Consider the following 72089-nt stretch of genomic DNA (forward strand, 5'->3'; position numbering starts at 1 on the left):
TACACAACATCATAATTTGATACAAAACAGGATAGAGCTATCTGCTTTGTGGAATGATAGACAAGGATAGCAACACCAATGTTAATCAAATCCTGCCATTATAACGTGGACCTCACTATAGCAATTAGTGTTCGACAATATAAAACAGTATCACCACAATATGATACAGTATCATCTCAACTTGATACACAACATCATAATTTGATACAAAACAGGATAGAGCTATCTGCTTTGTGGAATGATAGACAAGGATAACAACACCAATGTTAATCATATCCTGCCATTATAACGTGGACCTCACTATAGGCTAGCTCTTCCAAGGTTGGTTTCACTTTTTACTTTTGTCTCCTGAACAAAAGTTCTTCAAAAATTTAAGTGCTGGTTTCCGAGCTCGGGACTTAGCTAAGTCTTAGACTTTGAACAGCTGGAGTCAGAAAAAGGTTTTCCAAAACGGGGCGTAGTCGCAGTCACCTGTCATATAGTCACGTTTGAATTAAATTTGAAAAACTAGGAAATTGGACACAAAATAGAATAAAGAGAAAATAGTGTGAAGTTTCAGCTATTTTGAATTATTTAGGAATGTCTAATTTCGTCAAGGAAAAACGTTTCCAATTATAGAAATGAGAAAATAAAACCTACGACTACTGTTATTTAAGAGCTGCGACTACGCCCCGTTTTGGAAAGCCAATTTTCTGACTCCAGCTGTTTAAAGTCTAGGACTTAACTAAATACCGAGCTCGGAAACAGGCTCTAAAAGTTTTTAGAGGAAAATGTCGGTTATTTTTTAAGAGATTGCGTGACAAATTAAGCGACCAATAATTACAGCTGTCTGATTGGCTGTTGCAAATATTCCAACGATTTATTTCGTATTTTGTTCCATTGACAGGCGTTAATTGATTTATGACTTGCGTTATTAAGTGGCCAATATTCGAGTGTCGAGTGCCAGTTTGTCTGCTACAACTTAATATTATATACTGTATATACTGTTTGTATTTAATGTTAGATTCACTCCAAACTGTCTGCACTCTCCATGAATGCTCTCCTTTCAACCAACGCTCACAGTTGAGACAGAGAATCTCACTACATATTGCAGGCTGTAGAGTTGGAACAATAAATAATATTTATTATGACATATCGCAAACACAACAAACAACAGCGATGATGCATTTGGTGGTGAAAGAGAGAAAGGGTGGGAGAGTATGGTGGAGTGAGAGAGAAAGATATTTCAAGAAGGAGAAGGTGAAGTACGGTAATAGATCAAGAGAAGAAAAAGATGATAATGAAGAAGAAGAGGAAGATGAAGAAGAAGAAGAAGAAGAAGAAGAAGAAGAAGAAGAAGAAGAAGAAGAAGAAGAAAAGAAGAAGAAGAAGAGAAGAAGAAGAAGAAGAAGAAGAAGAAGAAGAGAAGAAGAAGAAGAAGAAGAAGAAGAAGAAGAAGAAGAAGAAAGAAGAAGAAGAAGAAGAAGAAGAAGAAGAAGAAGAAGAAGAAGAAGAAGAAGAAGAAGAAGAAGAAGAAGAAGAAGAAGAAGAAGAGAAGAAGAAGAAGAAGAAGAAGAAGAAGAAGAAGAAGAAGAAGAAGAAGAAGAAGAAGAAGGATCGAGAAAGAGAAAATGAAGTAGATGAAGAAGAAGGAAGAAGAACGTGAAGGAGAAGTAAAAGAAGTAAAGGACGGTAGAAAGGTTTGATTGATTGATTGAGTACTTTATTTATGTAGATTACAATATATACTGGCTTATACACTTATATACAATAGCTTACAATACAGCAAAATTATAGATAAATTTACATAATATAGACTGAGAAAATAATTATTGAACTGTATATATGATATGAAAAAGCAATTTGTAATATAATAACTATAGATAATAATTATATTGATATGCATCTACATAAATTGGCGGAGCTTTGGACATATCAATGTCCATTCTTCGGAAACAATATTAAAAATATCCTCCCCACTAACTCTCTACCAAAGAGTGAGAGTGAGAGAGAGTGGAGTGAGGGAAAAATATATTGTTGATGTTCAAGAAGGAGAAGGTGAAGTAATAGATCAAGAGAAGAAAAAGATGATAATGAAGAAGAAGAGGAAGATGAAGAAGAAGAAGGATCGAGAAAGAGAAAAGGAAGTAGATGAAGAAGAAGGAAGAAGAATGTGAAGGAGAAGTAAAAGAAGTAAAGGACGGTAGAGAGGTGAGTGATATCGAAGTATGTGCAGTAGAAGTGGAAGAATATGGCTGAGAAAGATATCAGGATAAGCTGATAATAATATGAAGATCATGGATAATAGGAAGATGATAATAGGAGATAATGGATGATAATAGCTGATAATAGGAAGATCATGGATTTCTTGGTAGGTGAAGAAGAGGAGGAAGAAGAAGAAGAAGAAGAAGAAGAAGAAGAAAAAGAGAAGGAAGAATAAGTGTGAAGTTCTGTGAGGAATAAGAAGTGTTGAAAGAGAAAGAGAAGCGAGAATGTATAAAGTAGAAAGGACGTGATGAGAAGAACATGAAGACAACAGAGTTTCGAAAAAAGAGAAATGGAAGAGAGAATAATATAAAAGAAATTGAGAGTGTAGAGGAGAGATTTATTTATGGGACATCCTATTAGCTAAGTGGGATACTTACGCCGCATTTTATGAATTTATGACAATAATCATTCGGCATATTTTATATATTAGGGAACTTCTACACTATAGTCATGAATATACAAACACGGATGTATAATAATTTAGGTTTATCTTTTACTTATCTCTTTCCTGTATAGGGCTACTTGTAATATAAATATAAAGAAAATAAAAATCTCAGTACCCTTTTTTTAAAATAATATTTTATAAATATTATAAATGAATAATAATAATAATAAAATATTTTAAAAAAAGGTACTGAGATTTTATTTTCTTTATATTTATCTTTTACTGTTTGACTATAAATTGACTAATTGACGGTTCTAGTCTCAACAAGAATGTTTTGTTCCATCATAAGTCTGTGGTTTTTCTACCGATTTTGTTTAGTTTATACACATTTTCTGGAGAATTTTAAGGTCTATATTTTTTATCTTCATCAATACCTCTGTAAAATCGACCGTTTTTGAGAAAAATAGGATTGAATGTTGAAATTATTGACTGTTTAAGCCTCAAGAATAATATTTTTTTTGAATCATTAGTATGTTTGTTGATCGATTTCGTCGGTTGTTTATGAAGAATTTCGAGTTCTATTTTTTATATCTTTATCAATTTTCCTTTAAAATTGATCGTTTCTGAGAAAACTGGAATTTATTGAAGTTGACATATAGTAAGGTGCATGTTATAATGACAGTGGAGAAAGATAGGAGAACAACATTAACGATCCTTTTGTCTTGTCAATGCCTTCTATAGACTGTAGCTGATACATGCTCATTAATGTAATATCAACTGTCCATTCTTCGGAACAATATTAAAAATATCCTCCCCACTAACTCTCTACCAAAGAGTGAGAGTGAGAGAGAGTGGAGTGAGGGAAAAATATATTGTTGATGTTCAAGAAGGAGAAGTGAAGTAATAGATCAAGAGAAGAAAAAGAAGAAGAAGAAGAGAAGAAGAAGAAGAGAAGAAGAAGAAGAAGAAGAAGAAGAAGAAGAAGAAGAAGAAAGAAGAAGAAGAAGAAGAAGAAGAAGAAGAAGAAGAAGAAGAAGAAGAAGAAGAAGAAGAAGAAGAGAAGAAGAAGAAGAAGAAGAAGAAGAAGAAGAAGAAGAAGAAGAGAAGAAGAAGAAGAAGAAGAAGAAGAAGAAGAAGAAGAGAAGAAGAAGAAGAAGAAGAAGAAGAAGAAAAGAAGAAGAAGAAGAAGAAGAAGAAGAAGAAGAAGAAGAAGAAGAAGAAGAAGAAGAAGAAGAAGAAGAAGAAGAAGAAGAAGAGAAGAAGAAGAAGAGAAGAAGAAGAAGAAGAAGAAGAAGGAAGAAGAACGTGAAGGAGAAGTAGAAGAAGTAAAGGACGGTAGAAAGGTTTGATTGATTGATTGAGTACTATATTTATGTAGATTACAATATACTGGCTTATACACTTATATACAATAGCTTACAATACAGCAAAATTATAGATGAATTTACATAATATAGACTAAGAAAATAATTATTATTGAACTGTATAGAAATTGAGAGTGATAGAGAGAGAGATAAAATGGGTAAGAATGGTTCATAGAAGAGAAGTAAATCATGAATTCATTGATGACTGTCATATTGACAATATGCAACTAGATATTAGTTGAGATAGGCGATCCTTTAATTTATTTATGGGACATCCTATTAGCTAAGTGGGATACTTACGCCGTATTTTATGAATTTATGACAATAATCATTCGGCATATTTTATATATTAGGGAACTTCTACACTATAGTCATGAATATACAAACACGGATGTATAATAATTGAGGTTTATCTTTTACTTATCTCTTTCCTGTATAGGGCTACTTGTAATATAAATATAAAGAAAATAAAAATCTCAGTACCCTTTTTTTAAAATAATATTTTATAAATATTATAAATGAATAATAATAATAATAAAATATTTTAAAAAAAGGTACTGAGATTTTATTTCTTTATATTTATCTTTTACTGTTTGACTATAAATTGACTAATTGACGGTTCTAGTCTCAACAAGAATGTTTTGTTCCATCATAAGTCTGTGGTTTTTCTACCGATTTTGTTTAGTTTATACACATTTTCTGGAGAATTTTAAGGTCTATATTTTTTATTTCCATCAATACCTCTGTAAAATCGACCGTTTTTGAGAAAAATAGGATTGAATGTTGAAATTATTGACTGTTTAAGCCTCAAGAATAATATTTTTTTTTTTGAATCATTAGTATGTTTGTTGATCGATTCCGTCAGTTGTTTATGAAGAATTTCGAGTTCTATTTTTTATATCTCTATCAATTTTCCTGTAAAATTGACCGTTTCTGAGAAAACTGGAATTTATTGAAGTTGACATATAGTAAGGTGCATGTTATAATGACAGTGGAGAAAGATAGGAGAACAACATTAACGATCCTTTTGTCTTGTCAATGCCTTCTATAGACTGTAGCTGATACATGCTCATTAATGTAATATCAACTGTTAATTCTTATTTAAAATAATTAATTATATTAATCTTATATATCTCATATATTATTATAATTTTATTAATCTTATATATTTTTTTAAGCAAGAAATTAAAATTATTTTTCGATAATTTCATAATGAATTTCCATAATTAAGATGAAAAATTTTGTTATTTGATTATCAATTCTACATTGTTAAAAGACGATCTGGCAACAGAGAAAGAGATAACATTGATGCCATTATAACGTGGACATCACTATAGTGTCAATAATATAATTTCGCAAACATTTGTTCTCGGTCAACTCCTACGACGTAGAATCAACTTTTAAAAAACTTACTTGTCCCGTCATCTTGCGGTAATGACTTGATCGGTGACAAAGATGTATAGAATAGATGGCAGATGCTGTTTAGATGACAAAGGCAGTGGACCGATCCGATCCTCTGATTAGAAAAACAAGATGGCCGCTATAAAAGCAGATATAGTTTTGAAAGTTAATAACTTTGTTGTTTTTAGTGCTCAAACAACTTTGTTTGACTGTTTTCAAATAAATAAACTTTGAAATTGAGTTTACAATAAGTAATAGTTCAATTAATGTAGATGCTATTTCTCATTTTCATTCAGAAATATCAATTTTCTCGTTACTGATTCACTGTGGTACGGTTTGTTATGAAGTGAATGTTAGTCGAAAAATGTATCAGTGTTGGAAAATAGTGATTAATTTGGCAAAATAAATTATGTAAGTTTATTATAATTCATTTTTAAATATATTGATACTATCAAACCAAATTGAAATACTACTTTTGAGCTTATTTGAAGCTAAAACCGTTTATGGTTTCTGCTATTGCAAAGTAGTTAATGATAGTCGTCTATCAAACTCAAATTTCAATTATGAAATTAATGTTTTTATTCAAGAATACGATTTCAAATACTCATACAAAACCCAATCTTCTTCCCAAAAACTTCTTTAGTTTTATATTAAGTATTTCAGTTAACTTTGTTTGTAAGGGCTACTCGTAGGTCTATTTACTTGAAAATTAAAGATCAAACCAACCTACTCTTATTTAACTCTATTTTATAGTAATTCTTACTTAAAAATTACTTTAAACGTCGAAAGATATCTTGAAAAATAGGATAAAGTTAAGAAACGCTTAGGCTACTTTCATTTCTTTGTTAAAATTTCGATTTATTTTGTGTACCAGTTAACATTTACAAAGACGGAGCGATCCGTGGTATAGTGGGTATAGTGCTTGCGTCGCAGCGTAGAGTTCCCCGGTTCAAACCTTGATTCGAACAAAAGTTTTTGACAAGTTCATATCCCTGTTTCAATTGTAAGCTATTCCCATCTTAGTATTATCGTTTAGTCACGTTAAATGGTCGGTCCCGATTGAAATAACACAGTCGTTCAAAAAATGATAATATTCTTAGGCGATGTGGAACTTCTGTCAGGAACTCCCCACTAATAAATGCCATATGATTATTATGCTATCAATATTTATAAATATGTACATCTTCTATAGGTAGCTCGGGTTACCCTACTTAACTTATCTGTTAATTAGTTGAACATTTCTATCAATATTACCAGTAGAATGGAGCAAAATTAAAGACAATTTGCCGGTTGCACAAAAGCTGGTTAAATTTTAATCGTAATTAAACCAAGAAAACCAATCAGAGAAGCCGTCTTATCAAAAAGGCCTTCTTTGATTTGCTATCGAAAAATTAATCAAGTTCTTCAATGTTGTTTTCTATCACGAACTGCTTATTATCAAATACAACCAAGAAGATGGCGGACCTGCCGAAAGATCTCGTTGCCACAGTGAATGATTAATTCATTTATTGTAAAATATCTGACTGCTAGTCGTTTTTTCTAATATAACAAAAAGTGAATTAATCACGGTGGATCTTATTTACACTTGTTTTTATATTACTCTCACTATTTTTATTATCGTAGTTTTATAACATGCTACAGAATAATCAGCCTGTATTATTTTAAATTTTGAAAATTTAATCAATGGAATTTTCAATATTATTTCTCATTTTTTTCAATATAATCAAAATTTTAATTGGGCTGTATAGGATTACTAGAACCCTGTACTATACATTATATTATCATCCTTTTTCATTATTACATCATTCATAAGTATAATTAAATGATCATTTATTAGCCTACATTATTATATCATTCAATTATTCTGTACATTATTCACCATCTACTTATGCTCCTTATATTCTCTCATTTCAATGATTTCTTACCCGCTCCCTGTTATCCTTCATGTATTAAGTGTTTTATTTATGTACCTAGGCCTACTCATTCAAAGTTTGATCAAAGATATTTATTAGAATAATGCAACTTTTATTAATATATTTTACTTGAATATATTGTTTTTTCCAGATTTAATATTTTTTTGCGGACCAAACTAGGAAATTTATTATTTGAAATCTATCATGGACGCATATTTTTCAAGCTTAAACTGCGATAAGGCAAGTATTTATTCTCAATAAATTATTTCATCTAATAAATAATTACTCTTGTATTATTATACCATGTAGGCTGATAGTATAATTTGGATTCAAATTATATTTACAATTCCCTCAAATTGATATCTATAGGGCTATTATTAACTATAGGACTATAGTTATTACTATTACTAATAGTAATATTAGTCTATAGGACTATATAGTAACTATTATTAACCGAAAATCCAAATTGAATGCTGTAAATCACCCTGGAGACTTCTGCTTCTGCAAATATTGACAACAGGGTAATCAGCTAGAAGGAAATTCGATGAGCGCGACTATTCAAAAGTTATCTTTTAGCCTGGGAATCGAACCCAGTACCTCCTATTTGCCGGTCAGGAATGCTTACCCTTACACCAAACTGACAATCTCTGGATAGCAGCGCTCATTTTATACGAAGTCATAGCGGCCGGCCAGTCTACAGATGGTAATTTCTATCTGTATTAAGGTCTAGGCTCCTCTAAATCATTGGCATCAGAGAAATTATTATTAAAGATGGAAGATTCTATTAGAAATTGCAATTAACCAACTGCTGTACTATTGTTACTGTATAATAAATTATCTCAAATATCCAATTAAAAATGTGTAAATAGAACTAAGGACTTCCGCTACTACTGCAAATATATATATATATATATATATATATATATATATATATATATGTGTGTGTGTGTGTGTATATAATCTACCTATGTCGTGTATTTCCTGATGATTGATATTATAAAAATGTTAAATGTCAAGTATGTGCTATAAATATTATATTAATATTTTAAATTATCATTATTTTCCTGTCCACAAATTCATTAGAAATGGAAGCTTCATTGAAATAAGACCTCTCAATTTCTTATAAATATATTTTTCATTCAGATTTTTAATTTTTTAAATTAATTTCAGAACATGCACTACGATACAGAGGGCATTGGAGCGTTGGCCAGTGTTTTTGTGCCGAAAATCGAGTTAGCCGATAACGAGCAGGTGGGTACGAGGGTGGTACGATAAATAAGGTGAATAATTCTATTGCTTTCAATGTTTATTTATTTATTCATTCATTTAATTGACAATTACAAATCATAATTATAATGTTATTTAAATACTGTAATCTTGAGTTGAACCTCACCTCACTATTATGCATTTTCCATGTTATCCTGCTATATCCTCAAAAAGGACGAAGCAGTGGGTCCATTTCGTTGGACAAGGAACTCGATCCTTATAAATCTGGACTCCCATATCTTCTAGTAAAAGTAAATTCGTATGGCTTTTGTTGGTGGGGAGTCCCTTGCGGGAAGGTCTCACCGCCTGAATATATAATTTAAGCCGTCAATGGGCCTTACGACTGTCATACTTCAGCCGGGACCGACAGTTTAACGTGCCCATCCGATAACAAGGGAGTGATCTGGTTAAAAAACTTTTGGAATTGAGAGGGTTTGAACCCGGGATCTCTATGCTGCTACGCAGGCACTCTATCCACTAGACCACGGATCACTCCTCCCATATCTTCTTGAAATGTATCAATTCAGGGCTAATTGTAGCCTGCTTATAATAAGTATTCCCATTTATCAGTGACAGTGAAAGTGAAAGTGACCGGTACAGTGAAAATATAATTCCCATAATTTGTAATGGGCCCATTCATACTGGCTCAGCCGTGCTGAGTGGGAACACTCCCATTAAAACTTATAGAACCGATACTTTCTACTGTGTTTTTTGATACAGTATCAAAACACATGATACAGTATCATCTCAACTTGATACACAAAGCCATAATTTGATACAAAACTTTCAAACTAAGAATAAATTCTACAAACCATGGCATATCTTCTCTCGTATCTTTCGTGACGACTAGCAAGTAACCCGTGCTTCACAAGGGTCTAATTCAAAATTTGATCAACTGAAACCTTGTAGAATTTGAAATAGGCCTATAACCATCCTCGGTTAATTAATAATCCTTATGCAAAATTCTAAGGGTCGGTTTCCGAGCTCGGGTTTCAGTCAAGTTCTAGACTTTAAACAGCTGGAGTCAGAAAATCGACTTTCCGAAACGGGGCGTAGTCGTAGTTTTTATGATAATTTTTACTTTCCTTGTCCTATTACCATAGGTAAGGAAAGTATTGCTTTCCGAAAAAATTAAGGTGCCCCAATTTCTAAATTTCTATACGTTTCAAGGTCCCCTGAGTCCAAAAAACTGGTTTTTGGGTATTGGTCTGTATGTGTGTGTGTGTGTATGAGTGTATGTGCGTCTGTGTACACGATATCTCATCTCCCAATTAACGGAATGACTTGAAATTTGGAACTTAAGGTCCTTTCACTATAAGGATCCGACACGAATAATTTCGATCAAATGCAATTCAAAATGGCGGCTAAAATGGCGAAAATGTTGTCAAAAACAGGGTTTTTCGCGATTTTCTCGAAAACGGCTCCAACGATTTTGATTAATGTTATACCTAGAATAGTCATCGATAAGCTCTATCAACTGCCACAAGTCCCATGTCTGTAAAAATTTCAGGAGCTCCGCCCCATCAATGCAGATAGATTCCCAATTATCAGGCTTCAGATACAATTGAAACAAAAAAAATCAAGTGGAGTAGATTGAGCATGAAAATCTCTACAATTAATGTTCAGTAACATTTTCACCTACAATTGAAAATAAGCTTTAAATTCGAGAAAATGTGATTATTCAATTGCAAATTATTGTTGATTCTATTGAATCATTCACTATGAAGAGATAACAGACCTCATGTGTCTCTCCAGCGTTATTGCCCTGTCACCAGCTGGTTCAAATATTTGAATAGTAGACTTGAGATGCGCGGGAACACTAGCGTCAGTGATCAATTTTCATAACGGCAAGGAAAGTTGTGTGAGTGCGCCACACCAGATTTTTATTTTCTCATTTCTATAATTAGAAACGTCTTTCCTTGACGAATTGAAACATTCCTAAATAATTCAAAATAGCTGAAACTACACTATTTTCTCTTCATGTTATTTTGTGATTAATTTTCTAGTTTTTCAAAATTCAATATAAACGTAGACTACGACCACGCCCCGTTTCTGGAAGCCAATTTTCTGACTCCAGCTGTTTAAAGTCTAGAACTTAGCTAAATCCGGAGCTCGGAAACGGGTCCTAAGAATGTATAAGCCTATGTAAAATGTCAAGTTAATGAGTTGAGTTGTTTTTATCTCAATTATGAAAATTTATTATCAAATCATGAGAAAATATATACGAGATGTTAAGTTGATCATTCTCATAGAGAAAAGATAGCATAAGAAGACATCCCATGGTTTGTAGAATTCATTCAAAGTTTGCAAGTTTTGTATCAAGTTATGGTGTTGTGTATCAAGATGAGATGATACTGTTTCATGTTGTTGTGATACTGTATCATTTATAGTGATATGCCATGATTAGGGCGTTTATGTTGCAATAAAGTCACTGTTAACTCAAGCTGATGCAAAATGTCAAGTTAATCAGTTGAGTAGTTGAGACGTGATGATGCGTCATTCGTGTATTTCCTATTCCCTACCTGTATGAGCCAGTTCTTTCCTTTATCATAGTATAGATAGATATATCATTTGCTACCAAAAATATGTTATTTTTCACTAAAAGTCTTGATTTTCCAACCTTCCAGGACTCCAGTTGTCCCACACCGTCCAGCGGCGATATGAACAACACAGTTTCAAATGAGACCTATCACACAGACCGGGATCATCCGGACGATTTGAACAGCACGGTGTCAAATGGGACCTTTCACACCGACCCTGATGAGGAGGAGGATATGGAGGAAGAGGAGGAGGAGGAGGATAAGAAGCCTGTGAAGCAAGTTTATACATGTCATGTGTGTAATAAGAATTTCAACTGGAAGGGGAACCTGATTACTCATATGAGGTGTCATTCTGGTGAAGAAGGTGTGTACACAATACTGATTAATTTTCAAGTACCTTTTTTCAGATTTTTCCGGAGATGTAGTGATATTTATATGTAATGAAACACTTGAATATTGTCTTAAAATAACAGAAATTTATTGTAAAATTACATACATGTTTCAATACCCATGTCGCTGGTGAAGATTAACCTTCCGGCAGTCGCGCTGTTGTAAAAAGTACAACAACGTCAGTTTTTTGCTGCACAAAACTATTGGATGGGGTGGTGTCAGTGAATGAATGAGTCCCCTATGCATTCCAAAACTTTCCCTCCATCACTCCACTGAGTTGCAGTATCAACCGAGCAATTGTTCAGTCTTCAGGTGCCATTTAGTCGCCACAGTGCATAAGATAGGAGAAGACTGTATACGGCGACTGTAAACGAACCAATAACACAGAATTGATGGCTTTGCTTGGTGTACCTTATTGGGCTATGAAATGGTAATCATCCAAATGTTCATAGGCGTAAAATAATACAATGTGATGGAAATTTTAATTATATAATTAATTTAAATGTTTTGACAGTAAACATAATAACATAATACATAAAAAATTGGATGTTGTAAAAATTACAACACGCTACTGCTCGTGTGATTGGGTAGGGCGCGACTACCGGAAGGTTAAGATGATACCATAGGTGTTGAAACATATATAAAATTTTCCAATAAATGCCTGATATTCTTAGACAATTTTGTAGTGTTTCATTATTTCCCATTGTATCCATCTTCTAATTATACTAGTTACTTGAAACACTTATTGACATGGGCTGCTTTTAAATTAATAAAACAAAATAAATTTTATAGCACCCTTTATTCTTTGAAAAAATTAAAAATAGTTGAACAACTAGTTTCGGTTTGCACCATCTTCAGGTTCTTCTTTACCTTCTCCTCCTTCCCCTCCTCCTCCTTCTTCTTTTCCCACTCCTCTTTCACCGCTTCTTTTCTCCCTGTTCTCCTCCTCCTACTTCTTCCCCTATTCCTCTTTATCCATTTTCAAAAAGTTTCAATGAACATATTCAAGCTTTAAATTCAAAAAATACTACTCAAAAATCAGCGTTTGCTGAGCATTTAATTAAGAATAATCATAATTATATCAATATAAATTCTAATATGAAAATATTAAGCATTGGTAGTGAAAGTAATAAATTGAATGTAAAAGAAGAATTTTATATCTATAAAACTGCAAAATTGAATAGGAATAATTTAATAAATATAATCCAATTTGACTTAAATAATCCTATTTTTCATAAAATTAAAATGAATAAATAAAATTTAAAAATTTTAAATTTAAATTTAATAACTTTTACCAGAAATAATTAGTCATATGAATTTAAACATATGTTTGTTTTATATCAATATTTGTAAACAGTTATTGAATTTTATTTTATTTTAGAACCTGAAGATGGTGCAAAACGAAACTAGTTGTTCAACTATTTTAAATTTTGTTAAAGAATAAAGGGTGCTATAAGATTTATTTTGTTTTATTAGTTACTTGAATTATACTTCATACTTCTCACCTTAGTCATGGCCAGAGATCTGAATTGACTGTGTCAGTAGTGGACCTGACTTGGTCCTTCTCATAAGATTGATATATAAATTATGCCAGAATCACTTATTCACGTTTGTTCAATTAAGCTCAACTCTCACTTAGGAGACTCAGGTGGAGAAGAGACTGGACTCTAGTGGAGAGCATGTGTTTCCAAATGGTGACACTCAGACCAGTCGATTCTAGTCTCCGCGACGTCACCATTTCAAAACACATGATCTCCACTAGAGTCCAGTCTCTTCTCCACCTGAGTCGCAAAAGTGTGAGTTGAGCCTTAGGTGGGCCGTCCACTAGAACCGTTTTCGTCGGAACTAGCATCGGCCGAAAACTACCGAACTCGTCCGAATGATCCCTCAACAAACAAAGCTATAGATGCTCGTCCATTGCAACTGGTTCATACGGCCGTGCACGGCCGTCTCCGGCCGATCAATTTTTCGATCACAATTGAATGGGATTTTCCGGCTCTATCCGGCCGAACCAATTAGTCGAGCTGAGACAACAAAGTGTTCCTAACTTGAAATTGTTTCACAGTCTTGTTTGTTTTTTGAACTTGTTCTGTTTTATAAAGTTTTAACTGTAGACAATGAAAAGTTGATAAGTTTGGTTCAAGAGCATGTTCCATTGTGGGATAAGCTAGACAAAAGATATCATAAAACATTAGTGGGAAGGGCAAAAATGATTTTATTCAAACTAATGTAAAGTTCAAGACTTGCCATTTGAGAATTATTAATAACATCTTTTTTTTTGACAATTACTTCTTCAAAATGGCTTCCTCCTGCACAAATACACTCTTGAAACCTGTGTTGAGATTCCTGACCGATTGCTGCAACATTTCAGCTGGGATATTGTTAATTTCGTTTTGGATTGTCTGATTCAACCACAGTTATTGGTCAAGTTGTGAAAACGTTTGATTTGAGATAGCTCCACAAACAGAAAATCGCAGGTGGACAGATCATGGACCCAGGAAACGCAACCTAATCGTGAGATTACACGGTTACTAAACAATACTCACTCGCACAGTTGCCATTGATTGCCGTGCAGAGTGGATTTCGGATTTGGATGTAATTCACAATTTCATCAATAATTTTGAATTAATTAAAAATTAAAACAGAATGCAAAATGAAATACGCAATATCCCAGATGAGATGTTGCAGCGATCAATGAGGAATCGTCAACACAGATTTGAAGAGTGTATTCGTGCAGGAGGAAGCCATCTTGAAGAAGTAATTGTCAAAAAGTGATAGATGTTATTAATAATTCTCAAATGGCAAGTCTTGAACTTCAAATTAGTTTGAATAAAATCATTTTTTCCCTTCTCACTGATGTTTTATGGCGTTTTTAAAAGTTCCCGTTATTCTGTACCACTCTGTATATAGAACATTATTTGATTCATTAATAATTTTCTGTTGCTGTTTGTAGAACGGCCGCGCTACCCATGCCACATCTGCTTCAAGGTGTTCAACTGGAAGTCCAACCTGAAGACCCACTTGAATCGGCTGCATTACTTTGGCGACCAGCCCCTCCCCAAGTACAAGTGCAGCCTCTGCACCAAGCAGTTCACCTGGAAGAACAGCCTCACCACACACGTGCAGGTCATGCATGCCTCAGGCGATGGCACTCAGTCTGAACCACAGAAGCTCAGGTAGGCATTCACTCACATAAATTAATACAGCTGTTGGAAATTGATTTGTGGTAATTATAAGAGTATTGATTTACATAGTTTTATACGAATAAATTCAATTCAATTCAGTTTATTTCCAAAAAACATGATACACGAATAAGAAATACAATATACAACATATTTTGGAATCCCCCTACTAGACTATCCATCTGTGTGTAGGGGGGGGAGTTCCACTTTATACATAATAAGCTTAATCTGCTCATAGAAGTAAATAATAGAGAATACACTTATATTATGGATGTATTATCAATATTCTGATTATAAAATAGATAATATATTGTGTTGATGTATTTTTAAGAATGAGTATGTAGGAATAAGTATACTTAATACCTTGATTGATTAAAAGAATAAATAAAGAAGAAAAAACAATATTTTTTTGAAGACCGCAGTGGCAGGGATTCCAGAAATTCTCAGAAGAGAGAATGAAAAAAAAAAGCATAAACCAGAAAGGCAAAACAGTCAAATCGGTTATATCAATGATAAAATAAATACCAATCAATTGTCTGGAAACCTTGAAGTCGTGTTGGTCACCAAGCATAACGAGATTGGAGTAGTTCTTCTGAAGCTTCCCAACCAATCTGGTACAGCCACCTGTCCACCCTCTTCCTAAACACTACCAAACTAAATGCCTCTGCTTCCCTAATCACCCCTGGCACATTTCTGTACAAGATATGGGCCAGGTATGAAGGAATTGTGACTCAAATTGAATTGAATACAGAGGTATAGGTCAGTCAAGTTGACTTATTGAAAGCAATTAAAGATGTGTAGATAGCTGGCTCGCTCCGCTCGCAAAAGCCCTGGACCCCCGGAGCCTCGCTGCGCTCGCCAAAATAGTAGGCTCGCTCCGCTCGCAAACCAGGGGGCTCCGCCCCCTGTCCCCCGAAGGCTCGCTGCACTCACCAAGACAGTAGGCTCGCTATGCTCGCGAACAAGGGGGCTCCGCCCCCCTGTCCCCCGGAAAGGACACTAGCTCGCTTCGCTCGCCAAAATTATATGACAGTAGTTGATAATAGTGAGATGTAATTGAACTAGTAAAGTATACAGTGAGCTCGTTTCGCTCGGTAAACAGTAATTTTTAAACATGAGACTCGCTTCTTCCCCTTATGTATAGTAATTACAATAGATTCTAAGGCTCAACTCACACTGAGGCGACTGAGGTGGAGAAGAGACTGGACTCTAGTGGAGAGCATGTGTTTTCAAAAGGTGACGTCGCGGAGACTAGAATCAACTGGTCTGGGTGTCACCATTTGAAAACACATGCTCTCCACTAGAGTCCAGTCTCTTCTCTACCTGAGTCGTGTAAGTGTGAGTTGAGCCTAAGAGCCAATGGAATTCTTCGACTGATTGTCAATTTTCAGTGTGAAAACTCCCATAAGAATCTATAGAATTGTTCCACTGATTAATCAATTTTCAGAATGAACACTCCCATGAAAATCTATAGAATTGTTCCACTGGTTTATCAATTTTCAGTGTGAACACTCCCATAAAAATCTATAGAATTGTTCCACTGATTAATCAATTTTCAGTATGAACACTCCAATAAGAATCTATAGAATTGTTCCACTGGTTTATCAATTTTCAGTGTGAACACTCCCATAAGAACCAATGCTTACCGCTCTTCATCATCATCGAGAATACGGACAGACAGAGTCGCATAAGTGTGAGTTGAGCCTAAATGTTCTAATGAAACATGAGGCTCACTACGCTCACCTCACAGAAGCTTGATAGCTCACGCTTCTTTGATAAGTAGACTAAATTTCAACTGCTCATAAAAATGCAGGCGAGTGAAGCGAGTATAACCTGCGGTGTTTTGTAAATAGAGGCCGTTTGCACAGCGTAAGCTTGAAAGAAAGAAAGAAATATTTTATTGCCAAAATCATTAAACAAACTTAACAAATGTGAAAAATATAAAAATTGTCATATACAATACATTGCAAAAACTTAAAATTAAAATATTTTCCATTTAAAAATCGATTATAATATTATCATTGGCGTTACCAGCAAAACTAAGTAGTTTGAGCGATGGCAACGAGTAATCAGTCGGCTATAATTAGTGGCTTGAGATTCAGTCGAAAATAGAAAAAATATAATAAAGAAAAGAAATATATGGAATGTATGAAAAACTAGAAAAAAATAAAATTTCAATCCGAAAAGAAGAAGTACTAAGAGTGAAATACTAAGAGGGCAGAAAAACTAGAATGAATTCATAATAATTTAAAAACTCAAAAGAAAAAGAGAAGATTCATGTAATTATTAATCTACAATTCACTGTACATATGTAATCCATTTAGTAACATAATGTAATTCATTTGTAGCATATATATGCAATTCCTTTTGTAAGCAAAGAGAGATTTAGAAAAACAATACAATACAGTACACATGACACAAAAAATAAAACTTAAACTCAGAGAGAGAAAATTAATCTGGGAGCTTAAACTGAATCCAATCAGCTGTTGGTTTAAACTCAAAATGAATCACATTATAACAAATGATACTTGATATAGATGTAATCCAGTTTAAGATGAAATTTAGTTTAAACTGGTATTGTGCAAACGGCCCTAAGTAACAAATGTTAGAGGTATTTATTCAACATGAAAAACGTTCACAATGTGTACGTTCTGTGTACAGTAAATTGTTCCATCACGTGACTAGTGCAAAATGTTCCCATGGAACGCCATTTCAAAATCGTTGGTTCAAGCTTTTGGCGCGCACATATAAAGTTGATTTACACTAAAATGTGTCGTTTACTAGCTGCGTGAATGAAGAAAGGCTGTTTTACAAACCTACCGTCTAGAAAAGTGTAAATTTCTTCTATTCCATTACTCTCGAAATTTCTATCGAGAAAAATTCATTATGAATGGTTATCAAACATCATATTGTTGGTTATGTATTCTATGCTATGCAATGTTAAACAAACTATCAGCGCATGCGCAGAGAAGCAAGCAGACTACAATAAACGACCAATGAGAGCTCAGATAGTTGGAACTGTACCAGGTCGGACAATTTACCACACTTCGACTGTGGTGCAGAAAGTTGGAGCTGGAAAAGAATCTGTCCAAAATTCCTCCCATGGAACGTGGAACGTTTTACTTGGTAAATTGTTAATCGGACAATTTAGCACATTCCATGTACACAGAACGGGCCCAATATGTCAACAAGTTCTAAACATACTTGAATTATTTTCCTCAAACTAGAGTGAGGTCCACGTGTTATAATGGCAGTATTTGGTTAACATTGGTATTGCTATCCTTGTCTATCATTCCACAAAGCAGATAGCGCTATCCTGTTTTGTATCAAGTTCTGGTGTTGTGTATCAAGTTGCGATGGTACTGTATCTTAATGTGTTGATACCGTATCATATTGTTGAACACTATATTGCTATAATATTTGTAAACTTTTATTAATGATGAAATAATTTGAAATGTCTGATTATTATTCACAATACAATGGCCCATATGAATAAAGTTGAGCATTTGCTTATACTTATGAAATATGGAGCATTTGCTTCATTTTCTATGAATAAACGTGAGCAAAACCATTTGCTCATGCTCATCAAAAAAAATAGTTTGAGCATTTGCTCAAAAGTAAAAGCTTTTGCTCAAAATTGTATGAATAAACTAGAGCATTTGCTCAACTTTTGAAGCAAATGCTTAAAAAAAGGTGAGTCTAGTCCAGAGCAGCTTATCATCTTTTGCTCATAGTAAAATGGCTCAACTAATTCGTAAGAGGAAGAGGAAACTATACCAGATACGATCACAACCAATAGTTGAGAACTATAAAACTCTTTCTAGATTCAATCATGATATATATCACCATTATCCCTACAAAATAATAAATACAAAAGCTACCTGTTATAAAGATAGCCATCACAAAATAGGAAATAGCCATTTAAGAAGATTGATTGATTGATTGATTGAGTACTTTATTTATGTAGATTACAATATATACTGTCTTATACACTTATATACAATAGCTTACAATACAGCAAAGTTATAGATGAATCTACATTATATAGACTAAGAAAATAATTATTGAACTGTATATGATATGAAAAAGCAATTTGTAATATAATAACTATAGATAATAATATATTGTTATGCATCTACATAAATTGGCGGAGGTTTGGACATATCAATGTCCATTCTTTGGAAAGAATATTAAAAATATCCTCCCCACTAACTCTCTACCAAAACGTTAATTTCATTATTTAAACTAAGGATTTATTTATTAATGGAAATATTGTGAAAGTTTTAATCAATATGAATATTTAAGAGAAAAAAAACAGAAAATTTATAAAGTAAAATAATTATATAGGTAGATAAGATCAAATAATTGATAATTGATTAATAAAATGAAGTAGGCTGAAAGTAGATCAGGGTAATCAACTTTCAGTAATATACAGCAGTATGCAGTGAATAATTGAAATAACATGAGTTTATATAATATATATATATATATATAAATAAAAAATCAATATGAATTTTATATTAATTTTATTTTTTTTATCATATGTTTTATTTATATATATATATATATATATATATATATATATAATATATATATATATATATATATATATTATATATATATATATATTTGTATTTGTGGGATGGGTGGGGGATGGTTGTCATGTGATCGTTCTAGGGCCGGACAGTTTCAGTCATTTGTTCCAAAAGATGTTTTTTTAAAGTCAGGATGAAGCTCGCTCGGCTCTCGATGGACCTGATAGAAACAGGAAGTGCATTCCATGCACGACAGGCACTGACTAAGAAGGATTTTGTGAAAATAGTAGTTCGATGATTGGGTATCCTTAAAGTACTTTCTCCGGTTCTAGTATGTGAAGCATCTATCCTCCTACCTTCGGAGACAAATTTGAAATCATCTTTAAAATAGTTCGGATTACCGTATTTCAAGATATCTCTAACAAGCTTGACTATTCGAAAAAGCCTCTGATCGGGAAGCTTTAATGTTGAACTAGCAATGTGGGCTGGGGTGATATGATCATGGCGTTGGAGAGAGTAGACGAAACGTAGACAATAATTTTGGCAACGCTGTAGTTTATCATTCAGAGTGACTTGCATATCGTTAAGAACAGAATTACAATACATTAAATGTGGGAAGATGAGAGATTGAACCAATAATAATTTAATGTTTCTAGGGAGGATATCGTGCATTTTCTTCAATCCATGCATGGCTGAGAATACCTTTTTACAAGTTTTGTTCACTTGTTCTGACCAGTCAAGAGTATTATTCATAATAATGCCTAAATTTTTAACTGAGCTACAGTAAGGAATGTCATTACCATCTACACTAATTTTGTGAATCGATTCATAGTCAATATTGTTTATAAGACGAAAATATCCAATTATAATGGGCTGTGTTTTGATGGGATTAAGCTTAAGGCCATTTTTCTTTTTCCATTCCACTATCGAATTGATATCCTGATTCATTATTCCAACTGTTTCGTTAATTTTTGTTATGGGACAGCTTAAATATATTTGAAGGTCGTCTGCATAAGTATGGAAACTGGAGAATTTGATAATGGAAGAAAGGTCATTAGCATACAAAGTGAAGAGGGGAGGGCCTAAAATTGAACCTTGTGGTACTCCATGCATAACGTTTTTCCAAGTAGACTTTTTGTCACCGACAGATACACATTGTTTCCTACCTAATAGATAGGATTTAAACCAAACTAACGAGTTGTGACTGAAACCAAGAATAGCCAACTTATTCAGAAGGACTGTATGATCAACAGTATCAAATGCTTTAGAAAAATCAAATAGGGTGAGGATGGTGCATTTTCTTTGGTCCATAGCTAACCTTATATCATCAGTGACACGAAGCAGAGCTGTTTCAGTTGAATGGAATTTTCTAAAGCCTGATTGAAAGTTATGAAGCTTACTATTGTTGTCTAGAAATTTTACAACTTGAGCATGAATGAGTCTTTCTAGCACTTTGGACAATGCAGGTAAAATACTGATTGGTCTAAAATCCTCAACTTTATTGGGTGATGGAACTTTATTTAGAGGGCGAACCAGAGCAAACTTCCAGTTTTCAGGGAAAATGCCTTCTTCAATTGACTTGTTGAAAATGTATGTAATGGTTGGTAAAACAGCAAATAACATTTTCTTGATAAATTTAATAGGAATTTTGTCAACACCCGTAGCATTACTATGAACACCTTGAATTGCTCTGAAAGTGTCTTCTGAGATTGGATGGAAATGAAATTGATCAGTAATTGGTAAATCTAAGTTTGTAACCTGCTCTTCAAGATCATCTCTATGATTAGCAATGACAACTTCGTCGCGTTGGTTAGAGTGTGAAACGAAATGGTCATTTATATTGTTCAATGCTAAGTCAATTTGTGGATTCGATTTCTGCTTGCCAAGCCCGAATTCTTTTATTCCCTGCCAAAGTGATTTAGAGTCTTGTCTGTTGTTTGTCATAAACGAATTCAAGTACCTAATCTTTGAGTTCCGTAATTCCTGTTTAACTCTATTTCTAAGGCTCCTATACTCTATCAAACTGTCCAAGTCAAATGTCTTTTTAAATTTTCTATGTGCTTTGTCTCTACGTCCCATCATCTTAAGTATGTCTTCAGTCATCCACGGTACTCGTCGTTTTCTATTAATCCTCCTTGTCACATAAGGTGCATGTTTGTCATACAGAGTCAAAGTCCAATTCTCGAAAATCTTGACCATGTCATCAACTGAGGGTAATGCTTCAATTTGATGCCATGGAGTCTGAGCCACATCAGTCAGGAAGGCGGCTTCATCAAAGTTTTTGAAGTCTCTATAAGTGATAATTTTCTGTTCTGGCTTGGGTATCTTATGGGAAAGTACACAGTAGATCAAATCATGTCTAGAAATAGCTGGAACTGAGATTTGGCCTGCTTGAACAACCTCATTGGGATCACTAACAATGAGAAGGTCAATGAGTGTGTCTGATTCATTAGTATGATGAGTTGGATCGAGAGGTAAAATAGTCATGTTTAGGCATTGGAAAATTGTAGTCAGTTGAAAGAAGTCAAAGTTCCGATTTGTCATGTTCAAGTCGGTGTTCATATCCCCCATAACTAGTATACGGTTATAACAAGGCATAAGAGAAAGCAAGGCACTTTCGAAATCTGTGAAATGACCTATTTTTGGTGGGCGATAACAGATACCAACGAGTAATTTATCAGTACTAGATAAGGATATTCAAGTAGCATAAACTCTGGTCTTGAACAATACTCTTGTTTAGATGTGATTAAAACTTTTGTTTTGATACCATCTTTCACATAAATTGCTACACCCCCACAAGCTTTATTTAATCTATCATTCCGGAAAAGATTATATCCAGGCAAAGCAACAAAATTTGATGGAATACTAGGCTTCAAAAATGATTCGGAAATTCCGATTATATTGAAGTCCTGAAAACGGAAGATTGCTCTGAGTTCATCAATGTGGCAGCTGAGGGATTGTACGTTAAGGTGAGCAGCCTTGAAAAGTTTTTTGAAAGAGTGGAGCTTATTTGTTAGAAACATACCTGCGTCATTATTAATATTATTGAAATAATCATACCTACTTGAGGGCGAGCGAGCTGACGTGTCAGTAAGAGGCATCATGGAAGCAGCAGACCAATCGTGAACCGACCTCAGAACGACACATGACGGGGAAAATGGGGATGAGACTGATAAAACTTAACCTAAATGAAAAAGTCTCTTGATTCGAGTGCATTCAGTATGCCTTGGCAGTTCGGCTCCCTTCACTATTTATAGCACTAGTTCAAAAAATTCACTAAACACAATAAGATGTAGATGTGTGGAGTTCCGGTGATGAATAAGCCTAATGGTGAATAAGATGAAGATTGAGGAAGAACTTGTCCAAGTGGAGATAGAGCGAGTAGGTATCCGGTAGTGGAAGAATCGGGTCCAAGTGGAGGTAGAGCGAGATTCAGATTCCTTTATTCATGTCAGAGTCCAGCAGATAATCCAATGTGGTGGGCAGTTTGCAGTGGTAGATGCTGATGGGAGCGAGCAGGTGGGGGAGCGAGAGAGAGCCAGGGCGGCGGCAAGAGAGAGCGCGTGCAAGAAGTCACAGGAACCAGGTCTGAAAACAGGAAGAAAACTCCAGCAGAAACACAACAGAAGATGAGAGTGTAGACGATTATAAGAAGACTATTGATGTTATAAGAATATGCTGAAGATTATTATAGACATGACATTTTTTCACGCTATTATTTCAAAATTCTAAACTCAACTAACCTAAAACTCTATTCATAAATAGAAAACAGAGCAGACGAAGCAAACACAAGCGGTGCACCTTACTTGCATATTTAGCGCTTCCGTGAGCTATAGAAACAAACTAAGGCTACAAAAGTCAATCAGGTGATGAAAAATCTTTAAAATACGTGAGCATTTGCTCCGGAGTTCAGGAGCATAAGGTAAGAGTATAAGTTGAAGCTTATTCATATAAAAATGAGCAAATGCTTTTGCTTCTACCTTTTGCTCATGAGCAAAACCTTATGCTCCATGCTCTTGCTCATGAGCATTTGCTCTGGTTTTATTCATATGGGCCATTGTCTCTTCACTTATATATTGTCTCTTCTAAGCCTCACATATCAGACCACATATTCTCCAGACCTTCTATAAAAACCAAACTACAATATTATTCAAACTGACTACTAATTGCACGCCTCATCCATGCCTCCCATACGAAACTACATCATGATTTGACCACTAATCGCATGCCTTTTGTGTGCCCCACATATACCAAACCATTTATTTATTCATTTATACATTGATAGATACAATATAATTCTCAACTATGATTGATTGGGGAAGGAACACCAGGTTTAAAGCCCAAAACTGTTCCTTTCCCAAATTTAGATAGAAATTGTCCAAAAATAGGTTATGTTTACACTACACATTTTTTTGTCCAATTTTGAGTCCAAAATATTTATAAACTAGGAATTTATAATTTAGGAAAGTTGAAAACCAAATTGAATAATAATACTTCACTAAATCATCACTAATAACTGAAAATACTGTATAATTAATTGAAAAATTTAAAACGCGAAAAGAAACTCAAACGTACTCCTAAAACAACAGCTGTCATTTATTACAATGATGTTGACCACAAATTGCATGCCTCATATAAAACACATTCAAATCACCAGGATTTGGCCACTAATTGCATGCCTTTTGTGTGCCCCACAGCTGCGAGGTGTGTGGCAAGCAGTTCACGTGGAAGTCTAACCTGAACACGCACATGGAGTCGCACACGCGTGCCTCGAAGCTGGCCTGCCCCATCTGCCACAAGCTGTTCAACTGGAAGTCCAACCTGAAGGCACACATGAATACAGCCCACCTCTATCCACACGCATTGCAGAAGCATCAGTGCACCCAATGCCACAAGCTGTTTAATAGTAAAGCATCTCTACAGAAGCATACCGACACAATACACAATGAGAAGTGAGTTATAAAATAATATACATTAATAACACATTTTCGCCACACTGCACAGAAAGCAGCTGTTTTCCAGTCCCTACGTAGATCTGAAAGACATTGTTTGCAGACGACTCTCGTCTGACGTCAGAAAAGGGTTTCTTTTCCGGTCTAGGCCAGAAAGTGGTCTCTTTCCAGCCGCTCATGGAAGTCCGTAGGTAATAAATAAGTCATCCGCTAGATCGGGCGAGTGTCCACTTTCATCATCAGCTGAAGTCGCCATGATTTCAGTTCCAGTTTCGAATCAAACTAATTCGCTTCGCAACCAGTTTTATTCAATTATTTATTGTTGATTAGTGCATTCCGAATTTTCAAAAATGCTTGAAGATGACTGTGGTATTCCAAGTGAAATTTTAAAAGAATCTGAAATCGTGACTGCAAATCTTCTACCACTAAAATCAAGAGATAGGTACGATAGCTTAACGAGTATTCTTTATTTTGTATTCTTTATTTATTTTGTCAGCAATACCTGTAGTGTGGCGAAAATCAATCTTTTCTAGTCCTCGGCCTACGGCCTCGGACTTGAAAACCGATTTCGAGCTGGAAAAATCTCATTTTCTGCTCTAGGTGCGAAATATACTATTTCGCCACACTGCACAGAAAGCAGCTGTTTTCCAGTCCCTACGTTGATCTGAAAGACATTGTTTGCAGACGACTCTCGTCTGACGTCAGAACAGGTTTCTTTCCGGTTTCTAGGCCGGAACTAACATGGCTATCATGGAACTAAGAAAGGTGAGACTGCTATTCTAACTTTTTTGAAAATGTGTTTGGACAACTGTGCCATATGGTGCATTGTGTTCAGGAGGGTGAGATCGGAAACTCCCACCCCACTTTGAGTACCCTACGACGACTGGTTCTTGAGATATGAGACATCAAAGTTTCCCCCCCCCCTCTCATAAAACATTCTTATTCAATTAATTATTCTTATATAGCTGATGCCAGAAAGTTAGGCGGCTTCATGGGTCACATGGTGTAACCTAATCACAGCTGATGCAATGCATCTATTTATTGTCTCTTTTGATTTAAAAATCATCACCTGAGCCAAGCTAGATGACAACTCTACTTGACAACATCAGCTGTTGAAACGCACAAGAGACCCACGAAACCGCCTAACTTTTTGGTGTCAGCTATACCTGTAGTGTGGCGAAAAATATCGTACGCGACTCTCTCAGAAAGGTGTTTACGGTATTCGGATAACATATTCGGGAAACTATCCTCATACCGTAAACACTAACTTTCTGTGCTTGTAGCGTAATATACTATTTAGTGATAATGTGAAATATTTATTCTATGTTTGGTTTTGAAGCATCTAAATTTTAAAATGTGAAAATAATTAAGGACTGAAAATGTTGTGGAGTGAACAACTACAAGACTTGACCTATTTGGGACTATGTGTAACCTTATCTAAATTTGGGAGAGGAATAGTACAAGGTTACCTTATTTTTTTCTCTCCCTATCATTTTGATGGTGTACTATAAGTATACACATCTCTCCATTCTTCTTGGGCTTGAGTTTAGACCAAACGACCCAACGCTAGTTCTCAACAAAGAAAATTAAAACTAGAAGCATAAAATGTAACACAAGCAAGTCTGTTTATTGTTATTGTGTAATTACCTAATTGTTCTTTTTATGTTAGAAGTTTTTATCAAACATCTGTTTTTTCATAACCCTTCTTGTGAATATATTATCTTTTGTTGGGAAAAATGTCTGTTAACACATGTTTGACAAACAAGTCCTATCATTAGTGGTCACCCTTAAGGTACGTACAGATATACGCGCCGCGAACGTGAGCAATTCACTTTTATTCAGCTGATTATATCTGTATTTTTACAGAAACGGTAAGATACAGATATAAAAAGCTTGGCATCAGCTGATTAAAAGTGAATTGCTCATGTTCGCGGCGCATAAATCTGTACGCACCTTTATATTCACTCTTAGGCTAGGGCCACACGAGCGCACATAGTGCGTCCGTTGCAGCAAACTTTTTGCGGCCGTCGCCAATGACACCACACGAGCGTTGAGTATGGTGCGTCAACGTCAGTTGGCTTTACGCAATTGAACCAGACGAAGCAATAGCTTTTGCATGTCTCGACGTGCGTTGTAGCATTTCTGCGCAGTTCAAAAATCACCGTCCGTTACGACTTCCGTTACTTGGTACGCACGTACCTCGTGTGTTGTCACCAATTCACTTCTATGTATTTCTACAACGGATGTCAAAAAGTAAGTTGCAACGGACGCACATTGTGCGCTCGTGTGGCCCTAGCCTGAATATTCACCATACTTCATTGATTTCTAGTGCCAAAAAACAAACCTGTATCTAATTGTAGGCTAAATTGTGTAAAATAATAGAGAAATGATAGCATAGATATCCTATGGTATAGGCCGTTTATGTAGCAACTTTTACTGTTATCCCAAGCTGATAGTTCACATAGTTCTTTCCTATGCAGCTGTGTGACGCTGGTAGTCTCTCAAATTGTGCCGTTCATAAGTTTACACTATCACCCCAACAAAACAGTAAAAATTGACAATAATCGACAGTAATCGGCTTGAGATAACAGTAAAAGTTGCGACATAAATTCCCTATACAATGGGTTATCTACTTACGCTATTGTTTCTCTATGGTAAAATTCTCTGGAATATTCTGCAAATAGATAAATTCAAACTGGAAAATATTCAACTAATATTTCCTTATTCACCTATTATTTCTCTTGTATATTTCACATATTTTTACTAATATTAGCTTCAATTATTTACCCAATTCTTGCCTCTCTTCTATTTGCTATTCTTGCCTTGGTTTGCAGGCCGGAAAAGCACGCGTGCACCATCTGCAAACGCGAGTTCCTGTGGAAGTCGAACCTGGCCACACACGAGGCAAGACACGCGGACGAGGGAGGCAAGCGGTTCACTTGCACGGTGTGTGGCAAGGGCTTCGGCTGGCGCAGCAACCTGAACAAGCACATGGAAACACACGACGCCAGCACGCCCAAGCACCAGTGCCCCGAATGCAATCACAAGTTCGCCAGCAAGAGTGGTCTCACTATGCATATGGCCAAGCACTACGATCAGGGCAGGTCAGTTCTCAATAATTTATGAATTGAAATAGTGATTAAAAAATAGTTATTGAAAGATGATAAGTAGATTGGTCATAGTGTGGTTTCTTCTTCACCTCATCTTCTTCTTTCTCCTTCTCCTTCTCCAATAATAGATAGATTTGTTATTGGAACTATTCGGGAAAATACTTGTACTTTGGTAGTAATCAAATGATAAAAATTAATACTAAAGTGACGTCCACGTTATAATGGCAATGTTTGATCAGCAATGGTATTCAATCAATCTCTTTATTCAAAACATACATCAAAATGTACATGAATGCGTCTTTCTTTATTATTTTCAAAATAATAAAATAAATACAAGTAAAAAACAAAATACATCAACAATAGGTAGTCTAAATACATAATGAGTTGGCACTATAAAATTCTTCATAACTGTATAATTCTAATTCCACGATATACTTTTTCAGTTTGTTTTTAAACCTTGTAATATCTTTTTCATGATTAATCTTAGTAGGAAGGTAAGTGATGAATTTGATGCCCATATAGGTCGGGCTTTGTTTGTACTTCTCTTTACTATGTTCTTTGATAATAAAGTTGTTCCTATTTCTTGTATTATAGTCATGCACACTGGTTTGCCTGGGGAATTTGTCTTCATTATTTTTTACGTGTAATATTGTTTTATAAATATAAAGTCCATACACAGTCATTAATTCTAACTTTTTAAAAAATGTCCTGCACGACTCTTGTCTATTTAAATTAAATATTTTTCTTACTGCTTCTTTTTGGAGTTTTAATATCCTATTCAAGTTAAATGCACTAGTCCCACCATAAATCTCAATGCCATATGAAATATGAGAGTGGACAGTGGCATAATACACGGATCTCAAAGTTAATAAATTAGAAATGGGTGCCAGCCTTCTTAGTGCAAATATTCCTGTACTTACTTTTTTACATACTCTTGATACATGCTCTTCCCAATTGAGTTTGTTATCTAGATCTACGCCTAAAAATTTTATGTTATTTAGGTTATTTAGCTTCAGTGTACTTTTTCTTTTGGGATTTCTACAGGTGAAATGTACAAATTTCGTTTTATCATTATTTAATAGAAGGTTCATTTTACTTAAAACGTTTTTTAAAAGCAATATTGTGTCATTACATTTTTCTTCGATTATATCCAAATAATATTATATTGATAATTGATTAACAAAATGTTTCATCTCAATCATAAAAATATATTTGATTATTTTAAACGTGAATGAACAGTTAATATTACATCAATACATCAATAAATATCACATCAACCTTACCTAACCTAACCTGTATCATCTACCGTCCATAGAAGGCATTGACAAGACAGAGGATTCGCAATGTTGTTCGGCTATCTTTCCCCACTGCCATTATAACGTGGACCTTACTATAGTTGATGGTTCTTGTATTGCAGGTCATTGTGTTCAATAGGAGAAACACTTCAACTTCCTTGGTAATATTTGAAAATTGCGACCTATTGTTGAAAATAATAGGCTTAAAATACTTCTAGAAAGTCGCCTTTGTAAAATAATAAAAATAAACAATCCAATAGACACCTAACCTACATCACTTACCTACATTTGGTAGAGAGTTAGTGGGGAGGATATTTTTAATATTCTTTCCGAAGAATGGACATTGATATGTCCAAAGCTCCGCCAATTTATGTAGATGCATAACAATATAATTATCCATAGTTATTATATTACAAATTACTTTTTCATATCATATACTTTCAATAATTATTTTCTTAGTCTATATTATGTAAATTCATCTATAATTTTGCTGTATTTGTAAGCTATTGTATATAAGTGTATAAGCCAGTATATATTGTAATCTACATAAATAAAGTACTCAATCAATCAATCTCTCTCTCTCTACCCAGATAGCTTTGAATCTTTCAACCATTCTATGACCAATGAAGTTTTATATTTGTAGATTAGGTATTAGATTGTGATTGATAGTGTTGTTGCTTCTCTTATCCCTCCCTCTTTTCTCTTGATCTTGTTTTGTGTTAAATTCTACAAATTCTTTTCCCTCCTCATCTTTGTCTGTGAATTTTTCTTCTAGCCTCTAGGTCTTGCTTATCAATGCTTTCTCCTCAGTTCTTCATCTTCTTATATCTCTCCTACATGCTGTCTCTGTTCTTCTATTCTCATCTTCTTTTGTCTCTCTCCTGGTCTTGTTCTACACAGTCTATCTCTTTTTTCTATCCTCTTTGCCTACATCACTTTTTGTAATGTTGTAAAGTGAAAATAAAAGACATTTATCTATTTATCTATCTTCTTCTTTCACTTTTTTTCTGGTTTTGCTCTACACAGTCTTTCTCTTCTATTCTCCTCTCCTTTTGACTTTTTCTGGTCTTGTTCCACGTACAGTCTTTTGGTTTTTCTCATTTCTCCACCTTCTCTATTTCTCTCTTCAGCTTCTTATCTATTTCTCACTCTCTGTCAATCTTTTTCTTCATCGTTTTTGTTTTCCTTTGTATCCTTATTCTTCATCTTACTTTTAAATACCATTCTAAGATGATTTTGTATGATACCTTAACTCATTATTAGTAAGTGCTCAAAACTTGGGTGGGTGGCTCAGTTTTTTTAACACAGAATAATCAAGTACAGTCTTGTTGCCCAGAGTAATTAACACATTCGCCCCCCCCCCCATAAAGGTAGCTGTAGCAAATATTGCTGTAGCAAAAATCTGTGTTCAACAGTGATACTAATTATTGCAGGCCTTATGTTTTATTTATTTGCCAAAAAAATACATACAAGTTTGGTAACAACAGGCATTATAGCCCAAAACTGTTCCCGATTCAATATCACAAAGTACTTCATAATATTATCAATATATCAATATTATCAATATAATCAAGTGAAAAATTGAAAATGAGAAATAAACCATTAGGAAATTTGTTTGCTTTGTTGCACTTGTAGCAAAGATTGCCATAGCAAGTCTGTGTTGAAGAGTGATACTAATAATTGAAGGGCTTTTACTGTTGACACCAAATGAATCTCCCTGTCGCATTGCAGGTTTGTCTGCCATGTTTGCAACAAATCTTTCACGTGGAAGGCCAACTACAACGTGCATATGGCCTCCAAACACCCCGACGTCGACCGCAGTGCCTACTATTCATCTTCCTCATCCTCTTCCTCATCAACATCCGATCATCACACCTTCCATCCTCCGCCACATCAGCTGATTGAGCAGAAGACCTTCACCGACCTTGACTCGCCGGAAAATCTGGAGGCCAACCGATCAGCTGCTGCTTCACCGTTTGTCGTTGAGGACCAGAAAATCCAAAATGGCGGCTCATTTGTCACATCTGACCAGAAAATGCAGAATGGAATGCGTGCCACCTGTGAACTGGCCTATCCGAGTCCAGCAGCCTACTCAATGCAGATGGGGAAGGATGCCTGTGAATCGGTCTCGTCTCCCAATAGATTGATGCCCAACTGTGAACCAGTCTCGTCTGCCAGTAGGATGATGCCCAACTGTGAATCAGTCTCGTCTGCTAGTAGATTGATGCCAAACTGTGAATCGGTCTTGTCTGCTAGTAGATTGATGCCAAACTGTGAACCAGTCTCGTCTCCCAATAGATTGATGCCCAACTGTGAATCAATCTCGTCTTCCAGTAGGATGATGCCCAACTGTGAACCAGTCTCAGCTTCCAGTAGGATGATGCCCAACTGTGAACCAGTCTCAGCTTCCAGTAGGATGATGCCCAACTGTGAACCAGTATCAGCTTCCAGTAGGATGATGCCCAACTGTGAACCAGTCTCATCTCCCATTAGATTGATGCCCAACTGTGAACCAGTCTCATCTCCCATTAGATTGATGCCCAACTGTGAACCAGTCTCAGCTTCCAGTAGGATGATGCCCAACTGTGAACCAGTCTCATCTCCCATAGATTGATGCCCAACTGTGAATCAATCTCGTCTTCCAGTAGGATGATGCCCAACTGTGAACCAGTCTCAGCTTCCAGTAGGATGATGCCCAACTGTGAACCAGTCTCAGCTTCCAGTAGGATGATGCCCAACTGTGAACCAGTATCAGCTTCCAGTAGGATGATGCCCAACTGTGAACCAGTCTCATCTCCCATTAGATTGATGCCCAACTGTGAACCAGTCTCATCTCCCATTAGATTGATGCCCAACTGTGAACCAGTCTCAGCTTCCAGTAGGATGATGCCCAACTGTGAACCAGTCTCATCTCCCAATAGATTGATGCCCAACTGTGAACCAGTCTCATCTCCCAATAGATTGATGCCCAACTGTGAATCGGTGTCCAATAGATTGGCAGCTAGTAGTGAAGCAATGAATTTGAGTGCCGCTCATCTTCAGATGTCGGCCTATCACAGCATGAACACACATGCACTGGCTAGCTGAAAGCGATACTGGCTGTGAATCGGTCTTCGGTGATGGTTTGTGGACTATGCATCAGTGTGAACTGGTCTTTAGGTAAAATGTCTAAAGTGTCTGAGTGTGAACTGGACTTCAGACAAAGCTTGTTCTTTAGGTAAATATTGTGTAAAGTGTCTGATTGTGAACTGTTCTTGAAACAAAGCTTTGCGAGTGGCTTACTGTGAACTGGACTATAGACAAAACTTGTAAAGTGTCCCAGTGTGAACTGGGCTTCATATGACTTGGAAGTGGAAGTGGCTCAGTGTGATCTGGACTTGGGACAAACTTGTAAAGTGTCCCAGTGTGAACTGGGCTTCGTATGACTTGGAAGTGGAAGTGGCTCAGTGTGTTCTGGACTAGGGACAAACTTGTAAAGTGTCCCAGTGTGAACTGAGCTTCATATGACTTGGAAGTGGAAGTGGCTCAGTGTGATCTGGACTTGGGACTAACTTGTAAAGTGTCCCAGTGTGAACTGAGCTTCATATGACTTGGAAGTGGAAGTGGCTCAGTGTGATCTGGACTAGGGACAAACTTGTAAAGTGTCCCAGTGTGAACTGAGCTTCATATGACTTGGAAGTGGAAGTGGCTCAGTGTGATCTGGACTTGGGACAAACTTGTAAAGTGTCCCAGTGTGAACCGAGCTTCATATGACTTGGAAGTGGAAGTGGCTCAGTGTGATCTGTACTTGGGACAAACTTGTAAAGTGTCCCAGTGTGAACTGAGCTTCATATGACTTGGAAGTGGAAGTGGCTCAGTGTGATCTGGACTTGGGACAAAATCGTCAAGTGGGTCACTGTGAATTGGTCTTGAGGCATAATTTGTGGACTCTGCATCAATGTGAACTGGCCTAGTTCATTCGAAGTGTTATTTCAATAAATCTTTCCAATAAATTTGAGCTCTACTGAGAGGCTTCTTATGGGGGCGTTCATACATTTCCATTCTGTCAATGTGTGAACACTTCCATTAGAACCAATGCTATTCTATTTATGTCCTAACAGAAAGGAAACTTATTGGAACTTCAGTATCAATTTATTCATCTTTCTGTTATACAAGTTAGAAACTTTTGTATCAAAACATGATACGCCTGTATTATACTTCTGTATCAAAACTTGATACGCCGGTATTATACTTCTGTATCAAAACTTGATACGCCTGGATTATACTTCTGTATCAAAACTCGATAGGCCTGTATTATACTTCTGTATCAAAACTTGATACGCCTGGATTATACTTCTGTATCAAAACTTGATACGCCTGGGTTATACTTCTGTATCAAAACTCGATACGCCTATATTATAATTCTGTATCAAAACTTGATACGCCTGGATTATACTTCTGTATCAAAACTTGATACGCCTGGATTATACTTCTGTATCAAAACTTGATACGCCTGGATTATACTTCTGTATCAAAACTTGATACGCCTGGATTATACTTTTGTATCAAAACTCGATACGCCTGTATTATACTTTTGTATCAAAACTGTATTATACTTCTGTATCAAAACTTGATACGCCTTTATTATACTTCTGTATCAAAACTTGATACGCCTGTATTATACTCTTGTATCAAAACTTGATACGCCTGTATTATACTCTTGTATCTGTATTATACTCTTGTATTTTGTGGGGCGACTCTTTTATTGAAGAGAAAAAAATTTGATGACATTACTGTGAACTCAACTTTCGGTATCTGATCTCAATAGGGCGATCTATTCTGAATAAATTTTATTATTTTAATAAATTTTGCAGTATTCCTCACATGTTGTAATATCAGTATTAGTTAATTGACTGTACTGGGCACGAGTATTGATGGGCACGTTAAACTGTCGGTCCCGGCTGAAGTATGACAGTCGTAAGGCCCATTGACGGCTTAAATTATATATTCAGGCGGTGGAACATTCCCGAAAGGGAACTCCCCACCAACAAAAGCCATACGAATTTATTTATTTATCAGTATTAGTTTCTATTTCACAAAATTGTAACATTTAAGCCCGTGCTATCGAATTAATTAATGCTCTGCTTGGCAGAAAATGAATAGCATTGGTACTTATGGCAGGTTTCACATAATAGCAGACTGCAGTTGTGTGAAGATTTCCATAAGAATCAATGGTTATCAAAAAATGGATGTAGAAATCTCAATAAAACTTAATGTTTTCAGTTATATACTGCTAAAGAAAGTTCCTCGAGTCAATTGACTATAGTGAGGTCCACGTTATAATGGCAGTGTTTGATTATCAATGGTAATGCTATCCTTGTCTATCATTCAACAAAGCGGATAGCGCTATCTCTTTCTCGCTTTGCTCTGTTGCCAGTTCGTCTTTTAACAAGGTTGAATTAATAATTGATTAACAAAATATCTCATCTTAATTATGGAATTATTGAAAAATATAATTTTGTGCTTAATAAAATGTAATTGATTATTGTAATCGAGAATGAACAGTTACATCAATAAACCTGTATCAGCTACAGGAGGCATTGACAAGACAGAGGATCGGCAACGTTGTTCTCCTACCTTTTTTCCCTGCCATTATAACGTGAACCTCATTATAGTTCCCCTTTCAAAGATATTTTCCTCAGTTATAAATATAGAAATTTATTTATTTATAACTATTATTAATTATTTATGTTGTATTATTGATATTATTATTTAAAATGTTGTTTCAACTTGCAGTAACTAGAAATATAATGATAACTTTTTATGCATATCCCTGATAAATTTTAAATATTTGTATCCATCACAATGTAAATAAATGTAAACTAAGATCAAATTGTATCTGAAAGTATTCCTATATTATTTATGCGAACAAAGTATTATTATATTATAAATTTTAGATCAATATATTTGCGAACAAAACTGTTTTAATTCTTGTTTTTGTGCTGTGTAATGTTTTTCGAAAAGGTAGTACACCAAACGTCTATGTACTATTTTGTTAATGAAAATATATATTATATTAAATTATTTCTTTTTCTAAATATAATGTTTCTCTTCTAAGGTCCGTATGCACAGTGTGAGTTTAAACCTGATCTGAACAGCTAGTGGATTAAATCAAGCCATAGTTAGATTTATTATAAAGTGTGAGCAGTATTGGATGAGTGGTATAATAATATTATGCTCGTATTATTTTATTATTTTGGTTAAGGTCCGTATACTCATAGCAGGTTTAAGCTAATCCAAGATTAACTAAAGATCAGGGGCCTATTTCACAAAGGTACAAGTATTGTTACCAACCATGGTTACGAACAAGTACTTGTAGTTACAAGTTTACAAGTACTCACGTTTCACAAAAATTTATGATCTACAAGTTTACAATTTTACAAGTCTACAAGTACTTCAATAGTAAACATAACCTATTTTCATGATGATTTCCTTTTTTCATCCTTTATAAAGGTTACTTGTACTTTTCAATAATTACTTTGAAAATATTTGAAAGCAATACTATGTTTTTTGTACAGTCTACTTCATTTATTGCTGAATTTGTAACCTACACAGTATATGTACTCTGTGTATATATATAGTAAATGTACTATATATAATGTATACTATATATAACGTGTATAAATACTATAGTACACATAACCTATGAGGTAACACATTTATAACTATTTTGGAAATTTATTAAATTCAATTTCCTGATGCATATATTTCCAAAATAATGAATTTTAGAGGAATATAGGGCATTTTTGATCATTAGAAATATTTATTGAATATTTAAAATCATTTTAATGATCACTTGTAAATCCTTTACATAGCTTTCCACTTCGGTAGAAATTTCATAGTTACGAACAAGTAATTTCAACAAAAATTGTTGGCTACAATGATAATCTTTGTGAAACACTTGTTCGTAACAAGCAAATCACTTGTAAACTTGTAGAAATTCATTGTAACTACAAGTTTACAATTCTGCTTTTGTGAAACGCTAGTAATCAGCTGTTCTCCAAAACCATGGTTGGCAACAAGACTTGTAACCTACTTGTACCTTTGTGAAACGGGCCCCAGCTTGATCCAGGACTAATCTGTGTTTAACTTGATCCTTGGTTAACCGAAGTTTAACTTGATCCTGGTTTCAACCAAGATATGGTCGCATTTATTTTAATGCATTACCTTTCCAGTGTTACCTTTACCACAAGATTCAGTTCAAACTTGGACTGTGCATACAAGCCTCAATCTTATACATCCTTTTCAAAATTTAGTTTCTGTATGATTTAGATATTTTTTCTAATTTTGAACATTTTTATTTGTGTATTAATCTAGGTAGAAGAAGAAATCTTTGATAAAAGATTTGACACTCACTTCAACTTGAGAAGTTTTCGGAAAACAAAAATTAAGAAAATGGATGAGACGATGAAGAAGAAGAAGAAATGGAAGAAAATGAAACAGTAAGAAAAGAAATAGAATATGAAGGAAGACCTAACCACAATGTAAGACGATTGTTTTTGCTCCTTTATATTAGGATATTCACTTCAAACCGCCATCATTTTTACATTAGATAATATCATAGAGAAACGATAGCATAAGTAGATATGCTATAGTATAGGGCGTTTATGTCGCAACTTTTACTGTTATCCCAAGCCGATAGTTCACATAGTTATTTCCTATGCAGCTGTGTGACACTGGTAGTCTCTCATATTGTGCCGTTCATACACTCTCACCCCAACAAAACAGTAAAAATTGACAATAATCGACAGTAATCGGCTTAAGATAACAGTAAAGGTTGCGACATAGATTCTCTTTACCATGGGATATCTACTTACGCTATTGTTTCTCTATGATAATATATAGTTGTGAAAAATCGGGAGGTATAAAATTGGAATCCTGTTTATCAAAATCAATAATAATTATTATTGAAACTAGAATATATATTCTTATATATATATATATATATATATATATATATATATATATATATATTATTGATTGAAGTGGAAGCATTTCTGCTTCTCACAGAGGTCTACAGAATTATTTTATTCATTTTTATTCCTTACTCACTCATTTATATATTTTTACACTTGTTTTAACCCTATTGAAATCAAACTATAACGCTTTCACCTTTATTTTGTTGCCTAACTGCTTCATTAATTACAATATCTTCAATTCTAAACTATTTCACTATTTCTTAAACTAATTCACTTTTATTCAATGGATGTTCACATTGCTTTCCAACGACTTCTGTACTATATCATTCCAATAAGATCTCCATTCAATTCAGATCGGATGGGCACGTTAAACTGTCGGTCCCGGCTGAAGTATGACAGTCGTGAGGCCCATTGACGGCTTGAATTATATATTCAGGCGGTGGGACCTTCCCGAAATGGACTCCCCACCAACAAAAGCCATATGAATTTACTTTTTTTCCATTCAATTCAGATTGGAAACTATAATTTCTTAAAAATATTAGTAGAGGAAAATCCAAATTGTATCTATTTCTATCATCTAACGTTTCATTTCATCTTCTAATGATTTCTTTAACAAATTCACTCTTAACCTGGATTTTATAATTCACCATTGATAGTGAAAATATAATTAACATGAGGTTTAAGGGGACTATTCATACCCAGCCCGGCCGAGTGAGTGTGAATTATCCCGTTAGAACTTATGGAAATTATATTCTCACTGTCACAAATATAATTAACATGAGCTCTAATGGGAAGATTCACACTCGGCCCGGCCGAGTGAGTGTGAATTATCCCGTTAGAACTTATGAAAATTATATTCTCACTGTCACAAATATAATTAACATGAGCTCTAATGGGAAGATTCACACTCGGCCCGGCCGAGTGAGTATGAATTATCCCGTTAGAACTTATGGAAATTATATTTTCGCTGTCACTGTTTTGCGCCAATCCAACTTTATTCTATGCAAAATTATTATTCAATTAAAATATTCCTACTATGTTTGGTTTTGAAGCATCTAAATTTAAAACTCTACTTTGTGAAAATAAATTAAGGACTGAAAATGTTGTGAAGTGAACAACTACAAGACTTGACCTATTTGGGACTATGTGTAACCTTATCTAAATTTGGGAGAGGAATAGCACAAGGTTACCTTATTTTTTCTCTCCCTATCACTTTGATGATGTACTTATTGTATCTATCAATAAATAATAAATTATTTTCAATATCTTCAATTCTGAAATATTTTAACAAATTCACTTTTATTAAATAGATGTTCACTTTGCTTTACAACGAATTCCCCACTATAGCATTCCAATAACATATCCATTCAATTCAGATTGGAAACTATAATTTCTCAAAAATATTAGTAGAGGAAAATCGAAATTGTATCTATTTCTAACATCTAACGTTTCATTTTATCTTCTAATGATTTATTTAACAAATTAAAGTATTATTTAATTAAAAATTATTTCGGACTATGTGTAACCTTATCTAAATTTGGGAGAGGAATAAAACAAGGTTACCTTATTTTTTCTCTCCCTATCATTTTGCCTATCATTTTGATTGATTGATTGAGTACTTTATTTATGTAGATTACAATATATACTGGCTTATACACTTATATACAATAGCTTACAATACAGCAAAATTATAGATTAATTTACATAATATAGACTAAGAAAATAATTATTGAACTGTATATGATATGAAAAAGCAATTTGTAATATAATAACTATAGATAATAATCATATTGTTATGCATCTAAATAAATAGGCGGAGCTTTGGACATATCAATGTCCATTCTTCGGAAAGAATATTGAAAATATCCTCCCCACTAACTCTCTACCAAATGAATTGATGATGTAAGAAAAAATTTTCTTTCTTCTCTGCACCTCTTTCTCAATATTTTCTATGTTTCCATTTATTTTTCATCAAATTCTTATTAATTTCTTATTCAAGCATGCAGCACTTTTTAATACACTTCTTTGTGGTTGTGGTTTTTTTTATAGAACTGGTTCATGAGAGCGCTAATTACTAATACCCTTTCTAGTAAAATGAAAGGAAAAAAATAATAAGAAAATTGGGAGAAATAGAAGAAAATATCAGAGAATAATCGGTCAATATCAAGTCAACACTTGGATTTTTATAAATATTGTTTTGGAGGAACGTTTGGATGGAGTACTTGGTGAGTACTGTTTCAGTTTATGATATTTTATTGTAATATATACTAGTAGTTCTGTGAACAGTAGACCTCGCGCTCAGTGAGTTACATTGACCTGTTGTTATGTTTTCTCAAAAAAATTAATAAATGATTTATCAATTTAAAATGTCTAGAAAACATCCTAAATAAACATAGAGCTTTCTGTCCTATCGTACCGTGACGTGTCGTCCCGGAATGTGAGTGTGAGCGCTGTTATCAGGTCTGGCTGCAACTGTCTACAACGTTGATGGAAAGATACATTTTCAAGATGTTCGATGTTTTTGAACGGGTAGTATTGTAGTCAACTGTCTACTAACGTTGATGGAAAAATGTATCTTTCCATCAACATTAGTAGACAGTTGACTACAATACTTCAAGATGTTCCATGTTTTTGAACGGGTAGTATTATAGTCCACTAGACAGCTGATTTGTGATGAATAATTTATTCTATAGTCTGATTTTTACTTTTAATATTGGCGTATGAAGGAGGCTCCTTTTTCCTTTAATATTATCCTTGAAATGCAAAATTTTCAAAAACCTTTGTATATACGTCGACGCGCAATTTAAAAAGGAACATACCTGTCAAATTTCATGAAAATCTATTACCGCGTTTCGCCATAAATGCGCAACATATAAACATTAAGAGAAATGCCAAACCCTCGACTTGAATCTTGGACCTCACTTCGCTCGGTCAATTAGTGTTCGACAATATGATACAGTATCAACACAATAAGATACAGTATCATCCTAACTTGATACACAACACCATAATTTGATACAAATCAGGATAGAGCTATCTGCCTTATGGAATGATAGACAAGGATAGCAACACCATTGCTAATTAAATATACTGCCATTATAACGTGGACCTCACTACAGCAATAAGAGTTCGACAATATGATACAGTATCATCGTAACTTGATACACAATACCATAATTTGATACAAAACGGGATAGAGCTATCTGCTTTGTGGAATGATAGACAAGGATAGCAACACCAATGTTAATCGAATACTGCCATTATAATGTGGACCTAACTACAGCAATTAGTGTTCGACAGTATGATACAGTATCAACACAATAAGATACAGTATCATCCTAACTTGATACACAACACCATAATTTGATACAAAACAGGATAGAGCTATCTGCTTTGTGGAATGATAGACAAGGATAGCAACACCATTGCTAATCAAATATACTGCCATTATAACGTGGACCTCACTACAGCAATAAGTGTTCGACAATATAATACAGTATCATCGTAACTTGATACACAATACCATAATTTGAAACAAAACAGGGTAGAGCTATCTGTTTTGTGGAATGATAGACAAGGATAACAACACCAATGTTGATCAGATACTGTCATTATAACGTTGACCTCACTACAGCAATAAGTGCTCGACAATATGATACAGTATCATCTCAGCTCGATACAAAACACCATAATTTGATACAAAACAGGATAGAGCTATCTGCTTTGTGGAATGATAGACAAGGATAGCAACACCATTGCTAATCAAATATACTGCCATTATAACGTGGACCTCACTACAGCAATAAGTGTTCGACAATATAATACAGTATCATCGTAACTTGATACACAATACCATAATTTGAAACAAAACAGGGTAGAGCTATCTGCTTTGTGGAATGATAGACAAGGATAACAACACCAATGTTGATCAGATACTGTCATTATAACGTTGACCTCACTACAGCAATAAGTGCTCGACAATATGATACAGTATCATCTCAGCTCGATACAAAACACCATAATTTGATACAAAACAGGATAGAGCTATCTGCTTTGTGGAATGATAGACAAGGATAGCAACACCGATGTTAATCGAATACTGCCATTATAATGTGGACCTAACTACAGCAATTAGTGTTCGACAATATGATACAGTATCAACACAATATGATACAGTATCAACACAATAAGATACAGTATCATTCTAACTTGATACACAACACCATAATTTGATACAAAACAGGATAGAGCTATCTGCTTTGTGGAATGATAGACAAGGATAGCAACACCATAACTAATCAAACACTGCCATTATAACGTGGGCATCACTATAGTGTTGTGTTGCCAGTTGAGTTGCCTTTGCTTGGCTGGTAAATATTATACCGGTTTACACATTCAATGTAAATGACCTCCAAGGTAGCCGACGTATATACTTATCCAAATATGGCATCTGGTATATACTGTTGTATATATTTATTGAGGAGCGTCACTATTATTCGAAGTTATTTATTGTTATTTGTGCGGTCAGCTGATGGCTGGATCAGATGACATTGACATTCACACTACTTCTTCTTCTTCTACGTCATCTTCTTCTTCTTCTTTCTTCTTCTTCTTCTTTCTTCTTCTTCTCCTGTCTTCTTGTTCTTCTTCATCTTACTCTTCCCTTCCTCTTTCTGCTTATCTTCTTCCTCTTCTTCTACTTCTTCGTCGTTCTCTTTCATTCCACTCTCTGTTAGTCATCTCGTTTTTCCTTCTTCTCTTTGTGATTTCAAAATCAAATAATATTCTGAAAATTAGTAGTCTCCACGTGCAATAGATAGAAGCATAAAATTAATGAAATGTTCGAGTAGTAATAGAAAATAACAGGAAGGAAAGAGAAAGGAGTCGAATTCCTTTTGGTGTTGTCCTACTCTACTGTCTTCTTTCATTCTCTCTTTTCTTCTTCTTCTTTTCCTTCATCGTCTAGTTTGATTTGTTTATCTAGTAACGGTTTATCACGTCTATTGTTTTCACTATAGCATCAGAGCCGTCTTGACTCTGTTGTGTGTGATGTGATGAACAAATTACGAGTGGGAGCTATCATAGTGAGATCAGTACAGTCAGGTACACGTTATAATGGCAGTGGAGAAAGATAGGAGAAAAACGTTGCCGATCCTCTGTCTTGTCAATGCCTTCTATAGACGGTAGCTGATACAGGTTTATTGATGTAATATCAACTGTTCATTCTCGTTTCAAATAATCAATTATATTTTGTTAAGCAAGAAATTATATTTTTCAATCATTTCATAATTAAGATGAAGTATTTTGTTAATAAATTATTAATTCTACATTGTTGAAAGACGATCTGGCAACAGAGCAAATCGAGAAAGAGATAGCGCTATCGGCTTTGTTGAATGATAGACAAGGATAGCAATACCATTACTAATCAAACACTGCCATTATAACGTGGACCTCACCATATAGCCTTCTGTAGTAGAAGCTCTGCCTTCCATGATGGATAGGGTAGCTAGGTTTCCCAGTATATCCAATGTTATATCATTGAATAAAAAAGACTAAGAAATTGTCAAAAAATCACTGATTTATTGATAATTAGAAAGACCGGTTTCGGATATTACACCATTGTCAATCTCTGATAAACTTCTCAACTACACAAAAAATGTTATATTAATTGTACATATTTATATATTAATCAATCATATTTTTCATTCGTCGGGAAAGTATATCTTTCAATGATTAGATAATTGACCGAACGAAGTGAGGTCTAAGATTCAAGTCGACGGTTTGGCATTTCTCTTAATGTTTAAATGTTTATATGTTGCGCATTTACGGCGAAACGCGGTAATAAATTTTCACGAAATTTGACCGGTATGTTCCTTTTTTAATTGCGCGTCGACGTATATACAAGGTTTTTGGAAATTTTGCAAGGATAATATAAAAGTAAAAAGGAGCCTCCTTCATACGTCAATATTAGAGTAAAAATCAGACTATAGAATTATTCATCATAAATCAGCTGACAAGTGATTACACAGATGTGTGGAGAAGCCAGTCTATTGCTGTATTTCCATAAGGTCTATAGTATCAATCAGATACTTGTGGATGAGAATACTGCGTGAGGTCTACTGTTCACAGAACTACTAGTAATTAATAATGAATTGATAATAATTTTTATAATTGAGATGTTTTGTAATTTATTATATCTCTACATGGTCTGACAGACCAAGGTAGAGCTATCAAAGGGATAGAGCTATCTGCTTTGTTGAATGATAGACAAGGATAGCAACACCAATTTTAATCAGGTGCTGACTTTATAACTTAAATCTCACTGTAATCAGTCAGCACTCTCACACTTGACAAGACAATAATTAATCCTATCAAAAGTATCCGGAACGAAAGTTTAAATTTTCTTCGAGAGAATTCTTTGGCGGAAATATTGTTTTATTTAATCATAGGAAACAAGCATAGTGTATATATACTGGCTATCGGAAGGTCATTAGTGAAAACTGATTGATAAAATTCATCAATTAACAAGGTTTCCAAGAAGAAATACAGTCAAGTCCTCCACTCTTTTACACATAATTCTGTAGGCCTCATTGTAACTTAATGTCTGATCCCAATAATAAGATATACGCAGACCAATATTTCTATTCTCCCTTTTGGTAGAGAGTTAGTGGGGAGGATATTTTTAATATTCTTTCCGAAGAATGGACATTGATATGTCCAAACCTCCGCCAATTTATGTAGATGCATAACAATATAATTATTATCTATATAATATATTATTATATTACAAATTGCTTTTTCATATCATATACAGTTCAATAATTATTTTCTTAGTCTATATCATGTAAATTCATCTATAATTTTGCTGTATTGTAAGCTATTGTATATAAGTGTATAAGACAGTACATATTGTAATCTACAAAAATAAAGTACTCAATCAATCAATCAATGCCCAAAAAAAAAATTCAGATCGTCTTCTATTGTACAAAACACTATAACCAATTCTATAGTTAATGACATTGGAGGAAAAACTAGGCTGGCCTGTCCAAGTCTGTCTCTCCAAAAATTTTGAAAAAATGTTTATGTTGTCCAAAGCTGTAGTTTATGAAATCACACACTGCTTCCTTCATTTTCGGTCCAGTAATAATTATTTGAAAATTTTGAAATTTTAAGGTTGCTTAAATGAATAATATATTACAAATAATGTCAAAAACCACTTGAACTACCATCAATTGAAATTTTTTACGTAAACTTTACAAAATTTAGAGTCAGAAAAAAATAAATTTTATTTTCAAAATTATACTATCTTCTATAATACAGGGTGGGGCAGAGCCGATTGACGAGTTTGGAAGGGTTATAAGTAACGAACCGTTCAACTTGGAAAAAAACTCTTCAATGGGGTTCAATTCAGTTTGAAATATAGTTTTATTGTTAATTTTTCGGAAATTATATCAGTTAAATGGCGGTCATAAGCAGCAATATACTAATGTAGCGCATTTTTGAAGTTTTTAAACGTATTTTGGCACACTGCGATTGGTAAGGCTTTGATCTCTTCTCTGATTCGCCCCTTTAGTTCTTCCAAGGTGTGTGGGCGATCTGTGGAAACTTTATTTTTGAGGTAACACTATAGAAAAAGATCGCATATGCTTAAATCGGGTGAGCGTGTCGGCCATTTTTATTTTATTTGAGCGTGTCGGCCACTAATATTCTTCCCAAAGAATGGACATTGATATGTCTAAAGCTCCGCCAATTTATGTAGATGCATAACAATATGATTATTATCTATAGTTATTATATTACAAATTGCTTTTTCATATAATATACAGTTCAATAGTTATTTTCTTAGTCTACATTATGTAAATTCATCTATAACTTTGCTGTATTGTAAGCTATTGTATACAAGTGTATAAACCAGTTTATATTGTAATCTACATAAATAAAGTACTCAATCAATCAATCAATCAATCAAACCACCTCAAGTCCACCCTTTGTGAGATAAGCTGCCCTGGGAAATTGAAATACGCCCTGTGTGGGCTGTAGCTTCATCCTACTGAACCATATTTCTCCCGAGTCATGTTCCTCAGCAAGTTCTTCCAATTTGGGGCGCAGAAACGTTTTTAGCATTGTCACATAACGCTGGGATGTGACATTGACGGTGATGTTGCCATTCTCAAAGAACTATGGTCAGCACGCTCACCCGATTCAAGCTATGCGATTTTTTTCTATGACATTAACTCAAAAATAAAGTTTCCAAAGATCGCCCACACACCTTGGAAGAACTAAAGAAGCGAATCAGAGAAGAGATCAAAGCCTTACCAATCGCAGTGTGCCAAAATACGTTTAAAAACTTTAAAAATGCGCTACATTAGTATATTGCTGCTTATGACCGCCATTTAACTGATATAATTTCCGAAAAATTAACAATAAAACTATATTTCAAACTGAATTGAACCCATTAAAGAGATTTTTTCCAAGTTGAACGGTTCATTACTTATAACCCTTCCAAACTCGTCAATCGCCTCTGCCCCACCCTGTATAATAAAAGAAAGAATCGGCTGATACAGGTAGGGGATAGGAAATTCACGAATGACGCATCATCACGTCTCAATTACTCAACTCATTAACTTGACATTTTGCATATACATTCTTAATTAACCGAGGATGGTTATAGACCTATTTTGAATTCTTCAAGATTTTATCACGTCAAGTTTTAAAATAGATTCTTGCGGAGCACGGGTTACCTGCTAATAAAAAATATCAGGAATGAAAGAGAAAGGAGTCTAATTCCTTTTGGTGTTGTCCTACTCTACTGTCTTCTTTCATTCTCTCTTTTCTTCTTCTTCTTTTCCTTCATCGTCTAATTTGATTTGTTTATCTAGTACGTCAAGTATTTAATCATACCCTTGCGGAGCACCGATTGCCTGCTAGTCTTCAATAATATTTATTTATTTGATAGAGCAAAAAAATGTTTCCAAGTCATTTAAAGGAAGTAAGGTACCCATCCAATCACGTAATTTTGTAGGCCAGTATAATAGTTCCAATGTCATGCCTGTATGCATGGCTCTACATGCTAAACAGGGAAAGACCTCAGTATATATTATTGTTGTAAGTTTCACGTTGAACTGTGAGCATCGGTCGGATGGGAAGCATAATTATTGAGGTTATCTATAACAAATGCCAACAGTCTGAAGTGAACCATCTTCATCCTAGCAAGGTATTATTGCTCCTGGAACTGGCCAATAAAATAGTGAATACTACTCGGTGCAGTGAATAGTAAATAGTTTGTACAAGGTAAAACTGTAACATTGTAACATTGGTGGGTTGTTCTAGTAAAATATTGAATAGAAATACTTTTTTCCTACAGTTACGTTGAAAAGTGGCCATTGCTGCACTGATTACAGAACGCAAAGAATCACTTTTCCGCTCTAGTGCGGGAAAAATTTTTCTGCACTCCAGATTTGCAACATGGCAACGCAAAATACTTAGTAGGTTATATGGAGCAACAGTGCAGCAAAATCAAAATGAAGTTGGTAACAGTGACTGCTGTGGCTGCTATAGTGAGCAGAGGTGCAACCAAGCACAACGCGCTAATTACTATTATATATTATAACCAAGGACAACGAGGACTTTAGGATTTTAGGATTAAGGTTTTTATCAATAATAAAATTACACAGAAAAACATTTGATGCATTTCAGGCAATTTTACCCATAATTACCCACTTTTCATATTCAATGGTAACTGTAGGAAAAACTTAATGTGAAATACGTGCGCAAAGTTCCTCTGCTGCACTCAAGAAACCATTCCGCCCTCGCCTACGGCTCGGGCGTAAACGTTTCTTTCGGTGCAGCAAAGTGTCACTTTGCGCACTAGTTGCACAAATAACTATTGTGTAGTTGAGAAGTTGATATTGTGGTAATTATTCATATTGAATGAAAGAAAAAAGACTAAGAAATTGTCAAAAAACCACTGATTTATTGATAATTAGAAAGACCGGTTTCGGTTATTACACCATTGTCAATCTCTGATAAACTAAAACTAAATACAAGAGCAGCAGAATTTATACTAGTAGGCGAGTACTGCTATTGGTCGAGGGCATGAACGCATGCCATTGGCCTAGCTAGACAGTCTCCTCCCCTCAACGGTGTGACAAAATGGCGGCTTAAGCAACTGAATCGCCATGATAATAAAATTTACTTTGAGTACAAAATATGCTTTCAAGACCAAACCGATTTTAAATAGTCTATTTAGCTGGAGTAAAGACAAAATTGATATTTGGGATAAAAGCGGGGTATACAAACTTAAATGTGATGATTGTAATGCTTGTTACGTAGGTCAGACTGGTAGAAGTTTCAAAAGTAGAATTAAAGAACACATCAGAGATTGGAATAAACAAAATGGGGAATCTAACTTTGCAGAACATTTGATAACAAATAATCACAAGTTCACAGTTAAGGAGAATGTTGAGTTTCTGCATGTTAATAACAAAGGCAGATCTTTGAATATTCTAGAGGCTTTAGAAATAACAAAAGTAATTAAGGAAAATTCCCAGTGTAGTTTAAATGACCAGATTCATTTCAACCAGTACAACACTACGAATTTAGTTTTATCATAAAATTGTAAGCATACATTAGTCAATAGTTTTTCCATTTACATATTTGTTTTATCATCTTTCACACTTGTTTTCTTGGTTCTTATTTTGTACTCAAAGTAAATTTTATTATCATGGCGATTCTGTTGCTTAAGCCGCCATTTTGTCACACCGTTGAGGGGAGGAGACTGTCTAGCTAGGCCAATGGCAGGCGTTCATGCCCTCGACCAATAGCAGTACTCGCCTACTAGTATAAATTCTGCTGCTCTTGTATTTAGTTTTAGTTTATCAGAGATTGACAATGGTGTAATAACCGAAACCGGTCTTTCTAATTATCAATTATATCAGTGGTTTTTTGACAATTTCTTAGTCTTTTTTCTTTCATTCAATATGAATAGAAATACTTCAAAATGTGTAGAAAGTACTTTAAATTGAGTTGGGAGACGTTAATCGAATAAAAGAGTTGTTCAAATTTACTGGAATTCATTAGTTGGAATTGTCAATAAAGGGTTGTTTTGTTGTTAAGGCTGTGCAAAGGCTAAAATAAACTTTCTACTGGTAAGATTTTTCAAAGTTTTTCAATTTGTATATAATCAAGCTATCAAAATGAAATAGTTTTCTCATAAAAACATTTTTCTTCCTATTATTAAATAAACTTTTCTGTTGGTGAGTTTTTAAAGTTTCTCGATTTGTATATCATCAAGCTATCAAAATGAAATAGTTTTCTCATAAAAACTTTTTTTTCGATTTTTACTTTTTGAGATATGAGCGCATAAAGTTTAAATTTTTGGGACAGAACATTTCAAATTCGGTAAGAGATAAATCCATGAGATTTGAAGGATAAATTCTTCACGGTATTGTTGATTTAATAAAGAAAAATCTTTTGAAAAAATAACTCAACTAAAAGTTATTTTTGGTTATTTTTAGTAAATTGAATAACTTTCTCGAAAATTAATATTTTATTAAAATTTTCGTTTTACTCGATCAAAATTACCATGAAGATTTTTATCCTCTAAATCTCATGGATTTATCTCTTACCGAATTTGAAATGTTCTGTCCCAAAATTTTAAACTTTAGGCGCTCATATCTCAAAAAGTAATAATCGGAAGAAAAATGTTTTTATGAGAAAAATATTTCATTTTGATAGCTTGATGATATACAAATCGAGAAACTTTGAAAACTTACCAATAGAAAGTTTATTTTTAGCCTTTGCACAGCCATAACCGTCGGTCCCGGCTGCCTTAAAAGCAGTCGTTAGGTGATGTGAGAGGCCCTGAAATTGATCAGTTGCGACCTGAAAACTCTGACACCAGACCTCAGCCAGCCAGGTCACAAGATTTTATTATTAGCTTGTTTTAGTAGAAATTTGGAAAGTACTTTAAATTTAGTTAGAAGACATTGATCGAATAAAAGACCCGTTGAATTTGATGGCATTTATTAGTTGGAATTATTAATGAAGATATATTCCTCCTTTAAACACGGACTTGTTCCATATTCAAGGAGTAATTTTCAGGGAAATGTATTGTAAAATGTACTTTCTGGAAATAAAATGAATTTGAATTGTATATTATTATCCTATAGTGAGGTCCACGTTATGAAGTCAGCACCTGATTAACATTGGTGTTGCTATCCTTGTCTGTCATTAGATTGTAGACTATTGAGAAATATTTTGAAATATCTAAATATGTTATCTCAGTTATGAGAATTTATTATTAAAACATGGAAAATAGCCTGTACTTTATTGGCGAATAATTTAATGTACCTGATAATTGACCGAGCGAAGTGAGGTCTAAGATTCAAGTCGACGGTTTGGCATTTCTCTTAATGTTTTAATGTTTATATGTTGCGCATTTACGGCGAAACGCGGTAATAGATTTCCATGAAATTTGACAGGTATGTTCTTTTTTTAATTGCGCGTCGACGTATATACAAGGTTTTTGGAAATTTTGCATTTCAAGGATAATATTTGAGGAAAAAGGAGCCTCCTTCATACGCCAATATTAGAGTAAAAATCAGACTATAGAATTATTCATCATAAATCAGCTGACAAGTGATTACACAGATGTGTGGAGAAGCCAGTCTATTGCTGTATTTCCATAAGGTATATAGTTTCAATCCGGTACTTGTGGATGAGAATACTGCGTGAGGTCTACTTCTCACAGAACTACTAGAATAACAAGAATAAACAAGAATCAACAATTGAGGGGTCTAGAATCTAAACTCACATTATCCAAAAATCAAATTTTTCAGTACAGCCAAAAAACTTGCTCACATTGTGATTCCAAAGAAAGATACTTATGGCTCGTGTTTTCATGTTCATTTGAGGTATTCAAATAGAAATTGATATTGAAAGTCAGACATTTCTCCACAGAATCAAGAAAAAAATAGGTAAATAATATGGATAATGTGAGTTTTGACACTCATCCTGGGATAATGTGAGATTTGATACTGAATATTCTGGATATTGTAAGTTTTGAAAATGAGTTTTGTCGAATTATTGTGAGTTCGAATCTCTTTAATTTTGTCCCACTAGTAGACTATAATACTGTCTTTTTGAAATATTATATGGGCTATTGACACAAATTACCAAGCCAGAAGAGTTATTTGGTAAGGAAGGTGATTGAAAAAACATTCTTCTTACAAATTAAACTTTTATTGATACACTGTTAATAATTCAAAAGGATAAAAATAAAATAAATGTTGATCAGAAAATTAAAATATTTTTTTCAAATAGTGAACTGATTATTCATATTTTCATCTTCACATCCACATTCAAAATATATTATTGGTTCTTGTTCTTCTTCACCATTATTGTCTATTGCTTTCTTATAGAACTCCAGATTATCGATGAGTCGCCAATCCTCACCAAAATGTTTTTTAAGTAGTTTGTCGACATCTTTTTTTTTCTCCTCCGCAAGATAATTTTTCTCTTCTATAATGTCAGGATTCAAGTCCGGATTAGGTTTTTTACCATTTTTCATTAGGTTCCAATACTTATCAGACAAATCACTTACATACGTGGGCTCACCTCTGACCAGAACTTTATTTCGTGCATTTTTTGGAGCTTTTATGTAAATGCGTTTACATTGGGAGATTTTAAAAGGCCATTTTTGGGTATCTTTCATGTTTCTTTTGACTACATTTTTAAAATCAGCTACTTCACAGTCTTTTCCAAGGATTTTTATAGTTGCATGCTCCGATATAATATCGTATACTTCTTCATAAGTAGTTATGACTTCTTTCTTTTTCAAAATTTTTTCAATGTTCCCAAAAACCCTGTCTGCTGGAAGGAACTGTGCCCTGTAATGGGATATACTACCTCAATTTCTTCAATGTTACTTGGTGCCACAGAACTCAACCAGAAGCTGCACATTCCTATAAAAATGCTATTTTTATTTTGTCCGCCGCACCCGTCAGATATCAGTCTAATCCTATTGTAGGGGGTCAATCGATAGATCTCAAGGTGTCAAAAACACATGAAGCGATGGTGTTTGAATCTTTGTCGAATTTATTCTCTGTCCAGCAATAAGAATGACTGATTCCTTGTTCAACTGTGACTTACTATGACCTCTCACAACTGAAAAATTCTGTACATAAATTTGTCTTGAATAATAGTTGATTGGTCTGGCAATTTGGGGATTGGAAGATTTTTCTGGCAGTCGAAGGATAAGATAAGAAGATTTTCGTCTGTGTCCTGGAGTTTATTATAGAACGCTTTTGCACGCAATTTATGTACACGTTTCTCAATCAACAAGTTAGACTTTTTACCTGGATCACTTTCAGCTTTGATTTTTTCTTGTAGGCACAAGCACGTAGAACAAACATCAGTTCGAGGAGATCGAAAACCCAAATTATAGTTGGTATTGAAAATGTTACGGAAGTATGATTCCTTGACAGGTACATTTCCATTTTCAGCTGAATACATCATGAACAATTTCTTGATACTCAAATCAGAGGACAAATATTTTCTATTACTCTCTTTTCGACAATAGTGGCTCTCAATGCACTGCAATTTTTCAATAAACTTCATGACATTAATCTTTTTTGGAGCAAATTCTGCTGTCCTCTTAAAACCTCCCCTTTTCTCAGTTATAAAGCCCTGTTCATGGAATGTTTTTGTAATATTATTGACTCTGAATCTGGATATGCCCAGAATACCAATGAATGCATTCAAACAAACAGGCACCCTCTCCTTCTTTTTATTTAATACAAAATAACGTGTACTCCTCATTTGTTTCTTGTACTTGGATACTTCATTTTGATTTTTCCGTTGATTTGGACGCCTTCTCCTCACATTCACAATCTCAACATACTTTAAAACGAAATGATCCTGATATTCTTTTTCTGTCTTTTTATAGAATAAAGAATGAAACTTTTTCAAATCACACATATCAAGCGAACAACATTGAAAGGATTGACTGCTGTGTCCACAAGTTGGTTTGTCCGGCATACTCTTGGGCTTGTACCTAAAACCAAAGAAAGCAACTTTTAGGTTTGCCTAATTTGTTTGCTCTCTTCTGGCTTAGTAAGTTATATTATTTTAGTGGCTTAGTTTAAAAAGTGAAAGCTCCCACAATCATTCCTATTTAGAAATTGTATCATCTGTTATGCAATAATTAGAGAAATTACAAGAATCTAAAACAGAACAAGGCATGAAAGCATGGTTTGTAGTTATACTGAAACTTACCGTTCTGTCTTCAATTTAGCTTTCTTCCACTGCAATGGTGACTTTTTAGGTTTTCTAGCTCTCTCATTACTCTGCACTGGCGTCACTGAGATATCCATTGAACAAAAGATTCTAACACAATAAAATAATTGACTCTAATAAAGATTCTAACCACTCAATACTCGAATATTCTGCAGCTATGGACTGCTTTGCTACAATGATGTTTGACAGGAGTCACATGACCTGAATGCTGCTCTCTCATGGCTACAGCTGCCTAACTGACAAAACTCACATTATCCTACGGATATTGTCAGTTTTGACACTAACCCACAACTTTTGGTTCCATTTTATGTGGGATAATGTGATTTTAGAGAAGAACTATTAGCACCATTGAATTTCTCGCATCTTTTTCTGTAGGAATCCAGTGCTAACTAATTTCGTCAAAAATGGATATGTGAGTTTTGATTCTAGACCCCTCAATTATTATCAGATCAGATATAGGGGGATGACTTGAATTACAGCTATCTACTATAGAAGGCGGTGGTAACTGAGAATTGGCAACGCTGTTGTCCTATCTTTCTCCACTTTCATTATAACTTATTGAATTCTAATATGAATTTCCACAATAGGTGAAAAATGTAGACCTACATAATTTGGTAAAATGAGAGATGAATATTCAGTGTAAAGAAGAAATTGATCGAATTATTTAATAGCCCAAATAATTAGCAAAAACTTCAACTGAAACTGAATTACAGTAGTTTAATTTGAAACAGTTCGTATTGTAACCAAAATATTGACCGATCTTTGTATCAATTTCAACTTATTTTGATACAAATTTCCACTACGTTGCTACAGCGTTTGATACAAATCTTCCTGCGTTGCTTTCAACTGTGATACACATTTCGTCGCGTTGCATTAATCGCGTTGTATCAATTTTATACAAATTTCTTCTGCGTTGCTACAGCTTTTGAAACAAAACTCTCTACGTTGATACAAATCTCCTTGCGTTGCATGAATTTTGCAACGGAACTCCTCGCGTTGCATGCATTTTGCAACATAACTCGTTGCGTTGCATGAATTTTGCAACCGAACTCCTTGCGTTGCATGAATCTTGCAACGAAACTCCTTGCGTTGCATGAATTTTGCAACGGAACTCGTTTCGTTGCATCTAGTATTGTCTATGGTCAACTTGATTTTCACCAGTAGCTCTCAGACCCGATCAACTTGTCTTTAAGTTAGGAGGTGTTTAGCTCCTTAAATTATTTTATACTCTTAAGGACCATCAGAAAAGGACCCGTTTTGTGTCCTTAAGGATCTCCCCCCAAGGACGCAGCCCCGGTCGGGGTTATAAGGTAAAATTTATTGAATTTTTTATGGTAATTTAGGGGAAAATTGAAGTTTTTGTATTTTTCAACCGGCTCTTTTAGGGTTGGTATTCTATGATAGGGTTGTTTTTATTCACCATTCATTCGTTTAGTGAATTTTCATCAATTTTTGAGTAATTTTCAATTATAAATCGCATAAAATGTTTGTCAATTTTTGGACGTATTTTGAAAAATTTTCACGGATTTTTAAAGATGTGGATGACTTTAAAAGGTTGATTCAAATGAAATACTAGGTGATTTTTGTATTTTTTTTCAATCTCCCACTATATAAGTCTTTGAATTTTCATGATTTTTATAGAATTGCCATTCATAATTCTGTTGTTTTTCAATTGCGGTAATGGGAAGTAATTCTCTTCTATAGATTTATATAATGAATCCTTACCTTGTAATCTTTCCAAATAACTTGGAATTTTCCAATAAATTTTGTTCAATATTTGTCACTTTAATTCAATACTTCAATTTTAATCAATCGAAACTTGATAACAGTTTAACGTTGTAACACGATTCAGTAAATTTCAAGGCATTCTGTTGATAAAAAATTGAGAATTTAAAATCACAAGAATCTAAAATTTTATATCAATAATAGTTCTATTGGATTTCGATAACAAATTGAAATCGATAATGTTGATGATGATTATAATAAAGTGAACAATTGCCTTAGTTGTCAGTAAGTATTTTTCCTTAAATAAATTCAATTCAATTGCCCTGATTCAATTTAATCATCGAATACTTTCCAGGTCTGCAGAAAATTCAGATTCAGATTCAGATTCAGATTTATTATTTTATTTATTAATATAATTTTACAAGAAGCACTGAATGGGAGAGAAAAACTAAGGATACTCCTTGTACTATTCCTCTCCCAAATTCAGATAATAATTTGAAAGTCCGAAATGAGGTTATGATTCCACTTTTCTGAAATTTAGTTCTTTTTCACTCAAAAATAACTAAAACTGAGAATTTGAAGGTTGAGAAACTGGATAGGAAACAAAATATTACACCCAAATCACTGATAATTGAAACATTTTCACGTAATTTTACAAAATCTAGAGCCGGAAAAATAGAACTTATTATTCAGCACAGCTGTCGACATCTTACAGTCAAATATCTTTAAAAAATTATAGGTTTGACTAATTATTACAAATAATCATTGAATACTTCCCTAGTCTGGTCTGTGTTGTCTTGTAAAAATACAAATAAATAAATAATTATTCAAATATTATAGATTATTTTCTTCCATGATGAGCTACTTATCATTTGAAAGGGATTGGATGTATTCATTCATCATTCATATTCACCGGTCCCATAACGATATTTGTGTGCTTGACAAACCTAACGGTCTCAACAACCTCCTTGTTCTTTTCTTCCTCCTTCTTCTTCTTCCTTCTTATTCTTCTTTTCTTCTTCTTCTTCTTCTTCTTCTTCTTCTTCTTCTTCTTCTTCTTCTTCTTCTTCTTCTTCTTCTTCTTCTTCTACTTCTTCTTTTCCTCCTTCTACTTCTTCTTCTCCCTTTCTTACTTCTTCTTCTTCTTCTTCTTCTTCTTCTTCTTCTTTTTCTCTTTCTTCTTATTCTTGTCTTGATCTTCTTCTTCTTCTTCTTTTCTTCTCCTTGTTCATGTTTTGTCTTTATTGTCCCTTTGTTATTGTTGTATCAGCCCACTTACTTGTATCATCATCATCATCATCATCATCATCATCATCATCATCCTTCAAAGAATGCGAGCTTCTTGTAGTTTTATTTTCTCCTGTCTGCACCCATATTTTTGTTTTTGTGAGACGATTTCTTTCTGGAGAGTTTGTTGGTAAAATGGTGTAAAAGGGTGGGTGGGGTTCACTTCATTTTTTTATCTTGTAATTTTTTTGTGGAATTTTTTGGTCGTTGGTAGCCGGTAGAAGGTAGGGGAAGATAAGGGACATTCCTTGCTTGCTGATTTGGAAATTGGAGTTTTGTGTTCATCTTCATTTTTTCATCTAAGACGTAAACTTTTGTAATATTTGAAAGTTTACTTCCTACAGGATTAAATCCTAGAAGTGATATCCTTCAGGTTTGAATCATGGTGTAATCTCTCAATTTTAATATTAAATAAGAAGACTAAGAAATTGTCAAAAACCACAGATTTATTGATAGTTGGAAAAACCGATTTCGGTTGTCACACCATTGTCAATCTATATATATATAAAAGCGAAATGGCACTCACTGACTGACTGACTGACTGACTGACTGACTCACTCACTCACTCGCAGAACTAAAAATCTACCGGACCAAAAACGTTCAAATTTGGTTGGTATGTTCAGTTGGCCCTTTAGAGGCGCACTAAGAAATCTTTTGGCAATATTTTAACTCTAAGGGTTGTTTTTAAGGGTTTAAAGTTCGTCTTTTAGCATGTATATTCTTCTTCTCCCATCTCTTAATTATAATTGAAATTTCCATATCATATGTTACTATAGAACTATAATCTAGATAGAGATTTTCTTCTCCCAATCTCTTAATTATAATTGAAATTCCCATATCATATGTTACTATAGAACTATAATCTAGATAGAGTACCTCTTCAAAACAGTTGTTAACTGGCAACTAAATTAATAATTTTGTCAGGTTGGCATTAAGTTAAGTTGACTTTGTTAGGTTGGCACCAAGTTGAAGATTTACGAGTAAATGCATTTATCGTGGAAAAATTGATTGGGCACTGCTACTTCAATCCTGGGAATATTATATTACTAGCCGTCAGGCTCGCTTCGCTCGCCGTATCCGTTTAGCCGGACGTTTAGTCTGGACCCCCGACTGGATTGTTCTAACATATGATAAAAATGCTCAAATGAAAAATGCAGGCGAGCGGAGCGAGCCTGCTGATCTTATTCTTGGACGATCCAGTCGGGGGTCCAGGGGGCGGAGCCCCTCGGCTAGACTGATATGGCAAGCGAAGCGAGCCTGACGGCTAGTATCTTATAAACTCATTCTGTATATCAGAGTTTATCAGAGATTGATAATGGTGTAACAACCGAAACTGGTCTTTCTAATTATCAATAAATCTGTGATTTTTGACAATTTCTTGATGTTTTTATTTAATATGAATAATTACCACAATATCAACTTCTCAACTACACAAAAAAAATAATATTTTTCGGTGATAACCAGAGAAATTCCTTCCTTTCTGTTAAGGAATTGAAGTTTCTTGTTCTTCCTAATTTTCTCTTTCAAATGGCTTAGATTTCTTTGACGTTACCTTTTGTAATCTTTGATAGATTACTTCCTTGCAGGATTATATCCTAGAAATGATATCCTTAAAGTTCGATTCATGGTTCGAATCTGGCATTTTTGTTTTTAGTCTAAAAAGTATGATGTGTTCCAGAAACCTCTGTCTTATTATACTATCCTAGTTTAATTTGATAATAAATTTTTATAATTCGGAACAAATATTTTGATAAATAATTATATGTATACATTGTTGAAAACGATCTAACAGCGTTGCGGAGGTAGAAAATGATAGCTCTATCTGTTTTGTGGAATGATAGACAAGGATAACACCAATGTTAATCAAATACTGCCATTATAACGTGGACCTCACTATAGCAACAAGAACAACCACAATATGATACAGTATGAACACAAAATTATACAGTATCATCTCAACTTGAAACACAACACCATAATTTGATACAAAACAGGATAGAGCTATCTGCTTTGTTGAATGATAGACAAGGATAGCAACACCAACGTTGATCAAATACTGCCATTATTGACTAAGCGAAGTGAGGTCTAAGATTCAAGTCGACGGTTTGGCATTTCTCTTAATGTTTAAATGTTTGAATGTTCAAATGTTTATATGTTGCGCATTTACGGCGAAACGTGGTAATAGATTTTCTTGAAATTTGACAAGTATGTTCCTCTTTAAATTGCGCTTTGAGGTATATACTAGGTTTTTTGAAATTTGCATTCCAAGGATAATATAAAAAGAAAAGGGAGCCTCCTTCATACGCCAATATTAGAGTAAAAATCATACTTTAGAATTATTCATCATAAATCAGCTGTCGAGTGGATTATAAATCGCATGCCATGACGCATGCAATTCAATATCTCAATGTAACTTGGTAAAAAATGAGCAGCTGTGTAGACTATAAATTGCATGCCTCATTGAATGCAATTTTTATGCACTATTAACTAATAATTGCGTGCAATAACGCATGCAATTAATAACTAAAATAACAGAGTATTGTCCCTTGAACTTTCTCTGCTTTGAACTCGGGCTGTCCTGTTGCCAGTATGTCTTGAAGGAGATTAGCTTTTGATGTTAGCATTTTTGATACACCAACCCCAACATCCATTAGCCGTTTTCACACCGATATCTCGCCGACACGACAGATACAGACAGGATTTACTCTGATGGACAGTATAAGAGGAGGCTGCGGTTGATAACTGCGCGAGGTCTACTGTTCACAGAACTACTAGTAACATCGATCTCACTATAGGCCTATTAACGTCATGTAGGAGGCAGCAGAAGTCTAATGCAGAAGAAGATAAGGAAAAATCTGGTGTGGCGCACTCACACAACTTTCCTTGCCGTTATGAAAATTGATCACCTGACGCTAGTGTTCCCGCGCATCTTAAGTCCACTATTCAAAGATTTGAGCCAGCTGGTGACAGGGCAATAACGCTGGAGACACACATGAGGTCTGATATCTATCTCTTCATAGTGAATGATTTAATAGAATCAACAATAATTTGCAATTGAATAATCACATTTTCTCGAATTTAAAGCTTATTTTCAATTTTAGGTGAAAATGTTACTGAACATTAATTGTAGAGATTTTCATGCTCAATCTACTCCACTTGATTTTTTTCGTTTTAATTGTATCTGAAGCCTGATAATTGGGAATCTATCTGCATTGATGGGGCGGAGACTTGTGGCAGTTGATAGAGCTTATCGATGACTATTTTAGGTATGAATTTGATCAAAATCGTTGGAGCCGTTTCCGAGAAAATCACGAAAAACCCTGTTTTTGACAACATTCTCGCCATTTTAGCCGCCATCTTGAATTGCATTTGATCGGAATTGTTCGTGTCGGATCCTTATAGTGAAAGGACCTTAAGTTCCAAATTTCAAGTCATTCCGTTAATTGGGAGATGAGATATCGTGTACACAGACGCACATACACTCATACACACACACACACACACACACACACACACACAACACACACACACACACACACACACACACACCACACACACCACACACACACACACACACACACACACACACAACACACACACACACACACCACACACACACACACAACACACACACACACACACAACACACACACACACAACACACACACACACAACACACACACACACCACACACACACACACACACACCACACACACACACACACACATACAGACCAATACCCAAAAACCAGTTTTTTGGACTCAGGGGACCTTGAAACGTATAGAAATTTAGAAATTGGGGTACCTTAATTTTTTTCGGAAAGCAATACTTTCCTTACCTATGGTAATAGGGCAAGGAAAGTAAAAATGATTGGGAAAGAAGAAATAATGAAAACAATACGACAATAAATTTAGAAGACGATAAAGACAAGAAGAAGAAGAAGAAGACGACGATAACGAAGAAGAAGAAAAGAAGAAGAAGAAAAAGAAGAAGAAGAAGAAGAAGAAGAAGGAGACGACGACGAATATAAGAAAAGAGTTGATGTGTTGAGAAGCCAGGTCAAAGACCTTGAACCTGATATATATATATATTTTATATGTGGAGTGGACAAGACATGTTGTGTTGTCATATTATGGAGAAGCCACTGGTCCAGTATTATATGGCAAGGGTTGATGTCCCCTGCCAAACGAATACCATTAGTCGATTCGCGATAACAGACCAACAAGAAGAAGAAGAAGAAGAAGAAGAAGAAGAAGAAAAAGAAGAAGAAGAAGAAGAAAAGCAGTTATGTCCAGCTGTCTCATTAGATAAAAGTATTTCTATATGTTGTTATTTGAATGGAAAATACATGCCAAATACATTTAATGCAGAGGACAATGACCTTCACAATACTGGCCAGCTTGAGCAGATAGCACACAGGTGGAAATTTACCACACGATATTACTAGTAGTTCTGTGAACAGTAGACCTCACGCAGTATTCTCATCCACAAGTACCTGATTGAAACTATAGACCTTATGGAAATACAGCAATAGACTGGCTTCTCCACACATCTGTGTAATCACTTGTCAGCTGATTTATGATGGATAATAATTCTATAGTCTGATTTTTACTCTAATATTGGCGTATGAAGGAGGCTCCTTTTTCCTTTTATATTATCCTTGAAATGCAAAATTTCCAAAAACCTTGTATATACGTCGACGCGCAATTAAAAAAGGAACATACCTGTCAAATGTCATGAAAATCTATTACCGCGTTTCGCCGTAAATGCGCAACATATAAACAATTAAACATTAAGAAAAATGCCAAACCGTCGACTTGAGTCTTAGACATCACATCGCTCGGTCAATAATGAAACACAAGGCAACGCATTGCACTGTTCACAAACAAGCGAGGTGAAGTATCATTTGTTTAAATGTCTCACAAACTTTGGCTAATTATTAAACAAGAATGAACAGTTTATATTACATCAGATATACCGGTATCAGCTACTCCTCTATAGAAGGCAGTGGCAAGGCGGAGAATCGGCAACGCGGCTCTCCTATCTTTCTCCCCTGCCTTTATAACGTGGACCTCACTTTATTATTATTGGCTCTCGGATATAGCTATGATAAATAATAATTGAATACTGATTAAGTGCCGGTTGCACAAAAGCTGGTTAAATTTTAACCGTGATTAATTCCACGAGATGTCATCTTATCAAGCAAGGCGGAAAATCGGCAACGCTGTTCTCATATCTTTCTCCACTACCATTTTAACGTGGACCTATATGATTATAAGTTCTCGGATATAGCTATAATAAAGTTTAATTATCGTTATTTCTTAGAATGGAATATTGAGTTGGTTGAATGTTAATTATTGTAAGCCTATATTATAATATTTTATGATTATTATATATATTAATATTAATGTACAAGTGAGTAAGATATATTAAGACTCTACGTCGGCGTACAAGTTTTCTTTTGCCGACATGTAGCACAAAGTAGTCAGTTTCCTTTTTGTTGTATTCTGGATATATTTTTTGTGCAATAAACGATTTGATTTGATTTGCCGGTTGCACAAAAGCCGGTTCAATTTTAACCGTGATTAATTCCACGAGAAGCCGTCTTATCAAAAAGGCCTTCTAAGATTGGTTCTCGTGAAATTAATCATGGTTAAAATTTAACCGGCTTTTGTGCAACCGGGCCAAATGGTTTCGGTTTCTAATAAAATAGTGTTTGATGATTGGAGGTTTATTAAAATCTTTTCAAGCCAGCTCTCCCAACTAATTGTATAGTGTTATACAGAGTTATCATAAAAGAATGGTGCGGTTTCGAACATTGTTTAAAGAAAAACCAAATTACTTACAGTTGATGTTGTTTATTCATCTAATTTGTCGTCTCAGGCAGTTTTTTACATAATTGATAAATTTAAATATGTGCGCTCTTTAGTCGTTCGACAAAATAGCCATACGATAATCAATTTCTCTCCAAACATTCGCTAACATTTCATTGGTTATGGTTGTCATTGCTTCATTAATCCTGTTTTTAAGTGGTTCAGGTAGATTTTTTCTTGTAAATTTACATCAAAAACATTTACATTGTTTATTCACAAGAAATCGCGAACTGAACCACTTTAAAACAGGATTACAGAACCAATGACAACCATAATCAAAGAAATGTCAAGATAGAAATTTGTTATCGTTTGGACATTTGTGGAGCGACTAAGGGCGCACTTATTGAAAGTTATTAATCATGTAAAAAAACTGTTTCAGACGACAAATTAGGTGAATAAAAAACATTAACTGTAAGTAATTTGGTTTTTCTTTAAACAATGTTCGAAACCGCACCATTCTTTTATGATAACCCTGTATAATAGATAATATCCCTATCATCTCTTTAATTAAACTGGTAATTTGGAACAGTGGTTTAGTTTTATTTTCTCAATAAGGGCGGAGTTTTGGCAGACTTCTCTCCTTAATAAAGTATTCAACCGATGAGGTCTGGTTTAAAGCTAAACCTGGTTTAAGGCAAACTCGGTTTAGGGCTGGTTGGCGTCCTATGTGGTGGCGCTTTCATTATATTATTGAGACTAAATGCGAAAATTATACAGGCCACACAATCCAGACAGTTTAGTCACCTCTCTCATGTAAGAATCGAATCAGGTTTCCAGCAAAAACAACGAAAAAGAAGAAAACGAATTTGAGAAGAAGAATGGAGGAGAGAAAGATGGTGAGAGGACGAACAAGGAGAGCAAATTGAGAAGAATAAGAAGATGAATGAGAAGAAAAAGTGACACTTGGATGAACTAGTAGAAGGAGGAGAAGCAGACATAGAAGAAGAAGGAGAAGATGATGAAGAAGAAGATGACAAAGTTGAGACTGGAGAAAAGAAGGAATGGGAAAATAATACAGAAAGAGGAGTAGATGGGAAGATTGAAGGAGGAAAGTAGATAAAGAAGGAGAAGACGAGAAAGAAATTAGAAGGTTGAATAAAATCGATGAGCATAAAGAAAAGTAAAAGAAATTTATGAAGTAGAGGAATTATTTTTTATGAATTATTTGATTGATTGATTGATTGAGTACTTTATTTATGTAGATTACAATATATACTGGCTTATACACTTACATACAATAGCTTACAATACAACAGAATTATAGATGAATTTACATAATATAGACTAAGAAAATAATTATTGAACTGCTAAAATAACCTTGAAGTCAGCTGATTCTGATTTGATGTGAACGTGTTTACAAAATGGTTTATGAAACTGAATCAGTTTATGCTTCTAGAATCGAATAAGTATTCTGCAATAAGATACTATCATTTTATTTGGATGAATAAAATACAGATAAGATATATATTAAAAACTATTCAAATTCGATTTTCAGAGTAGGATAGAACTTCTAACCTAAACTTCCGAAGTCAATGACAACAAGCATTGTTGACGTTGACATTCAGATTGGCCAAATTTCAAGTGTGCTAAAACAGCTGATCAAAAAACTTCATCATTTGTGTTTATTATTCAAGAATCAAAACATTTATAATAATATCATCTTATTGTCATTTGGAAGAATAAAAAGTATAAACTCAACCTCTTACATAATTGAACATAATCTTTTAGGTTATTTAGACAAATCAGAATAAAAAATAAAAATACTTGGACAATTTCTTGATATTCAGATTACCTCAGAATTGCTAGAGCTATCACCTTCCTGTTTTGCTTTCGAAAGTGCCTAATAAACAATTATTCTCATATTTATACTGTTTATTTTTCTGTGTGGCGAAAAATAACGTTCTCACCATGGGCAAAAATGTTTTTCCGGCTCTCAATCTTTTCTAGTCCTCGGACTTGAAAACCGATTTCGAGCCGGAAAAGTCTCATTTTCGGCCCTAGGTGCGAAATATACTATTTAACTAGCAGGTAACCCGTGCTCCGCATGGGTCTGATTAAAAAAAACCTTGACAAACTGAAAGATTTACCTACTGGAATCATCTTGAATAGACCTTGAAACCCTGGAAATTTTATCAATTATAATATTGTCAATATTTAACTGTAAAATCACAGTTATTTGTTTGTAAAGTGTAGAAAAATATTAAAATTGACTAGCAGATAACCAGTGCTTCGTAAGAGTCTGATTGAAACCTTGACAAACTGAGAGATTTACCTACTGTAATATTTGAATAGGCCTATAAGCATCCTCGGTGAATTGAGAATCTATATGCAAAATTTGAAGTAAATCAGTTGAGTAGTTGAGACGTGATGATGCGTCATTCGTGAATTTCCTATCCCCTACCTGTATAAGCCAGTTCTTTCCTTTATTATAGTATAGATACAAACCTCTTCTATTCATGAACATTTTCTACAAGAATTCTTACAGTTTCTAGTGTAAAAAATGAATTTATTTACAAACAATGATGAATTTTATTGATATACTAGCTGGCCCGGCGAATTCTTACCGCCAAATAGTTTAATGGATCTCATGACAAACTTTAGCAGGATGCACACCTGGGGAGGCGCGATGCGGCATTTTATTTATATAGATAATTTTCAAACTGCAAAATAAATAATTTACTAAAAATCAATTAATTCTGAGCACCGAAGACAGCACAATTATTCGAAACAAAACAATGTCTCTAGAGCATGTAAGTCTTTAACCTGAGATCGCACTGCTGGATGGTTACATACAGAACAGTCATTTTGTTTTTAGTCGGGGCGTTTAGAATAAAATACATGGGTGGTTATGGAGCAGCACACACTCTTGTCTACTATCTACCACGGTATATAGAAGAAGACGGTAGGTGTCACGCGCATGTTCGTACTGAATTTCCGGTGTCGCTGACGTCATTTTATATCCAATCACCTGTTTTTAACAAAAAAGTTTCGTAAATTGCCAATAGGTGTTGAAAGCCTCGGTTGGTGGCGGTGACGCAATCTAGCTGGCTGGCCACTGCGCACACATTTCATGACCCCTACCGTTTTCATCTAAATACCGTGCTATCTACCGACGGCTGTTGGATGACGCAATGATTATAACAGCTGATTTTTATTTCTGTGTGTGGCCAGCTCACAAATCTTCTCCCATAAAGGTGCGTAGCTGCGTACAAACTTTCGCTCTGCTCCGCAACCGAACGTCACTCCAGCAGAGCGATTGATGATCGACCGGCGAGCAACAGTGGTTCGACCGGGGAACGCGAGAAGATCTAACATCTTCCGTAACGTTCATGATGGGTGCGTGGTCGGAGCGACTGTGGTTCGATGGTGGTACGAGGGCGGTACGAGGGAGGAGCGTGCTCGGTGCGGGTTGGAAGCGCGAATATGTGTACGCAGCTTAAGGATTACATCATGTAAACTTTGAAGGACCGTAGGAAAGAGTCCTTGAGTCGGCTTATAAATTTGATGGGCCATGAACCTGGTCCTGAACATAACGAACACAACTAAAAAAAGTCATAAAATTTGGTGCACACATAAAAAAGTTATTGAACGTCAAAATTTGAGGCTCGATTTTTATTTATATAGATATTATTAATCATGGTAATATTCCTCATCGAAATTCATTGAAGATGTATCATTATATTATCGATTATAGAAGACTAGCCGTCAGGCTCGCTTCGCTCGCCATATCCGTCTAGCAAGGGGGCTCCGCCCCCTGGACCCCCGACTTCGTCCAAGAATGAGATCAGCAGGCTCGCTCCGCTCGCCTGCATTTTTCATTTGAGCATTTTTATTATATGTTAGGACGATCCAGTCGGGGGTCCAGACTAAACGGATATGGTGAGCGAAGCGAGCCTGACGGCTAGTAATATAAAATTCCCAGGATTGAAGTAGCAGTGCCCAATCAATTTTTCCGCGATAAATGCATTTAAATCTTCAACTTGGTGCCAACCTAACAAAGTCAACTCAATGCCAACCTGACAAAATTATTAATTTAGTTGCCAGTTAACAACTGTTTCGAAGAGGTACTCTATCTAGATTATAGTTCTATAGTAACATATGATATGGAAATTTCAATTATAATTAAGATATTGGGAGAAGAAGAATATACATGCTAAAAGACGAACTTTAAACCCTTAAAAACAACCCTTAGAGTTAAAATATTGCCAAAAGATTTCTTAGTGCGCCTCTAAAGGGCCAACTGAACATACCTACCAAATTTGAACGTTTTTGGTCTGGTAGATTTTTAGTTATGCGAGTGAGTGAGTGAGTCAGTCAGTCAGTCAGTGAGTGAGTGAGTGCCATTTCGCTTTTATATATATAGATAGATAGATTATAGATGTACAAATTATATAATCTTGTTTTCTTTTCTTGCAGGTTAAGCAATGTCACATCCTAACCTTCTTCTACTGCTAACTTTAGTTGGCAGTTTACTATCAGTGGTAACAACTTTCCGACGCGATAATGTCGAATACAGGCCACCAGCAGGGTTGCCAACCCACGAACAGCAGATGACAAAAGCGGCGTTGCCAAATCTACACCGTTACTCGATAGCCCAGCGGTTGGGAGCTAGACCGAGATTTGGCAGCACTGCACTGCCCTTGAGACAGGCGGTGGAAAGGGTGCCTTCACCTACTGAGAGGTAATTATGTAATTAAATACTAGTAGTTCTGTGAACAGTAGACCTCACGCAGTATTCTCATCCACAAGTACCTGATTGAAACTATAGACCTTATGGAAATACAGCAATAGACTGGCTTCTCCACACATCTGTGACTTGTCAGCTGATTTATGATGAATAATTCTATAGTCTGATATTGGCGTATGAAGGAGGCTCCTTTTTCCTTTTATATTATCCTTGAAATGCAAAATTTCCAAATTACGTCGACGCGCAATTAAAAAATGAACATACCTGTCAAATTTCATGAAAATCTATTACCGCGTTTCGTCGTAAATGTGCAACATATAAACATTCAAACATTTAAACATTAAGAGAAATGCCAAACCGTCGACTTGAATCTTAGACCTCACTCCACTCGGTCAAATAAATTGAAATAATTTTATTGAAAGTTTATGTATTCTGTGGATTTAATTTAATTTATTTATTTATTTATCACATTGTGTACAAATACTTAAGATGAGGAAAGGCGGCACAACAGGCTCATGCCCAAAACTGTCCCATTTCCAATTTATTCTATACTGTCCAAATCAAAGTGTTGGTTATGTGTCACTTTCACTTTTCAAAATACAATTTACGCTCTTCAATACTCAGATAAACGAGCAAATTTTGAATCAAATAGGTACTATTAGAGTCTGAAATCAAAAAATCTAGAACAGAAAGTTAGTAATTATTCATAAAGTTTAAATTTTGAATGAATCTAGAAATTTTGAGCTAAAAGCTTCACTCATTACAGAAAACTACAGCTGCTTTTAGATGTTAGATTTGTTGATGAGGCTGATTTATAAATCTCCATTCAATTACAGATACTTCTTTTGTATATTATAATATTATTTATAATAATATTATAAATATAATATTATTATTTATAATAATAAATGTGGAACGCTGACCGAGCTTCGCTCTGGAGTACAAAAGCATAAAACGAAAGAAGAAATTATAATAACATTCATACAGAATTGTTTCATCCAATAACACAGTGAATTGAGATTAATTCCCAGAGGAATGCAAAAATTTCCCTCACAAAGGCCCAGTTGCACAAAAGCCGGTTAAATTTTAATCCTGATTAACTTCTCGTGAACTAAATCAGAGAAGACGATTTCAAAAAGATGGATCCTCTATTCCAATTTCTTTTAAAAATAATAGAAAATAGAAATCCTATTGAAAATAAGTATAAGTAATTTCAATGGAAATAATTCTGAAATATCCTTTCAATATTATTTATACCAGTACGAGTAGGTCTAACCTATACGTGTAGGCTAACTGAAGCATGGATGAAGTCTAGGATGGTTAGTTATCAACTTTTCAAATGTCATTTCAGGTATTTTAATTTGTGTTTCTCATACGGTAATGTCCAAAAATTATTTAATTGTTCCAAAAATACATATTGAATCAATTATACGACTTGTGTACCAAAGTATTTTGATAGAATGAAGAAAAAAAATGGCGGCTGAGAATTTGTTAGTCTACTTTTGTACAGGCACTGTCAAAATTAAAAATAAAATGTTCTGGCAAACTGACAACATTGCAAAGCTAGAGAGAGATAGCGCTATCTGTTTTGTTGTATGATAAAAAAAGGGCAGCAACAGTATTGACAATCCTACACTGCCATTATAACGTGGACCTCACTATAGATAGCTCTCCTTGACTTTGAAACTCCTGAGAGGCCAAAATACATTTGTCAGACTAGTTTTTACAATATTTGAAAAGTAATTTTAATTATTTCTAAGAAATTTTAATTATTTCTAAGAAATTTTAATTATTTCTAAGAAATTTTAATTATTTCTAAGAAATTTTCTCGCTTTACCAACTTCTTATCTTTTGAAACAAAAAATTCCTCTTAGGCTAATCTCACTAAATTTTCATTCGATTATTTAGTTGCCTTTTTAATATTAAACTCTGAAATATTTATAATATTTTGTTGCTATTCACAGGGCTGAAGAACACTTTCCCATAAGAGACGCTGTGGAACAGAGACCAGTTTTGGCTGTTACCCCACTGGGACAATGGTGGAACCATCGTATGGCGCCTCCTCAAACAACAATTCAAGGTATATCCTAAAATCCAACAAACTAGTTGTTCTGTGAACAGTAGACCTCGCGCAGTTATAAACCACAGCCTCCTCTGTCCATACTGTCCATCAGAGTAAATCCTGTCTGTATCTGTCGTGTCGGCGAGATATCGCTGTGAAAACGGCTAATGGCTGTTGGGGTTGGTGTATCAAAAATGCTAATATCAAAAGCTAATCTCCTTCAAGACATACTGGCAACAGGACAGCCCGAGTTGAAAGCAGAGAAAGTTCGAGAGAGAATACTATGTTAACTTACTTTCAGTTAATAGTTGTATGCAATTAATAGTCGACAACAACAGCTGTTTTTTCACTAAGTTACATTGAGATACTAATTGAATGCGTCATTGTATGCAATTAATTATCCACTCAACAGCTGATTTATGATGAAAAATTGTACAGTATGATTTTCACGGTAATATTGACGTTCGAAGGAGACTCCTTTTCCTTTTGTATTATCCTCAAAATGTACAATTTTTAAAACACCTGATATATACGTTGACGCGAAATTCAAAAAGGAGCATACGGTACCTGTCAAATTTCATGAATATGTATTGCCGCGTTTCGCCGTAAATGCGGAACATAAATATAAACATATCAACATAAAGAGAAAAGCAAAACCGTTGACTTGAATCTTAGATCGAGTTGAGAGCAGAGAAAGGTGGAGAGAAAATACTATGTTTATTTTCAGTTATTAATAATTGCATTCTTAAATATGGTGACATGACATGGAATAGGGCGTTGATGTTGCAAATGTGAGTGTTAACTGAAGCCGATAGTCCTAGTAGTTGTTTTTGGTGAAGCTATGTGACGCTGGTAGTCTCTCATACTGTGCCCTTCTTACACTCTTACACTCCCAACAACACACTAATAATAGACAGTGTATAGGGTGTCTATGTTGCAAATGTGAGTGTTAACTGAAGCCGATAGTCCTAGTAGTTGTTTTTGGTGAAGCTATGTGACGCTGGTAGTCTCTCATACTGTGCCCTTCTTACACTCTTACACTCCCAACAACACACTAATAATAGACAGTGTATAGGGTGTCTATGTTGCAAATGTGAGTGTTAACTGAAGCCGATAGTCCTAGTAGTTGTTTTTGGTGAAGCTATGTGACGCTGGTAGTCTCTCATACTGTGCCCTTCTTACACTCTTACACTCCCAACAACACACTAATAATAGACAGTGTATAGGGTGTCTATGTTGCAAATGTGAGTGTTAACTGAAGCCGATAGTCTTAGTAGTTGTTTTTGGTGAAGCTATGTGACGCTGGTAGTCTCTCATACTGTGCCCTTCTTACACTCTTACACTCCCAACAACACACTAATCATAGACAGTAGTCGACAGTAATCGGAGAAGAAATTTGAAAACTGTTAGTCTAACACTGGAAAATCGTTTGTAGACTATAAATAAATATGAAACCAAGTGAAGGTGTGTCTATATCATGCGATCTTTTTATGCTATCTTCTCTGTATGCTATAATCATTTATTTGCAGCATAGTTATTCGGCTAGAAATTTAGAACATAAACGACCTAACTATATTCTTATACTATCTTTTATCTATTCTATATAAATTCATTTGCAGTATAATATTATTTGAGAATCTAATGCTTTTGTTTTTCTTTGCAGCATCTAAACCGTTTTCTGAAGAATACCAGAGAGTTTCGCCGCTAGCTGTGGACAAATCGGTGTACTGTTTCGTGGAGTCGTGGTCGGTGTATAGGAGGGCACCCATGTCCTTCTCGGCCGACCACATCGACCCACACCTGTGCACTCACCTGGTCTATGCCTTCGCCAAGATAGATGCCAACACTCACAAGTTGACACCTGTCGATGAGGAGTATGACATTGTCAAAGGTACTTATCTCAACAATATCTCAACAAATATTAGTTTTAGGGGATTTGAAGCTCCCATCAAGGGAATAAGGTTGAGGTGTATGGCATTGTCAAAGGTGCATATCTCAAAAATTTCACAACTCACATTTTCATTTTCATTTTCATTTATTTATCGTCACATTACATCAATTTTTGAGTAACACTCATTTGACCGGTGACATGTCAATACTAGAACAAAATTATATCTAAAAGACTTAGTTCTAACTTCTTAAAAGTAAAATAAATAAATACACTCTATGATGTATCTCATCAAATTCACATGGAAATGAAAGTCACAAAAAGTTAAGTTACACTCTACAGCCCCTTCTCACAAATTAAAATTCAGCAGCAGAGTATAGGGCTTTCTCTACTAGCATTTTTCTGACTGTTAGTTTGAATTTGTTTATTGAATCTAGATTTCTGATGGCTGCAGGTAATTTATTAAAATAACGTATTCCAGAGTAGAATGGAGTTTTTTCTAGAGCTGTGTGTCTATGTACTGGAAAAGCAATGAGACCACTATTGCGTGTATTATACCCGTGATTATCTGTGCAGAATTGAAATTTATCTAAATTCGGTTTAACAAAAACCAACAATTGATAGATATAAATAGATGGTAGCGTTAGAATGTTTAGGTTTTTGAAGAATGCTTTGCAAGAATCTCTTGATCTCAATCCACAAATGACTCTTATTATTTTTTCTGGATTATAAAAATTTTACCGCTATCAACAGAATTTCCCCAGAAAATGCTTCCATAGCTTAGATATGAGTAGACATATGCGTAGTAGACGGCCAATAGGGTGCTTTTGTCTAGTGAGTGAGAGAGGGTGAGAATTACAAAATGAGCTTGATTTAGTTTTTTTGCAAGGACCTGAATATGCTCCTTCCAAGTAAAACTTTGATCTATTATAAGTCCCAGGAATTTTGTTGAAGAGGACACTTTAACACTGTCTTCAATTATTGGAAGATGTACTCTGTTCACTAAGGTTCAACTCACACTACCTCGACTCAAATCGTTCGACTCTAGTCGAGGATACTCCAGTCTCTCGACCTTACGACTTATTTGCTCGTTGTCACTACTTTAGTTCCATGCTACTCCATTTCTAACCTCACATTATTAAAAATATTACATCCAATTTGTCACTTCTGCGCATGTTACATGTTCTAAAATAATTATTATGAATATATTGTCTTATCTAATTAACAATATCGGGGCACCGAGCTTCGCTCGTCATTTTTATTTGCTTAAAAAAGGGTCTGCAACTAGTTCTAATTGATAAAATTAGTAGAATTGATGGTGATGTTGTGAAATATCTCCATGATAAAATCAGCTGATGATGCGTTGGTTAACTACGTGAAACCATGGTTCTGTTTTAAAGTTTTTAATAAATTTTTAGTGAAATTTGACAATATCTTTGTTTAGTTCTAATTGACTCTCCTATCATAACGCGGATTGCCCATTTCTGCAATTTGAAGATCTGGTTGATATCCGTAGAATTACCAAAAAATGCAATGCCATATGTGAATGGATTAGCGCGTGGGTAATAGACCTCTTTCAAAGTTTGACGCATCATCACGTCACAACTACTCTACTGATTAACTTGAAATCTTGCATATAGATTATCAATTTACTGAGGATGAATATAGGCCTATTTTCAATTATTCAAGATTTCAGTAGGTCAAGTTTTTGATTAGACGCTTGCGGAGCACGGGTTACCTGCTAGTCTATACTATAATAAAGGAAAGAACTGGCTTATACACGTAGGGGATAGGAAGTTCACGAATGACGCATCATCACGTCTCAACTACTCAACTCATTAACTTGAAATCTTGCATATAGATTCTCAATTAAAGGATGTTATAGACCTATTTTAAATTGTTCAAGATTTCAGTGGGTCAAGTTTCTAATTGTACCTTTGCGAAGCACGAGTTACCTGCTAGTCAATTACTAGTAGTTCTGTGAACATTGACCTCGCGCTCAGTAAGTTACATTGACCTGTTGTTATGTTTTCTCAAAAATTAATAAATAATTTATCAATTTAAAATGTCTAGAAAAAATCCTAAATAAACATTAGAGCTTTCTGTCCTATGGTACCGTGACGTGTCGTCCCGGAATGTGAGTGTGAGCGCTGTTATCAGTTCTGGCTGCAACTGTCTACAACGTTGCCGATCCTCTGTCTTGTCAATGCCTTCTATGGAGGGTAGCTGATACAGGTTTATCGATGTAATATCAACTGTTCATTCTCGTTTAAATTTATCAATTATATTTTATCAATCAAGAAATGATATTTTTCAGTGATTTCATAACTACGATGGAATATTTTGTTGATTATTGATCAATTCTACATTGTTGAAAGACGATCTGGCAACAGAGCAAAGCGAGAAACAGATAGCGCTATCCGCTTTGTTGAATGATTGACAAGGATGGCAATATCATTGCTAAAAAAACACTGCCATTATAACGTGGACCTGTCTGTAGCTAGACATTTTGAGTTTGGAATGTTGATATAAAAATACTAATGGTTAGTTATTAAAGATTTGCATTGGCTATTTCGAGTTAATATTGAATTCTTATTCATGTGGTTAGCCTATATATCATCGATTCTTCTACTTTTTCAAATTAATTGAACCATTTTTCGATCCAATTTTCAGGTGGCTACCGTTCAGTAGTATTCCTGAAACGTCTGAACCCCCGACTGAAGGTGCTTCT

General features: G+C 34.6%; 2 protein-coding genes and 1 pseudogene across 5 annotated transcripts in view; 2 read left to right on the forward strand and 1 right to left on the reverse strand.

The window, feature by feature from the left end:
* The first annotated feature begins 5508 nt into the window (after nt 1–5508).
* LOC111049507 (zinc finger protein 41) lies at nt 5509–33280 on the forward strand. 3 transcript variants are annotated; one of them, XM_039440428.1, is made up of 9 exons: nt 5523–5808; nt 7462–7550; nt 8481–8561; nt 11204–11480; nt 14460–14682; nt 23921–24175; nt 27010–27279; nt 30312–30812; nt 30852–33280. In XM_039440428.1, the coding sequence occupies exons 2-9, from the start codon at nt 7515–7517 to the stop codon at nt 31192–31194; spliced, it is 1986 nt and encodes a 661-aa protein (XP_039296362.1). In that variant the 5' UTR covers nt 5523–5808; nt 7462–7514; the 3' UTR covers nt 31195–33280. The 3 variants fall into 3 exon arrangements, with proteins under 3 accessions (XP_039296361.1, XP_039296362.1, XP_039296363.1); XM_039440427.1 differs by having other exon boundaries at nt 5509–5808; nt 30312–33280; XM_039440429.1 differs by lacking the exons at nt 5523–5808; nt 7462–7550 and having other exon boundaries at nt 8479–8590; nt 30312–33280.
* Nucleotides 33281–50698: 17418 nt separating this feature from the next.
* LOC120354249 lies at nt 50699–51935 on the reverse strand. Its single transcript, XM_039441123.1, has 2 exons — nt 51815–51935; nt 50699–51593 (listed from the first exon to the last, which is right to left on the reverse strand). The coding sequence occupies exons 1-2, from the start codon at nt 51910–51912 to the stop codon at nt 50699–50701; spliced, it is 993 nt and encodes a 330-aa protein (XP_039297057.1). The 5' UTR covers nt 51913–51935.
* A 1053-nt stretch (nt 51936–52988) lies between these two features.
* Nucleotides 52989–72089, forward strand: part of LOC111055424 — a 131598-nt pseudogene continuing 112497 nt past the window's right edge. Inside the window, exons 1-5 of the transcript XR_005572930.1 lie at nt 52989–53145; nt 65138–65402; nt 67373–67488; nt 69134–69361; nt 72032–72089. The exon at nt 72032–72089 is cut by the window's right edge and continues 125 nt beyond it. The product of XR_005572930.1 is annotated as a probable chitinase 10 (transcript). The remainder of the gene's footprint in view (nt 53146–65137; nt 65403–67372; nt 67489–69133; nt 69362–72031) is intronic.

This window comes from Nilaparvata lugens, chromosome 14, assembly GCF_014356525.2.
Source record: "Nilaparvata lugens isolate BPH chromosome 14, ASM1435652v1, whole genome shotgun sequence".
NCBI classification, from domain to species: Eukaryota; Metazoa; Arthropoda; class Insecta; order Hemiptera; family Delphacidae; genus Nilaparvata; species Nilaparvata lugens.

Coding starts and splice junctions, on each gene's coding strand:
- LOC111049507 (XM_039440427.1), top strand. CDS start 7,515: ATGGACGCATATTTTTCAAGCTTAAACTGCGATAAG. Junction 8,562..11,203: donor AGTTAGCCGATAACGAGCAG/GTGGGTACGAGG, acceptor CCAACCTTCCAG/GACTCCAGTTGTCCCACACC. Junction 27,280..30,311: donor AAGCACTACGATCAGGGCAG/GTCAGTTCTCAA, acceptor GTCGCATTGCAG/GTTTGTCTGCCATGTTTGCA.
- LOC120354249 (XM_039441123.1), bottom strand. CDS start 51,912: ATGGATATCTCAGTGACGCCAGTGCAGAGTAATGAGAGAGCTAGAAAA. Junction 51,594..51,814: donor GCTAAATTGAAGACAGAACG/GTAAGTTTCAGT, acceptor CTTTGGTTTTAG/GTACAAGCCCAAGAGTATGC.